Source organism: Python bivittatus, unplaced genomic scaffold, assembly GCF_059951505.1.
Source record: "Python bivittatus isolate LINGU-HERP-01145 unplaced genomic scaffold, Pbiv_v1 ctg000080_np1212, whole genome shotgun sequence".
In the NCBI taxonomy this organism is placed as follows: Eukaryota; Metazoa; Chordata; class Lepidosauria; order Squamata; family Pythonidae; genus Python; species Python bivittatus.
In genome coordinates this window covers 84,475,800-84,536,747 of record NW_028277035.1, presented here as the reverse complement: position 1 = coordinate 84,536,747, position 60,948 = coordinate 84,475,800, and the positions used below count along the sequence as shown (strand labels likewise).

The window sequence follows — 60,948 nt, the reverse complement described above, 5'->3', positions numbered from 1 at the left end:
CTTCTGCAGCCGCATATTGAAAGGCTATCACTTGCAGGGCTTAGCATCTTGCTGCCACTAGTTTTCCTTGCCAGCATCCAATATTTTTCTTGCCAGCATCCTGCATTCAGTGCTACCCAAAGCTCTCATGCTTCAAGAAGCCAGCAATGAATGCTTCTCTCCTCCTGTAATTAAAAGCCTAGAGAAAAGAACACAATTTAGTCCTCTCTCAGTTCCCCTTGGCTGGCAGTGGCTGCTGGAACCAGCCTCTTCACAGCCTAATAAGTCTGGGCACCTGCCCAGGTTGCCCAGCTGCTGCTACTGGCCTTACCTGTTGCTAGGCCACGGAAATAATATTTGCATTGTGTTAAATGCTCAACTGGAGACCGCCAAACTCTTCTACACTAGCTGAAAATTAATTATGAATGAACCTACCTTCCCATCCTGCTTATGGGGGAGACATTTTTTTCAGGGTCAGCATTTGCCTTGCAGAGGAAGAATATAGAAAAGCAAGCTGAATGGAGAAATGTGAATGGCTCTAATTTTTAGTTAGGACATCTTTCCCATTTCTCTGGCAGAAAACATATGGCCAAATGGTCTAAGTGGCTGATGTAATATGCTCACCCCTGGGAACACTGAGCATTGCCATTAACCTACTCCTTTGAATGAAAAGAACCTTTCCTTCTGATGTTATAAAGCTTTTCTCTGTTTTGCTAGCACCAAATATTGTGTTCTGCCTGCTCATATTAATTCTGTCTCTGTCTTTTCCTCCAAAATCCCTTGATAAAAGTGTGCATTGAGAAGAGGCAAAAGGAATGTGGAATAAATATCTCAGAGGATATTACAGTGGGGAGGGTCTGCTGAAAAACTAGGAATGGTTTGATTCATCCACAGGAAGACTAGGCAATCTTTTAAGACTGTTTTTAAACAAATATGTGAAATCTCATGAGATTTTGCCACTCTCACCCCTGAGATCCAGCATGATCTCAAATGAGACCTCAAGATCTTGCATGAGATTGCCAAGATCTGATGAGATCTCATGTAAGAGTGCTAAAATCTTGTGAGATTTGGGTCATGGAGTTAGAACAGATTGGCTGGTGTGGGTTTTCCAGGCTGTGTGGCCGTGTTCTGGAAGTTTTGATTCCTAACGTTTTGCCAGCATCTGTGACCGGCATCTTCAGAGAGCAGGAGCACAGACAGGAGCAGGGCACAGAGAGAACTGCTCCTGTCTGTGCTCCTGCTCTCTGAAGATGCTGGTCACAGATGCTGGAGAAACATTAGGAAACAAAACTTCCAGAACACGGCCACACAGCCCGGAAGACCCACACCAGCCATCGTATTCCGGCCGTGAAAGCCTTCGACAATACTTAGAACAGATTATTTCTGAAAAACTGCAGATGGTATATACAGCAGCTCGGTGCCCTATTGAATATGGCCTTCTCCCCATTAGATGAGGAATCAGAAATAGTTTAGATATCAATATGGTCAGATAAGGCTTTCCAAGGCTGGTGTACTCCAGAGGGCACCAGAACCCATACAATCCCAAGCCATCATAGCTAACAGTTTAGGATTCTGAAAGATGTAAATGCTTCTGGAGAACATCAGGATAGGTGAAGCTGGATAAAGGCCATGTGCTCTATATAGATTTGCCTTTGAAGAATTACCCAATTTCAAAAGAACTGCAAATAATCCAAATCCAAAAGTAGTAGTCAATTGTTTCACTGGCATTTTTGTACAATGCATGTAACTCTAATTTATTACATTTGCACTGATTATCAATTTGTTTCCAATCCCAATTCACAGTCATGTTTTTGACCTTCAAATAATTTACAATTAGGGTATTTGGAGGATCACCTCATTCCAGATCAATATATTTGATCCCTTCTGTAATGAAATACACCAAGCTCAGGATGAAACTCTATTCTAACACAAATAAAAGAATATCTAGACAAATAAGCTAGAATTTGTTTGAGTACTTAATGTGATTAAGATGAATTTAACTCTAAACCTGATTTGGATTTTAAGAGGTCTATTTTTATTCCTTCACACTACTTTAAGCAAATGTATATAATGTTAAATATATTTTAGTAAGGGCATCCTTCTAGAGCCTCATTGTAAATTGCAACTGCCAATTGCAAAAAATTGGATTTAATTTTCTACACTTGTAGAAAATTAGTGTAGCACTGAGCATTTATCTTAGTATTGGTTATTTGGAAGAAAGAAATTAAATATCAGCTCCTCTTTGGGCTCACACTGAAACTATTATTTGACCTAAACAAAATCCAGGAAAAAGTTGGAATCTGTGGACGTTTGAAGATCAGTTTAATTATCTTCACTTAGTGGGGCAAAATACGTATTGAAAATATTGGATCGTGGATATAATTTGGGACTTTTTGCCCCTGAAATGCTTACATTATAGAATAACCTCAGTTTAAAAATAGCTCTTAAACTGGGTCTCTCAAATATAATTACCTTTCAACCAACTGTGTTCCAAAGAAGCTGTTTTAAATCTTTAGGGACCTTAAATCGGAGTTAGGTAAATCAAAGAGCGTATCTTGACAATTTATTTTACTTAAACACCTTTTTGATTGGATTATTTGGTATTGATGCTATTGCTGCTTCTGAAGTTTGATAATACAGGTTCCAGATTAATCAACTGAATCTCCTAAGCAAACAATCTGTTTTTGTGAAGGAAAATGAAAGAAAATTAGTACTGAATTTCCCATTCTTGTAATCCAGTGGAAGATTGCTTTCAAGAATGTAACATGAGTTTATTTTAATCTTTAAATGAGGTTAATACAACAGAAAATGTTATTTCAGGTACATAGGACACCTGGAATCCATAATAATGGTTGCAGCAATCTTGTCATTGGAGAAGCAAGTGAGAAATAGGAACATTAACCCAGATGATCAGGTTTCATCTTATTACTTCTATATTTAGGATTATAGTCTACAGAATTGTTAGATCATTCAGGGTTAAGGGAGCATAAGTTCAGCTTTGGAATTTAGCAAGACATCAAGAAAGTTGAGCTTTTCACACAGGATAAATTTATACCTGATTTAAAGCATTGGATTGTTGATATGTGATGGACTGCTACTGTTTGAATTTGTTTTGGAGAATTGCTTTAAATAATGTGAAAGAACTTTTCTATGATCTTAAAATGAAGTTAATACAACATTTTTGGTTTTGTGTGTATTGACACCTCAGTAAATAAAAGTTGGCTGTCATTAACCTTGCTGTTGGAGATGCATTTCAGGAGCTGGACAATTAACTTGTCCTATTGTTGCCACATTTTGGGAGAAATTCACCATGATTGTTCAAGTGACAGAGGATCAATTAATATATGTTGTATATATACTTCTTGGCTATATTTCCAATATTTGATTTCTTTCAAGACTTTGGATGCCTGAGGGCTGGTTTAAAGGATTATTATAAAACACTGGAAACAAAACTCTGCACACTAATGGATTGTTATTAGGATTATCAAGTAATCAATTATCAAGTAATGGATTATCTTTCCCCATATTTATATAACATAATTTTCCATGCCTTTTTTCTTTCTTTTTTTCAAAAAATCATGATTATCAATTGATGTTACATTATATTGTTAGCAACATTGCATGAATGTATACTTTTTCCTCCATTAATTGTTATGATATTAGAACATGTGTATTTAAAATGTATGTATTACTTTTTCTAGTTTAAAAAGAGAACTTTGGAGCAATTTGGTACTTTTTGGGGGGTTGTTATGTTTTCCAGACGTTTTTACAGTGTGATGTTATCACATACTGTTTACACTGTTTTATGTATGTATAAATATATATAAATATATAGCTAGGTTTCCTGGAATTGCCTTCCTGAAACAGATTATTTCTTCCTGAGAGGGTGCTGGCATCATGGTTGGAACCTGTAGATGTCATTGCTATTTTTATGGCTTGACAGAATGTGGCCTCCTCATACGGATTAACAGCCAGCCTTAGGGTTTCTCCATCTGTTGTTTTACTGATTGTGAGCTCTGTTTGGTCCTGATGCTAAAGGTAGCTAAGAATAATCTTTATGAAGATGTATTTTGTGACTCTTGTGGTTCCTACATTTATAGCTCATGTTTCCTTTAAGGATTTCAAGGTTATACTGTACATGGGAGGCATTTCTCATTTCTCATGTATGTCATTCTAATGTACACATTTCCATATTTCTGGAAAGTGTAGATTACAACATATCCATGCATTCTAGTTCCCCCTTTTGTTCAGGAAATACAAAAAGGATAGATTCATATAAAATTGGGGAATAAATTTTTCATCTGTCTCTTCAAGAGCAATGTTTCAACATCTTGCTATGTACTGTAGGAATTAGATTTATATCCTGCCTTTTCTTCAGGAGCTCAAGATGGCATACAGAACATTTTCTCCTCCCATTTTCTCCACAGTAACATCCCTATGCACAAGGTTGGACTGAGAGAAAGTGACTGGCCCTGGGCCTCTGTGACTATGGGGTGGACATGAACATGGATCTCCCTGCTACCTGGCCAACACATTAACTACCATTTGCAATACCTTACTCTGCATTCTCCTGTGCAAGAGTGACCATCTAATTGAACCAAAACCAAAAATGAATGAATAGGAGCAGAAATATTCTCTGTTATGGAGTTTCCATTCATCTGAGTGCAATAGGTGGCCCCCGAACCTTGTTTCTGTATCCTTGGAATTACCCTTGGTTTGCATCGGGGAATCTTGGCAATGCAGTTGCCCAAAATGTGGGGTGGGGTTTCCTTCCGTTTTGAGGTGGGAAACATAGAAGACATCCTGAACAGTTTAAAGCAGCTTTTATGGTTTTATATACTTAAAAAAAAAACCATAATGAACAAAGACAAAAGGTCCATATCCCAGAAAGAATATTCTAGCTCTGTGTAGTTTTGTGACATGGCCCTGCCCACTTTGTCATCACCACAGTCACTGTTACACTTTGCTTTCCCTTAAAGTAAAATGTAGCCCCTGCTAAAAGGTTTCCCACTCTGCCTTTTGGGGTGCATCATACAAAGTTGATGCAGTTCTGGGCTCTTGATGCATAAGGCCTTCTAGTCCATGACAGGCAAGAACTGTAAAAAAAGAAGGAAGACACTGGACAATGGGATTGGATCAGATTAGGAGGCCAGCTGGCCAAACTAATAGGCTTTGGTTTAAAATAATTCTCTCTCTCAGATAGGAGAGAGAGAGGCTGGATGAAGGAAAAGGGCAAAAAGGAGATATTTAAAGGAGAAATCATAACTGGAAGAGTTTCCAGAGAAGTTGCTTTGTTATCTGTGTGTCTGTGCCAGAGAGGGGGCCGCTCCTGCTGGAAAACAGCAGAGATTTGTGGTCCTTCCAATGGATCACATAATCGAGATATAAGATTTTGTGAAATAAAATTCACCTCACTTACCATGTCCCTTTTTTCAAGGTGCCCTAGGCCATTTGCAGGATTTGGGGGGCAGGGAGGCATTTTAACATCCAAGTAGGAGGGAAGAGGCCATACCTTAATCATGGAACATTTCCTTTACATCCTATTGGCCACAGATTCAATCTCTTGTACTTTTAGTTTTAAAAGAATGGTGGAAAAGACATCTGCTTGAGAACAGTGGAGGATTGTTGCTGGTCAGAATGCATCAATCTAGACTACAGGGACAAATTGGTTGAAGACAGCTTCCAAGATGACAATTCTCAGGGCAATGTACAATAATTTGATTTCTGGGAGTGCTCAAGAATGTTTCATTAAACATTGCAGTACTTTCCTATCTCTCTGGGGCTGAAACTACTATTCTGTGCTGTACTGGAAAATATGAAAGGTGTCTTTGCCGCAGCCTCACACCAGAATGCCTTGGTGTTCAGGTCAGCCTTCAACCCAACCCTACATTTCCTAGGACAAGGCAGATGGCTATTCCCACTTCAGAGTAGTTCAGCTGGAAAATACTATCACTCCCTTCCAACACTGTGATATTAGAAGAGCCAGTGATGACAAGAGAGACAGGCCAATCAAGAAGAAAGCTAAAAGGAAAATAGTGAAGAGGGAAGAATACATAGAGGTATGGGAGCATTCTGGATTTTTTGAACCTAATGACCATTTGTAATCATCTGAATGCCTTTACAGTTTTAACTATTGTGACTGGATAAGGCAAACGTGATGACTTGAGCGATCTCTTTCAAAGGAAACCAAGTTGAGCTTCCCCATGACTCTTTCACAGTTTTGAGAAGTGGGGAGCTGGAACAATTAATATGATATTCCAAGCTTCAGATTGGGTGGGACCACAGATTGGGTTGGAGTAAGGAGCATGCAGCTCCTCCCTTCCAAGGATTCTCTCTATCAGCAGCTACTTGACCAGATTCCAGTGGAAGGAGAAGTGGGACTAAGTGCCACTTGACTTTTCCTCTCTTAGAATAGCCCACTTGAATGCCAGTGGGAGGTACACTTGCATTCACCTTCCTCTTTCTATTCCTCCTGTTTCCCTTGTTGTATAATATAATTATAGTTAAACTGTTGTATAACATAATTATACTCAATTGTGAGTGTAAATGTATTAAAAATAATTTTCAAAATCATTCCGGGATATGTTAGAGACACTTATGCTTAGTTGAAAATATTCCCTTCCCTAAATTCTTCCATTTTCTACCATATTTAACCATAGAGAGTAAGGTAAACTTAAAAATCTTACAGAGCTCCAGTTCATTAAGATACATTACTATGTTAGTTGGGTGTCTTATTTGGAGGAAAGTATTTTTCTGAGTAGGCTTTCATTAAGAATATCTCTAAGGAGCTTTTCAAAACTGATCCCTAAATATTTCCAACATTCCAGCAATTCTTATTTTCTCCCTTCATTGCTTTATGAAACTTTCCTTCCAGCCCACGAAAGCTGTTTTTCCCCTTTGATTAAATAGCACGATTCACTCTATAACTAGTTGACCCATTTCAGTTGGTGAATCCCCTGCTAGCTTGGCAATGTCTTCTTATCCAAAGTCCAAATGCAAAATAGAAAATCATTACCTTTTTCCCATGAGTTGCACCCATGATTTTAGGAGTTCACTTCTTCCCCTTGCAACACTTTGAATTTCCCTCCAGGATTTTGTTGCATGTGGGTGAATGAGAAAGCCGGAATACCAGCCGTATATGGAGCCGTCTTATTCTGCTGTGTCCTCCAGGGCACTTTTTGCAGAGAGATGCCTCCTGTCTTCAGTCTTGCAGACAGTGATGTTATGCAGCTCCTTGCACTCCCATTTCCTCATAGCATAAGAAGGGCCAGAAAATAGCAGCAAGACGTTCAAGGGGACGAGCAAAGCAGTTTCCCCTTGATTGCTTATCCTGGCATGTGAAGAATTCATTTTTTGAGTATACCTAACAACTGGGTTGCACACTGCCCAGGGCTACATACAAAGGCAGCTTTCATGCTGTGGATGACCATCTCCTTAGCCGAGCTCTTTTTGTGAAAGCCTGTTGAAGATTAGATTAATCAGACTTGACACAGCGAGATGTCACTGGGAGCAGAGCTGATCAGAGGAGGAATCCAACCTGTGCCACACAGCTGGGCCACAACAGCAGGAGCCCTTTTCCTTGATCAAGGATTTGTGCCATCCTCCCCTCGCCTCCTCCTGCCCCCAATTTGATCCTCACTTCAGTGCAGCCTTGGAGAAAAGAACAAGGAAAGTAAAGCACCAAGAGCTGTTTTGGGAAGAAACAGGAGGAGGGAGTCTGGACGGGCTTTTGCTGCTGAAGCATCCTGTGTGCTCCTGCCTGACTTACAGATGCCGACTAGCCTCGTATTCTGCTCCAGTCTGTCTCAGAGAGGGGCCTAAAGCATGGTATTGCCTAACATGAATGTGGCAAAACATACTGTAGCAATGGAGCAAATAGCCCTGAGAAGGGGCAGGCCAAGGGTCTGCTGCCGATGATTTGATACAAAATATTTTATCAATGAATCCCTCTATTGCCTTCCAGGCTGTAAAATTTCACCTACCTGTCTGGAATATGTGATAGTGACTCTCATGGTGGGATGGATAAAAGCATGATGGGTGATCCAGATCTTAGCCATCATCATTATTACAGCCACAGCTCAAATTAAGGAGGGAAGAGAAGGGGACCCTTTCAATCCCCAAATTAACTGATTTGATGAATTAATTATTGTTCCTCCCAGGCATTAATCTTATCCATCTCACAAGCTGTAAAAGGATAGGTTTGGCAGAAGATGGTGTTTATAAGCAGTGCTTGGCACCATGGCAGCAGTCTTCTCCTGAGCCTCCATATTCTCAAAAATGTCAATACCATTTACCACCAATGGTAAATTTGCCACCAGGGAATAGTGAGATATCACTAGCACACATTTGTTGTCTTTTTCAAACAGCTCATAAACCCCCTCCCTTCTGCAGAATCTGAGGAACTGGAGATACTTTCAAAGTGTTGGACTGGATGGGACCTGATGCAGGAATAAGTGTTTGGAAAAACAAGGCAAGTTTGAAGAGGAAAAGAATGCAATGCCAGCTCTACAGCAGTCTTGAGAACATAAAATATTCTTCTAGATAAGAAAATAGCTTAATGTCAGCTTTATTTTGTAGAAGAAAACCATCTGGCTAGGAAGTGACTTTACCTGGAGACTTTACCTTAAATACTGTTCTAAGAAAAGCCTTGACTTCATTTGCTCTACAGCCAACAACACAAAACCTAGATTGCATACTGCACCTTTTGATGCATTATAATGCATTGGCCTCTTGGCCACTGCAGCCCTGTCCTCCTGAGAAGTAATGCAGGAACAGAGAGCATATGAGAGAATATCCCACTCCAGCACAGCAGCAGAGGAACAGGCAAGTCCAATGCACCTTTTGCTGCAGCTGGCTTGCAGATTCTTCCATTCCCCTGCAAGAAAGCCAGCCAGAAACACTCATCTGGAGCAGGATGATAGCAGAACCCCAGGATTACCATGATGTAGATTGGGACTATCAAGAGATAGGAGTATAGGGACCACAAAGCCCTAAATTCCCTCTGCCATTCTGGCTAGGAATTCTGGGACTTGCAACTCTAATCCGTTTGGAGATCAGTAGGTATGAAGACTGTTCTAATCCATATTGGAGCACCAAGAGTATTAAGGGAGGAAGAGTAGTGCCTGTTTTTGTCCTGCTAGCTACAGACAAAGGCTAAATAATATGAAGTTGAACAGAATGGAAAGGCCTCAGAAGGGTCAATAAAGCCCATTACATTATTCTCCTCCTTCCCATGGAATACCCTATGATATACGAGAAATAGATATGCATTGTTGATGTAGGGCTCTTTTCTGCCCAAGTTCGTGGTTTAGAGTTAACAAATACTACATGTCCTATTTGATATTGATTCACCTTGTGCTGATCATTTGATAGGCAGTGAGGAAAACACCCACCAGGACCCACTTACTATGATACCAAGCAGCCACATCTGGCATCTTGTGGGCATCTGTATACCCAGAGGACTTTGGGGGTGGAGTGCTTTGAATCAATTTCACCAAGCCTTCGAGTGGCTGCAACTGTTTTGTGTCTTCAGTAGGTGGATCCAGAGGAGCACCTGGGCAAGATAAGTGCCTCTTTGGTTCATCTATACATAAGTCTAGGTCTTCCCCTTCCTTGGTTCCCAGGATCTATCAACTTCTACTGCTATTCTTGTTTTCCTATTATATTTTATGTGACTATTCTAGTCACGTTTATGTGAGATGGGCAGCTATATAAATATAATAAATAAGTAAATAAGTAAATAAGTAAACAAGTAAGTAAGTTGTCAGCCCTACAAGGTAGACCAGACTAAGAAACCAGTGGCATATAGGTCAGGACTGCTTTTATTGTAACAGCTATAGCAATAGATATTTCAAGTCTGAATATGCTTCTCCCCTCCCTCCCTCCCTTTATCTTCATGTGATGTGTGAGGGCCTTTTCTGAGATGTTTTCTCAAGTTACTTTCTTGGCCTGGGCTTGCCTGACTATTGCCTTGGTAGTGGCTCTTCTTCCTGACCTTCAAGGCCATTCCCTCTGCCTTCTACATATACTGACCACTAGGAAGTAGTATGTGACCAGTTTCATCCTTACTGGGAATCATCAGATTGCCTCCTCATGATCAGTATAACCAAAAAACCACATAGGATATACACTACATAAAAATAGGGAAATTTCCCTCTCATCCCAAAGGGAGGGGGTAGAAGTCATGTCCCTCATACATGGGGACATGACTTAATGTAACATCTTCCTCTCTGAAAATTTAATGGAAGGTAGACCATATGTACCATGTGATAGATTCATGCTTTCTGAAGCTCTGATTCTCCCCCTCCTCTTAAAAGTTTCTAGTATCGCAAAGTCCATACTATTGACAATGAAGCAAAATTGGGTGTGTGTGGGATGGGGGGACAGAGTAGTGATGGTGATGAGTTACGTCCTGACGAGAATATTGAAAGATTTTCTAAAAATGAAAAACATATGATTGGAGGAAAGGCGGTGGATTGATCCAAGGGAAATGTCCTGATAGAAGAATTGGGGTAGCGTGTTAATGACCTGGAAGATGGAAGTCGTAGTATGGGAAAGGTTTCAGGGGAGAAATGGTGAGTCATGTAAAATGTGGGGCAAATCAACATGGGGATATTCTATTTGCCACATATGGGACTGAAAAGCAACATCTAAATATGCTATAAATAGAAATATAAATTAAATGCACTGATTTTAATACAAAAAGGATGGGCTGCATTATTCCACATTTAAATGATTGGTGTATCAAAGTTCCTTATTTGGGCTAGAACCAGTGCATCCCTTCAGGTTTTGTCATCCAGAAAAGAGGTCCCTTGATTTAAAGAAATCAACTTGTGAATATAAAATTCTAACATTTTCTTTGTTGCTATTTCTTCCTAAGGAAAGATTTCCACCTGCTGGTTAAAAGATGAAATTGTGGCTTGTTGAATTATCCATAGAGAAATTATAAGAATGTACAGAATATTTGCCTCTGAACATGTGGCCAAGTTCAAATAGTTGTTTCTAAAGAAGCAGTCAGTAGTTGAGAGGTAAACCAGGATTTATAGCAGCAGCTTTGTCGGAAGGTCGTCTTTCAAAGAAAGTTCATTATTTTTTATCCCAAAGATACAAGATAAAGCCATACGATGGAGTCATAAGTGAGCTATTTCAGGCTTCAGTTTGTGGATATCTGGAAAATCATGATAGTGGTTCCACCCACCTACACTGGTTTAAAAAGTACAGCAAGGCTGCACAACTTTTTTTGTGTGGTGGGAGCCACACTTCAAAAAGTAGATAAGACAAATAGACAAGAAATGGGTGGGAAGATATGAAACTACAGTACAATTAAATAAAAATCAAATGCAATTAGTTAATACTGATAATGTGATTGATCTGTATGCATTTAATAATTTATATTTTTGATTATAATTGGGTAGCAGTTTTTAGATGGATTCTGGAGGCCATTCTCAAGGTTATGGTGGACTGTTTGTGGCTCTGAACCAGAGGTGTCCATGCAGATGGATCAAAAAAGAAAAGAGGACTGCCATAAATGTATGACTGAAACTCTCCCCTTTTCTATATGTGTAATCACACACACATGTATATACAAAAGGGGGGGGGGACTTCAATTGCTCATTCATGACTGCTATCTTGACTTAAAAGACAACAACAGCCTACCCTGCTCTAAGGCTCTGTTTGTAGATGCCAGGGGTCTTTGAAAAGGCTGGAAGTATAAATGGAAGTATGAACAGTCCTGACTCAGGCTGGGAGTCCATTACAACACTGAGCCCCCTGCTCATCTCAACCAGCCATGTAAACTATATAGAGTTAGTCATCTATCCTTGTTTGTGCAAGTCAAGGCTGATACAAAACAGATGAAATATCATCTGTCTTTCTAATGGCTTTTCCACCTGGCCTGTCAACCACCCCTTGGATACATCCCATTAACCAGTTTTAGAGAACATGTCTTCATGATGCAGCCATCACAGAGGGAGCCTAAATTTGTCCTTAGCTGTTCCAGTTTTAAAGTTGTGTTTGCTGTCTTCTCCTGACAAAGTCTTGGTGTATGAATGATCTGCAGTGCCTTATTCACAACCATGGTAATGATGTGGTCAGGGCTGACATCTGACAAGCTCCTACTGCCATGCCCCCTTGCCCTGGTCATCAGCTATTGTCCTCCATGACCATTTTGGCTTGTGCTGCAGGAGAAACCAGACCCCTGGTTTCCACATATGCATCTGCCTGCATTAATGTCTGATCCATAGTTCACAAAATGTTGTTCAGGCATATCTTGGGCTCCTGATATACACTGCTATACCAGTCTTTTGGAAAATCAGCAGATATATTGTTAAACCTGTATTTAATGCTCTTTCAAAAGACTGTAGACCTCTCTCTCTATGTCAAATGTCAAAAGACTGACATTTGAATTATTCCTTTAATTAATTTTACTAAATTTTATAGGCTACCCAATCCATTATGACCCTGGGCAAGGTGCAATGTACAAAATGTAACATAAAATAATCTACGCAATTCAAAAATAATGTCTGGAGAAAAACAACCTCCGTCTCAGAAATCAGACAACCCACAATCCTACCACCTATCCAATCTAACCCAAGGGCGGGAAAAGAGCTATACGTTTGGTTCTGTCCCAGAATGAGCACATTTAAGGTTTTCTGCTGACAATGGATTTTATATGGCTAGGCTTTCTACTTTTTTTATTATTTTGGGAAGGAGGCAGTGCTGTTCTGTCTACTTCGGTGTCATTTTGCAGACTCCATGGGGTAGTTCTTCTGAGTGCTGCCAATAGCAGCCACTAGCTGCTAGAACCTGCCATTGCCTTTCAGCACTGAATGATTCTGTATACTTTTAAAAACACCCACTATCAAAATGATTTAAGGGAACAATTAAGAAAAGTACATTTAGGTTACACACATATTGTAGTGCTGTGAGTAGGCATGGTGGGTGGAGAGATTACCAGATCAGCAGGTCATCGGTATGCCAGATACTCAGTGCCTTAGAACTGACAATGAAAATGCTTCTGACTTTTAGGATTAACTATCAACAGTATAGGAACCAGAAGTCAAGAAATATGCCCCAGACTGGTAGTGTAGTAATGAAAGCCATGGAAAAGATATTCAGATCCTGGGATGTGTCTATATCTACAAAGATCAGAATCATGCAGGCAATGGTTTTCCCTATGATACCCTATGGGAGTAAATGTTTGAATTTGAAGAAGCAGGATAGAATGAGTATCAGTGCTTTTGAACTCTGGTGTTAGAGAAGACTCCTGAGAATACTGTGGGTAGCCAAGAAAGCAAACAAATGGATCACAGCAAAAAATCAACCCAAAGTTCTCACCCGAGGTGTAAATAACAAGGCTCAAGTTATCCTATTTTGGATACAATTATGCACAGACCTAACTTTCTGGGAAAGTCTAATAATGCTAGGAAAGTAAAAGGAAAGAGAAGACCACCAGCAACAAGGTGGATGAACTTGATTACAGTAATGATGGGGGCATTGTTGGAAGACCAGAAGAGCCTGATTTGGGACAGATCATGTTGAAGAAGATCTATATATGGGATTGCTGAGAGGTGACACTGCCTAGATGGCACATAATCAACCAATAATGTATGCTCATCTTCTACTAGAGGAGCAGGTGACAGCTCTGGCTAGGAGTGCCTTTACCCAGATTTCTTTGGTGCATCAAGTGCACTCTTACCTGGACTGAGATCCCTTCTCACATTCGTTCCTGCTTCGATCACTTCACATTTGGACTGTAATTGGGATGTCTCTGTACACCCATATGACACTCTGCTGTATGAGCTGTGCTGCTTACTGATGTGCTTCCAGGTGCAATTCAAGGTGCTGCCCTATAAAGCCTTCATGACATAGGGCCCGGGTACCTCAGAGACTGCCTTTGCCTCATTGAGCTTGCTTTCTAAGATTTGATGGTCAGCCTTTTGGGGCAGGCCAGATCAGGGAACAAACAATGCAAGGAACTCTATTGTTTGGGGGTATAACAACAGCCTTGACATCCTGCTAGAGTTTCCTTCTCCTCCTCCTTATAATCAGAAAAATCAAGATGGCATTATCTTGAGATTCTTTTCCCCTCTTCTTTCCCAGGGCTAAGTTGATGTTTATTTAAAGGTTCTTGCATTCCTTCTTCAAGATTATCTCCAGTGTCTTCCACCCAGAGTTTTGTGTTGCTTTGTCCCTGTCTTCCTTGAATACCTGGTTCTTTCCCCAGGCCTTGGCATGAGGTGTGGTTTTCTTTGGTCACATTGTGTTCACATTGTGAGTTCTTATTTGTTTTATTAGGTCATAGCATCTTATCAGAGACTTTTTATGCTTGAATTTATTGTAAAAGTTTATTGAGCTCTATACATCTGATAAAATAAACAAACATAAAAAGGACAGGAGGCCCTCCAAATCTCTTCCAAGTCTAAGATTCTATGACTGTACAAACTAGATCCAGAGTAGAAGAGAACTGTGGAAGCCAAACTGGTTGGACAAGACTGGCTGGGTCCACTGTTTTGTTAGGCAAATTCAGCCAGGTGTCTCCATGGGAACTAAGAAAGCAAAGGTAGCAGGACATTTTTTATCCCCTTCCTAACTAAAAAGAAGAGACAAAATACTTCTCTGAGTGACAGTGACTTGAAGGCTGAGGTTTTAGATTCTATCAGGAGCAACAGCATTTTGGAGATCTGCTGTGGGAGCAAGAAGGGGAATGACTGTCTGAAGTGTGAAAGCTGTGTAGCTCCATTGAGTTTAATCTACTGCATATATTTTTTTAAGAAGCACAAACATTTCAAACTGCCAATAGGCTTCGACTGAGCACCTTCCAAAGGAAATCAGACCAGGGTACATTATGCATTCTTGGAATGTTTGACCGTTTAAAGAAAAGGGATGTGTGCTATAACAGATGGGTACTGTGAAGGTTTTGGGGGGCTCCATTTTTAAAATGCAGTGAAACTTTGATTTACCAAACCTTGATACAATAGGCTTTGCATATAATAGACCAAATGTCTGTCTGTCTGTCTGTCTGTCCGTCCGTCCGTCCGTCCGTCCGTCCATCCGTCCATCCATCCATCCATCCATCCATCCATCCATCCATCCATCTTACATGATAAGTTCATTATACAAATGATAAAACTGACAATATTTGCATCAACGTACTCATGCCCAATGACATAAATGAATACGAATGATGTGACTTGCGTGATTTGTATCATATCACAGTTTGCAATTTAATCCAGTAACAGTCTTCATCAACTAAGTATTCACCCATGTTTATCCAAGTCAGTAACAGAGCTAGTGGTTGCATTTACACAAGCTAAAAATCTTAGTTAGTTTTAATCCTGGTTGTTTTTGTTGGCCAGGATGGTGCACTCAAAATTGACAGCTAGGTTTCATGCCATTCTGAAGCCCAAAATACAACAAAATTACAACATAAGCCTAAAATAGAATGAAAACAGTATATCTATAAAAAAAATAAATCCAAGAACTGTGCTCTATCCAACCTCAACACCCACCCCCAAATTCCTGAGCCTGCCCACGGCAGTCTTTGCTTCAGCTCAAATATTAAATGTGGCTCCCGAGAATGAAATGGTGTCCGTCACTGTTCTATATTACGTGTATCTTCTGCTCCAAAAGCTCTTTTTGAACGATTTGCATTTGTGGAATTTAGCTACAATGGTCATAGGACTTCTCAAAGCATTAGTTCAACTGGAAGCATATGCCTGTAGTTCCTCAGAACTCATTACTTATATATCGGAGCAGTAGTGAAAATGCTATTGGCCACATGCAATAGCTGACCTTTTTTCGTTATCTTATCTGAAACCAGCAGGGTGACTTGAATTCTGAGTTCAAAACCTCATGGGGTTAAAGGCTGAATTATTTCAAATTCACTACCCCAGGACCTCAGGCAAAACAAAAAGTCTGTTAGATAAGACCACAGTTTGTTCTTGCTCCAAATTTACTTCTGGGCTACTCTATCTTCTTAGGTACACAGCCCTCCATTTCCAGAACTTCAGGCCAGCCATCATACTTGTTTGTCTTCTCATTGTTTTTCAAATACTGTAAAAGAAAAAAGAGGCAAAATTAAGAGTGTGATTAGTAAAATGTGCAAGCATTTGCTTTTGATATTTATACTTTTCAAGAGATAGGAATATGGCTTCCATAAAATCAAACCATTAACCTCTTCAGCTCAGTAGCTGGCAGATATTTCTTCCGAAGTACTACAGTACTGACTTTTATTTGGAGATGCAGGAATTGCATTTCTGCGATATAGCACCATGCTACAGTTAGGTTTATTCAGATATCTTCTTTTTATATGTTAAAGCATCATATGGTGACTTGTAGCAAGGTTCTGCATGCATTCATTTAATAGCATCCGGAATTTTCTGAGCGGTGGGATGAGTCCATGCAGTCATTTCCAGCCTGGCTCCTCTGTATGCCTTGGGAAGAACTACAGTTTCTAACCATGGGCAAGGATGGCTCGGAATTCTGTAATTTGAGGTCTAATACTGGAGGACAATAGGTTAAGACAAGCTGAGTTAGTATATCTGAGATCCCCAATCTGTCTTCCATGGATACTGATGTCCTTGCAGACACCTCCACTGGGGTCCACCTCCTTTTTAATCTATTCTACTTTTTACATTTTGAATATTATTTTAATTTTAAACACAATTTTAAAAGATGTTGGAACATAAAAACATGCATTGTTCGGATGCAGAGGTATCTACAGTATTGAAGGCGTTTGAAGGATACACGTTCCACCACTTTTGTATGTGTGTGCAATGTCCAGTGTCAAAATATGGGAGAAGAGGGAAGGGATCATGACCCATAATTTATTTCTAACTTTTAGGATAAGTTTTAAATAGAAATTTATGAGACTGGATTATTGCATGTTTAAATAAAATCTGAAAAAAGGAAGCTGGCCCTAGCACTGAGAAACACATCTATTCCCACTGTATTCCATATACATTATATAGGTGCTCATAGAAGAGAAAAACTGTGGGTGATTGCAATCTATTGCCTTGTTTGTAAATGTGTCCATGATGCTCATCCTTCTAATTGTGGGTATTATTTTCTTATTTTGTTGTTTAAAATTAAGCAAAATTCTATTTACTCTAGGAGATCTTTACACAGCCTTTTTTTTGGCCAATATGAAACCCTGTTATGATGGAGATGTTTTTTCTTTTCTTTTATCTCCAGAGTAACATGCGGGAAACAGATAGGACAGCACAGTCTCTTGGTTAACTTTTAAACAAAGAAATAAGCTAAGCATTTAAATGCTTTTTTATTAGATTCTACATTGTATCTGTAGCCAGTCAGTCCTTGCTGATCCTGGCAAATCTATTCCTAGCCCTGTCTTCCTGGCCATGGAGGTTTTCCTAAACTAATACTGTAAGTGTCCTTCAAACCAGTCTTTCCACCACCACCACCACTTGAATCCTTCCTCTAAATTGAGAGGAGGTGCCACACTCTGATCAGCAATGCCACGGCTCAATATTCAGTCTTTCTGTCCAGAAAAAGAAAGGTGAAGCTGATAGTGAGTATTCTGAGTGGCCAAAAGGAATGATAAGGAGAAAGTTTCAAGGTTGCCTAGTGATACATCGATGTGGTGTGATTGGTGACATCCACTATGACCCCCGCTTTATGAACGGGCCCATTTTGTTTCAGTGTTCATCATAGGCTGTCAAAACATTAAAGACTTTCATGGGCCCTTAATAATATTACATGGAGTATTCAAACCTTTTCCAGCCACATTATCCGAGGACCTAGCTCTCTAGATAAGGCTCTAATACTGAGAAAGGTGGAAGGAAAGAGAAGAAGAGCACGACCGGGAGCAAGGTGGATAGACTTGGTAATGGATGCACCATTGGAAGACCTGAAAAACCAGATTAGGGACAAATTGTAATGGAAAAAAATCTATCTATATAGTTGCTGAGACTTGACAATGACTTGATGGCATATAATTAATCAAATTCAAATTTTAATTCTTCTGAATAAATAATTGGTTTGCTGGCTATATAAAAGGATTTGCACAAAGGGAACATCAGTGAGATTATGCATTTATTTTATGTTAAGATCACTGGATATCCATTCAATATATTTCACTGGATGTGGCAAAGATTGTGGTTATAAGTACATCACACATTTGTGCATTTATGCATGGATTTTGAGTGCACCAGTGAGCAGAAAAGTGCTCAATTTTGGGGGGGGGAAGTACACATAGTTACAACAGACTGCACTCTGAGCCATGGCATCAGTGTGTCTCTCAATGTGGCCAAGAAAGACAGCTTCAATATATAAAAAATATTCTAGATGGTGGGGAAAACTTTAAAACTAGCTGTAATTTCTGAGTGTAAAATCGTTCTAAGAAGTGGCCTTGATATATGCTATCTAAATATAAACTTCATAATAAGTATGACTAGTGGTGTATTTACAAAGCCCTGAGCAAGAGTAGCCAGTTCAACATTGTGAGATCAGATCTGCAATCTAGCAACCTCTGGCCAGTGACACATTGTTCAGAACTCACCTCCCTGCCGAAGCTGAGACCTAAAACAAGTCAAACTCCTTTTCTACCAATTTCTTTTTGAATTTGTAGAGATATTTAAAGAAAACTGGTGGGGAAGTTCTGTCAGAGCAGCTGCTGATGAAAAAAAGACCACTTTCAGCTCACATGTTGAAGGTAATTTTAAATGGTTTATGAAAATAACTAAGTAATCCCAAATATGGATATGTTGGGGTATGTGAGAGTATGTGTAGCAGCAAAGGGACTGATTGCCATTGTGAAGGTAGTGCTGATTCATTGTGGCCAAGAAAGACAGCTTCAATATGTAAAAAATATTCTAGATGGTGGGGAAAACTCCAGTACAGAAGGATGTACAGGGGAGAGTGTCTTTATCAGGCTTTTCACTCCATTGCAGATGGATGGATGGATGGATGGATGGATGGAAGGAAGGAAGGAAGGAAGGAAGGAAGGAAGGAAGGAAGGAAGGAAAATCATCCATGGTGGGGGAGTCAATGACATCAAAATGGCAGGCGTGACCAGGCGACCAAGGTCCCATCCCTTTTTACATGTATGTGATAAGTATGACACAGTTTAAAAGGAGCAGGTTTTCAATCACTTGGTCACTTCTAGGTGACTGATGCTATTGATCTCCTAAGAAGATGTGATAGAGAGATAGAGATAGATAGATAGATACAGAAATATTCTCCTCTAATAGAAAAAGAAAGCAGGCAAACCAGCTATAGGGCCATAATTTTGAAAATCTTAATTCTGGAGGTGTGAAGGAATGTGAGTTGGATTCAGAGAAGGAGAATAATGCTGAGCAGTTACAGAAAAAATGTCTGAGTCCTGGGAAAGTAGAAAGTATAAGAAAGAAACCTGAAACAACTTACCTTGATTGTGTTAGGTGTAAGTTGAAGTAGAGAGGGGCTTGGACAGATTCTAGTACAATACCCTAACCGCATTAATGTACATGCCAAGATGCCTAGCAGCTCCTGTTTTCTGCCATTCCCTACCTCCAAGGGCTGACAGGAATACCTTTCACTGGAATTGAACAGATTAGCCCAGTTTCAGGAGCTGACCCTAGCAGAAAACTATAGACGTTATCCCAAGTATAGGTGGATCCTGGGGTACAGAGATGCACCACTGGAGGGATCTCCTCTTTGCCAGGGGAGGGACTTTCCTGCCCTGTCTTAATCCTGGGAGCCAGTGGATCGGAGGGAGATTAGGACTTTCCTGATTCTGCCATTCTGGTTCTGCCATAAGTAAGCGAAGAAGAAACCATCTGTGCACGTATCACTTTGGATTACAGTACACAGCTACTGTTGCAACAACATACCTGTTCAAATGGGCTTTTGTGTTTGAGTCCCTTCCCACCAAGAAATATCCAGTTGTCTCGAAAAGCCAGGTCAGAAGCGTGGCTGCTTCCTAAGTCAGTAAATAGCTTGCGGGCTTCATCATTTAGCCTGAGAGACAGAAAATTGTTTTGTCGTGTTTTTTCTTTAATGCGTCATGGAAGGAACAATAACAAAAAACGTTCTGAAGACGTGTACATATGCTTAAAGTCCAAGTAAAGCAAAACAAACAAGGGCGGGGGGAATAACAGTGCCAGAATTAGTCAACCAATCAAATCATAATTCAGCCTTTCAGAAGACAGAAGATGGAGGAAGATCTATCAATACAAAGCTCACTCAGACTGCAAATAGTTTCTCCTTACCCTACGTTGCTCAAATCTGTTGCGAAAACAATTCTCTCTTTTTGCTATTACTGTTCATCCAGGCAACAGCACTGTAGTTCCCAGAGCCAAACATTTTAGGAGATTCCCTCTCCATCCAAGCAGGTGGAGAAGAAGAACCACCCTTGAAGTTTCCCTTTGTAGGCATGGCTGCCTCTATTAGCCTTGCTGTTTTGCACAGAACTATCAAAACAGAATGTTCTGAGTTGAGATTCTGGGTGCTCTTAAGTCGGTGTGAAAAAACAACAACACATTTTGGATTTATTAGATCCTTTTCTGGAGAAGTGGAAGCAGGACTGGGAGAATATCTTAGCCATGAAGACATTGTATCTATCTATCTATCTATCTATCTATCTATCTATCTATCTATCTATCTATCTATCTATCATATATCAATCAATCATCTATCATCTCTATCTATCTGTCTATCTATCTATCATCCATCCATCCATCCATCCATCCATCCATCCATCCATCCATCTATCATATCAATCATCTATCATCTTTATCTATCTATATCTCTATTATCCATCCATCCATCCATCCATCCATCCATCCATCCATCCATCCATCCATCCATCTATCATATCAATCATCTATCATCTTTATCTATCTATATCTCTATTATCCATCCATCCATCCATCCATCCATCCATCCATCCATCCATCCATCTATCATATCAATCATCTATCATCTTTATCTATCTATATCTCTATTATCCATCCATCCATCCATCCATCCATCCATCCATCCATCCATCCATCCATCCATCTATCTATCTATCTATCTATCTATCTATCTATCTATCTATCTATCTATCTATCTATCTATCTATCTATCTATCTATCTATCTATCTATCTATCATCTCTCTCTCTCTCTCTCTCATCTGTTCTGTTCTGTCTCATGCCTTCCTATCTGACATTATTGCCCTGATGCACTCCTATATACCCTGGAGTAACTTCCACTGAACTAAGTGGGCCTTATTTCCCTGCAACATGCATAAGATAATACTAGAGAGGTGGATAACCCTAACAATCTAGTCTGCTTTTTTGTCCATTTAAATAAGATAGGAATTTTGCACAGTATCTTTCTATATTTCTGTAGTTGATAGAAAACTTCAGAGCCATTTATAATTGCAATATCTTGCAACTTACAGAAGCATGTCTTCTGTTAATTTTATAAAAGTAAATTGCCCATGAACCTTTACAAATAACGTGTATCACCTTTCTTTTATTTGATGTTGAAACAGGTTTGCCAGCCATCTGCACGAATAGCGGTATTTATTATTATGTGCTCAAGCAGAATTTAAGTGCAGAATTTACACTTAAATGAAGTGTAATTTCTGCACTTAGTAGGGGGCTGCATTCAGTGGTCTAGATGGTCCCTTCCAAATTTATGATTATATTCCTTGAATTGTATATTTCCTTGATGCAGCCTTTTAAACTGTAAATCCCTGTGATCTAAAAAGTTAATGACCGTTGTTTGTACACAACTTTAGTAACAGATCTTTTAGACCCTTTTTTACCACCAAGGTTTCAGGTGAAGAAAAATGAATGGTAGCAGATTTTGATAGTGGCACACATTCTTCTGTGAAATCTAGCAGAACCAGAGCAAGAAGTTTTACTTGCAATGGTGGGATTCTTTTATAGCTTAGCTTCCCAAATTAGATACAATATAATCACTCAACTGCTTAGCTGAGGTAATCAAAGTTATCATTTTTCTCCTTCTGGCAACAATATTTAGCTTTTATACAGTGCTTTTTCCTATATTTAGAAGTTGTTTATGTATAGCAGTAGGATATAATCTATCTGATTATAATGTACTGTATAAAAAAACAGGGAGCAAACCCCACACTCACTAGCACTGATGATGTTACCTAGTTGGGTAATGAAATGTCTGCAAGCAAACAACCAAGCTTGGAAAGCACCAAGGACTCCACAGTTCAACCCTGAGCTACAGATATTCTCTTCTATTGGAACCACATATGGGCATCAAATGCTTTAGAAAGCATGCAAATGGGAGAAATTTGCATGCAGGTAAATCTCTACCAAGGAATGTTCTTTCTGCACAAATGCCTATGACAGCATGCCCTGCCCACCAGCATCAGATACAAACTTCCAATAAACTGCATAGCTGGATGGAAAATAGCTTAACAAAGTGGCCTAAAAATGATACAGCTAATGATCATGGATGCTCACCTCAGACTAAACAAATACCAGCACACCATAGATAACCTCAAGGAGCAAATGGAACAAACCATGACCTCAGAACACACAAAAGTGCTATATCTACTACATGTATACTACATACTACATCTCTAAGACAAGCTGAAAAAAGGAATACATAATTCCAAACCAAACTGCTCAAGCTAAATCCCAGAAGCAGAGAGGTACCTGAACACAAATGGGTAGTCAACATGTCCAGCCACCCAATATCCACCGCAGAACATAATATCCTCCAGAAAGGCCTCAACTATAACATAGATGATGCTAATCAGTTAGAATTCTTTGCAGCCTTAGAAGCAGCATTTAAAACCACAGGACTTGCCACAGAGACCCAAGGAAACATAAGGCAGACAATCATACCACAGACCAAAAGAACACAGAATCGGAGCCAACTCAAAGCAAAGGACAGAGCAACCCTCAAGAAGGACCAGACTATCACTATCCTCCCAGCAGACAAAGGCTGAACCACGGTTATCATGGATAGAAAGCAATACATACAAAAAGCCAAAGAATTACTGGAGGACAAAGAAACCTACATTCCAGGAAACACCAACCCAATACAGAAACTAGATAACCTGATCAAGAAAACCCTTAACAACCTAACCAAGAAAGGTCAAATCACAGAAGAACAGTGACAGATGAAAAACAATAGACCCATCCTCACATGCTTCTATGGACACTTAAACATACACAAGCCCGACATACCCTTTTCATCCAATTGTATCCTTACAAGGGACCCCAACATACAACATAGCCAAAGATCTTACAAAAAAGCTTGGACATCTCACAGAGGGGAGTGAATATTTTATCAACTCCCCACTACAGTGCTGCCAGAAAATCATAAACATAGAAGAAAATGAAATTATGGTTTCATTAGATGTCACAGCACTCCTTACATCCATAGATCCAGAACTAGTGAAAGAATCCATGGCAGCAGTGCTACACAACACACCTGACCTAGCCATGGTTGAAACACCCAGAATCATGGACCTCATCAACCTCTGCCCCACTACCTACTTTCAGTTTGATAGACAAATATACCAACAAATCAGAGTAACACCCATGTGATCACCACTCTCAGGACTCATAGCAAAGAGTATAATGCAGCATCTAGAAACTATAGCACTCCCACACATACAACCAAAAGTATGAATCCAGTATGTAGATGACACCTTCGTCATAATAAAAAAGGAACAACTAGAGAAGATACAGGAAACAGTCAACAACATGTTCAAAGGAATAAAATTCACAAGGGAAGAAGAAAACACTACCCTTTCTGGATATCCTCATCAGCAGATGAAACAATGGCAAATTAGAAATGCAAGTCTATTGAAAAACAACCTACACTAACCAAGTGCTCCATTACCAAAGTAACAACCCAACCTCCCACAAGTGGAGTGTGTAAGAACATTATTCAGATGAGTACAAACACACTGCAGCAACCCAGAACACCAGAAAAAGGAAACGGACCACCTAAACTACATTGTTGAACAAAATGGATACTTTATCAACAAGTGCCTGACCACTCAACCCAGTACAGCACAACCAACACAAGCTATGACAAAGATAACACTACCATACATTAAAAACATCCCAGGAAGAACAGACTATTACAACCACATGGCATCACTGTTGCACACAAACCAACTAAAGATCTCCAAAGCATCATAAGTAAACCAAAAGACCCAGCAGCCCAAGAAGAAAAAACAGGAGTCATCTACAACATGCAGTGTAAGGACTATAACAGCCACTATGTAGGACAGACAGGCAAAAGGCTAGCAGAGCGCATCCATGAACACCAACTAGCAGTCAGAAGACGTGATGAAAACTCCTTAATCTCACAGCACATGGACACACTCAACCATAGTTTCAACTGGGAAACTGTCAGCATCCTAGACTAAGGTAAATCCAAAAATGTTAGGGAATTCTTGGAAGTTTGGCATTCAGACAAATCAGCCATCAATAGACACATAGAAATAAACCTCATTTACCCCACATTCAAAAGAGACAATAAAAACCTAAGAAGGAAACAAAAAGACCAGAACACATCCTCTCCAACAGCCAATACCCTGATAAGCAGGGATTAACACCAGACAAACAAGCAAGCAGAAAACAATACCATAACCGAGGAACTACCAAGGAGAAAACCACATCCCCACCAACACTGGCAGGGCAAGCTACTGTATAAAAAAAAAAAAACCAGGGGGCAACCCCACACTCACTACCACTGATGATGTTACCTAGTCAGATAATGAAATGTCTGCAAGCAAACAACCAAGCTCAGACAGCACCAAGGACTCCACAGGATAAAATCTCCTTACTTAGTGAGTAAATGTTGTAGAGGGAATACATTGAGGTAACCCTGGTTGGACTCTTCCAGTTTATTCACTGGGTTTTTAATTTGGTAGACCCATATGTCTATGAGTAGGGAACTAAGCCTGTTAAGAGGAACTACTGATAGATGTTTAAGAACAAGATTCATTATAAAAGCCTGCATTTCTGAGCTTCTCTCTTCATTATGGTTTTTCCCTACAGTAAGTAGGCTGAACAAGAGAATGTGAAAGTGTTCTAGTCTATCAGAGGAAAACAAAGCAGGGATAAATAGCAGAATAGAGAAGGAGACCTTTGTCTACTGTCAGTATTTCTGATGGTCCTACTGGTCAAAATAAAACATATGAAGTCAGTGCTCCTGGAGCTGCATCTCCAATAGATAGTTTCTACAAAAGTAAGTTGCATGAATATTTTTAAAAATACAAACAGCAGTCACGGATTCCCCACAGATCAGGAATGGGCAATATAGAGGAGTTTAATTCTTTATTGTGCCTGAAGTACTGCTCTGGATTATGCTCTCCAAATTCTCCACTGGAGAAAATAGTTTTCATTGGTATAAATGGCATTCTCCTGCCTCCATGCAGATAGCAGATGTGGGAGGACTGATCTGGAACTTGAATGCCATAGGGGCCAAGGTTTTTTTTTTTTCCCCCGATCAATCAGAGTACTTGGTTCTTTAAAAAAATCAGTTTGTGAATTTGCAGATTGTGTTAATGGCTTCTTTTTGTTTTGAAACATGATACAATAAAAAAATACCAGTACATACTGTAGTATGGAAACAATAAGCATAGCAACAAAGAAAAAAGAAAAAAATCTCTGGAAATTATGTTATGTATTCCATAAACATTGATTGTATTTCTTGAAATTTGTCTTCTTTGCTCCTTTGTTGAAAAAAGACAAATTGAAATATTGACAAGCAACACATATCAACAATCCCAGTGCTGCCAATCAAGTGTAGATTTCATGTCACTTGTACAATTATTCTTTTAGCCAAATCCATGCCTCCAAAACCTACAATTCATAGCATCTTGATAAATTTCAAAACTCTGGATATAGCTAAGAGGAATACACGCATCCTTCAAATAACAGTTGATCCATAGTCATAGTAAGAAGCCTGCCAATATTAGTCCAAAACATGATAATAATAGGACAAGACTAAACCAGATGAGTTAATGTTCCTATTCTTGAGTTAGATCTCTAGCAGCAAGGGAGCTATAGTAAAACTAATACTTATGAAGCATTCCCTGAGATATCCATTATATTTTAAACAGTTCTATTGTTATATTAACTTCATGTTAAGATCCTAGGAAACGTATTTCATGTTGTATGACGTAACCCTTCATTGCTTTATCAGAACAGGATATTCAAGCTTGTTATTCCAAAGATCAGGCAAATCATATCAATTTCATCAATTTCCTTCAACTTTCTATAAAGGTGTTACTGGCTTAGGAACTACAGAATCTCCAACTATTTCAGAAGGGCAATAGCATCTGGATCAAATAAACCAAATAACAGATTGAATAAACTGCCATGAAGCACTTGAGGTAAATCAAATGCGTGTTTTAATTCTTAAACATTTTAAAAACAGTTTCATCTGAGCTGAATCGATCCTAAGTAATCATGTTAAGAGGGGTCCTGTTTATCCCCAAACATATTTAGATGCTATTTTTAAACTGTGATTCTCCCAGCAGCTAAATTTTTCATGGGTAAATGGGTCACACTTATATTTGTGACTCAGTATTTTCCATATAAGTCTATCATCATTAAGTGTGGGTACTGAAACTGACCTTAACTTAACAAAGGAGGCTGGTATTTGCTAGGATATTATATTTATTATTTATTTATATGTTACATTTATATAGCTGCCCATCTCACACAAAGTGACTCTGGGCGGCGTATAACAATTAAATAAAATAACAAATGGATAAAAACAATCATGAAAAGATAAAAAGTGATTATTAAAATGAAAACTACCAAAAATTAAAAAAAATTAAATTTTAAAATATACAAACTCCACAGAGAGAGCAGAATATAAATCATAGTGGAGCCATCTAAGAATGTTTCTGGTTCCCAAAGACCCCCAGGCCTGATCTTGAGGGACTTCCTAAATGATAGCAAGGAAGGGGTGAGCCTCACTTCAGGAGGGAGAATGTTCCACAAGGAGAGAGCCACAGTGGAGAAGGCCCACCTCCTGGGACCCACCAAATGCAAGTCCCTGGCCGATGGACCATGTAATATACCTTCCCTGTCAGATCTAATGGGACGGGGTGATGTAATGTAAATGGGGAGAGATGGTCCCTCAGATAACCTTGATAACAGGATATCAATAGGATCAGGTAATAATACTGACTAACAAGCTGAGCCCAAGAAGGGAACTAAAAGTTGATTTTCCTTATTCCAAACAGTAAGCAAAGTGAGGATAAATGCTCTGGATAAACCCTTAAAAGTATGGAATGTAAAATCTACCTTTCTTGACAGAAAACTGTAATTTACACAGCGAAAATCTTCCAAAGAAATTTATTCCATATCTTGCATGTTCATTTAAAGTAATGTGATTAATAAATAAAATAATATAATTAATGTCCTCTCATACTATATATCAACCTTGGAGTTATATCCATCTTAATTGCATTCATTTTATCCCATACTCGATACTCAAGGGAATTCTAGACCCTGTCTTCTTTCCCCTGCATTAAAACAAGGGGAAGGTTCAGAGTTAACAGCTGGGAAGTGGTGTTACTGGCTCTTAGTGTATTTTGGCACGGGATGAAGAGGAAAAGAGTAGTGTCTTTACTGAAAAGCACGTCATGCTTACATCACTAACAGGAACTTCCGAAAAAGGATCTCCTTATGCATCACTCCTATGTAAACAAATTATACCACAAGACTAATAAAAAAGATACTTCAGTACTTTACTTACTTTGTTGCTGGGTCATCATAAGACGCAACAAGTACAAGAGTGCCTTGGTCAGCCGCTTTCATAAAATTCAGTAAATTGTTAACATCTTATGGAGAAATAATAATAAAAAAAAAAGTTTGTAATTTACATATTGTGCCATCTGGTGAACTCCCAAGTTATAGACAATACAATTAACAAAGGAGAACATGCTGTTTCTTAACAAATAATGTAACACACCAAAAGAAAATAAATCAAACAAATGCTATAAGTTAGCTTTCCAGTTGGCTGTGTCGTATAGAATTCTAGAAGTTGCATCTGGAGAAGGGTTCTATCTTGAGAAGCCAGCCAGAAATATAGTAGTTGAATTTTGAACAAATAAAAGCTTTCAAACCCTATCCAAGGGTAATCCCACAGACTGGTTCAGCCTGCTTTGCTTCCTCTGAATCCCTATGAGATTGGAAATAGGTACAATAGACTACAATAACTATAGAAATACAACCTGGAGGTTATCCATTAATGAGTCTTACCCTGCACTCAGAAGTTACAAGGGACTTCAGAAGAAATATAATTAATATTAACAAATAATGTATGCTAACCATCTCAACAATTTCTTTGCTTAATGGAAACTCTCCTGTACTTGCAATCCTCTCTCATCCTCTGTGTTGCACTATTAATACATAACAAATTCACGTACCTCCAGAATACATGTCAAAGCTATCTATTTTGATGAGTTGTCCTGTGGTTCCTAGAGATTGAAGTGAAACACAGGTTTTAATTAAACATGTTTATAAAGTACATGCACTTAGTTCAATCTCTGGAGCAATGGAAAAGTGAAATAAAATTGTCAAAGGTTAAATTAATTGGTTATCAAAAGTGGAACATGTTTTCAATATAGGTAAAGGTACACGATACAGTAAGAAATACCCCCCCCCCCCCGCATTGCGTGCATTCAGCTCTTTTGCCCTGTTGCTAAAAGTGCTAAAAACAGGTTTTGTACTTTTTCTTGGAGCCTGGCCAAAGTCTACAAAATGGGTACAGAGAATTTCAAGAGAAATGAGTATTCAAAATATGAGGAACTATAGGATGAAGAACAATGATAATTTTTCCAGAATGTTGAAACTACTGATAAGAAGGGCTGCTTCTTATGAGGCATAACATTTTTCTGCTTTTGCTTCTGATTGAGGGATCTTGAGGATTTTTGACACAGTACTAGCAGTGACACTGAACCCCAAAGAAGGCAAATATATACGTCTGAAAGTGTTGCCGCTTTTTTTGACAGTATTTGAATCTTCCAGTTATCTGAATAGAACTATGTATCCCACAAATTACGTTGCATAAAAGTAACCCAATTAGCAAATAATGCCAAACGTCATGTCATTTGTAAGAAGTTCTGGTAAATATCTAATAATATTAATTATTGCTACAGTTGCGCCTATGGAAACTCGCTGTAAGATCTAAAAAGGAGGCTGTAGGATTTCTTCCTTTTCAAAATGTGTTGGTGAAATGGATAATTGTTTGTCAAATGTCATCCTCCAGCCCCCAAGGCCCTACCTCTTTTCTAGCCCCCTTCCGTGGCTTCAGAGCCCCCTCCAAATTGTTATAGTGTGAATGCTGAAAAACAGCAAGTGGGTTTCCATCTCTCTGAGGTGAGAAATACTTTAAACGTTTGTTCTAAGTCCTGAAATAGATTTCCTACAGTTCAGAAACAAAGAGAAAGCACAGTCTTACTGCCCCTCCTAAGAAATGGGAAAAGGAACAAAATATCCAAGCAGGCCCACACAGTGTGTGTCATTCCCCATCTACTGTGGCCTTTGCCCTTACTCAAAATGAATGCCACGCACAGCCTCAGACCAGCTGAAGACTGCAAACCTCTTCTACTGAATTTTGCATCAGCCTACTCGGAAAAAAGTTGTATGGCAAACAACAAAAGCATAGCATTCTTCTATAAGCCCACTTTTGCATTGCAGTGACTACTTGAGATACTACTAAATGGTAGGTATAAATAAAGCTGGTGACATATTTGTGGTTAGCTCATTATCAGAACTGCGCATAGCACAGGCACCTTTGCTGCCAACTAAAGACTCCGATTTCCTTCCTGATCCATAGACAAGATGGTACACCTGGTGATAATACTACAGTGAATACAGTTCCATAGTGTGTACATCAGGCACATCATGTACATCCAGATATATATATTTTAGACATCAATATTGAGTTCATATAACACACTTAAACCTAAACCAAATCAGTTGCTGACTCAGTGGCTGCATAGAAAGCTTGGTTTATGTATGCATGTATGCATGTATATATGTATGTATTTATCGTGCATACCCATGTAGTATTTAGTTATGGAATCCTTGGTGTTCTCTGAGCTTAGTTGTTTTCTTGCAAACGTTTCGTTACCCAGCTAGGTAACATCTTCAGTGCTAGAATGGAGTGGGGTTTTCCATTCTAGGACTGAAGATGTTCCCTAGCCGGGTAATGAAACGTTTGCAAGAAAACCAAGCTCAGAGAACCCCAAGGACTCCACAGTTCTACCCTGAGCTACACATATTCTCTTCTATTACTATTTAGTTATTTTATGATTCTGTATATGATTATGAATCTAGAAAATTGATTAATTCGGCAACTGAGTTAAGTGCGCTGTGCATGTGGTGAACCCAACCAGATGCATAATTTATCACCAGTATTATTTTAGTAGTAATTAAGGCTTTGCTTTTTATGTGCCCTGCTGTACTGTATCAACTCCCTTTCAAATTCTGCCCATTTGCTTTTTATTCAGTAGGCCACTCCAATCAGAAGGATATGTCTTTTTTGCCACTTGCAACCTCAGAGCCTCCTAGGACCTTCTTCCCATATTTTGATTTTGAATAACTAAAAGTTCCTTCTTTTTAAGAGATAAAGGAGAGCGATATGTGATTGGACTTTCTTTTTTAGCATCTATCCTCACAGTCAGAGACACTTTATAAGCAACCTGCGAGTTGTGCTAGCCTAGGATTAAGGAGAGTGATCTCATATTCAAGAAGCAGATTAACGAGAAGCAGGTAATCATGGGTAAATGTCTGTGGGCATAATAGGGGCCCACAGATTTTCTCTCTCATTAACTATATCTATAGTAGCATCTCTTGGCCTGCCCGCGGTTCCTTTTTTTTTTTTTTGTATTAATTTTTATTGAAAAAAATTTTCACAGAGTAAAAACAATATAAACTTAAAGAAGAAAGAGAAGAGTAAAGTGATAAGTAAATGAGAAAGAAAAAAGAAAGAAAAGAAAGAAAAAGAAAAGATATAAAGATACAAGTTCCAATCTTCTTTACAGAAGTTATAAATGCATTTGTATTTTATCTTCTCACTCTATAGTTATATTGTGTCTCCCTTCTTTCCATATTCTACCCTTTCTAATCACCAAACCCATAAATTACAAGTTCATTTTTTCCCATTTTCAGCAAAAAGTCCATAAAGGGTTTCCAGTCACCGACAAATATATTGTTGTCTTTCTCCTAACCAAACAGATCAGTCTTGCCATCTGTGCAAATTCTGTCATCTTCACCAACCATCCCCTCATTGTGGGTTTTCTCTTCCTTTATAAGTAGAATTAATGATTAAGCTACAGAAAGTGTTTATGAAGTCTTTAACAGTGTCAATGTCCATTGGGCTTGCCAGATGTCATACTATTTTCTCAAGGTTAGCTTAATTGTCTTGGGATTTTATGATTCCAGAACATTGCCTCTATTTTCTTTGTTTGAGGAAGAAAGGGTTCAGATTCTACTTCTGTTCAGAAAGTGCTGGCTTACTTTGAGCCTTGCTATAACACCATATGTTTGACTTGCAAGCAGTTGTAAATTAGATCCGTATTTGCTTCACTTTGTCTTCACCAACTACAGCCTGCAAAACTTTGGGGGCTTATCTGCACTGTTTAGTGATCCCATCACCAGAGCAGGCCAACAACCATTTTTGAAGGGCAGAAATGGATGACTTTGGAGTCCTTGGTGCTCTCTGAGCTTTGCTGTTTGCTTGCAGACATTTCATTACCCAACTAGGTAACATCATCAGTATACATCATCATCATCATTTGGGCACTGATGATGTTACCTTGTCGGGTAATGAAATGTCTGCAAGCAAACAGCGAAGCTCAGAGAGCACCAAGGACTCCACAGTTCAACCCTGAGCTACAGATATTCTCTTCTATTGGAATGGATGACTTTGTTCTGCATTCACCCACCTCCCATTGTAAATGTGACCTTGAGGCATTTTTTAAAGCATTCTTTTCCTCCTTATGCTTCCTCAGGTGCTCTTGTCTGTTTTGGCTGGTGCACTTCACTTTGTTAGAGGCTACCCCTGCAATTCATCAGTTACTTCACAGAGGCAGGAACAGCTCCTATTTGAATCAATGGTTATCAGGGTCTCTAATATCTTCTAAAGCTACTCTTATCAGTCACAGCACAATGACTATAACACTTGGCCTATAAATAGAAGGTTGCTCATTTGAAACCTGGCAGAAACCTGTCCTTTAAAAAAAAATTACTATTTTTCTTTCCATGACCTACCTCCTTTTCTCTGTCCTGTTTTTTTCAAAAATTATTAAATAAGCTCCAATGGTGCACCATTTCAATATTTTCCCATTCATTTGGGGTAGAAGGGTTTCAGCTCTGCTGCCTCTGTGATGTAACCAGTGAACTGCTGGGGTTAGCTTGTAATGAAGTGAAGTACACCAGCTAACATGGACAGGTATGCAACATAAAGGGGAAAAGAGAACTTTTAAACATTAGCAGTGGGGTGATGGTGAATAGAAAGTGATGTCATCTGTTCCTGCCTTCCAAACAAGGTTGCTCACCCACTTTGATGATGGGGCAATTGTGAAGTGGGAATAAACCTTGAGTGAGAAATACTGAAATACTTGCTAGGAGGAAACATCCAATTAGAATGCTTGTCCCATTCAGTATGGAAGCACAGGATGATAATAGTAGTAGTAGTAGTAGTAGTAGTAGTAGTAGTACTTTTCCCAGAGTTATAGAGCAGCTGAAGTATTTTAGCTAGTCGCAATGAATCAGCACTGAGTTGCAAACAGCACCATGCAACTGACATAGCTATGTCCAGGAGCAGATGAAGGGAGAAATCCTCATATGCTAAAAGTCTTTAAGACTGGGCTACCTAGATGAAAAGCAAATCCATCAGTTCCAGAATATAAACTCAGATCACTTCAATCCAGAAAGAGTTCCTTAGTTCTTGAACTAAGCCACCACTTCCTTGTGGATAGTAACTACTGGGAATAGGAGAGAAATGTATTTACTTAACCTTTAAACGCAACCCTTCCTCAATTTGCATTTTTGAGCCAATGTGAATCAAAATATACTTATCATTCACAATCCACATATTTCTGAATTTTGCAATGCTCTTTGCCAATGAACCAAAATGTATCTTAGGGAAAAATCTATACAGAAATGATAACAGTGAACAGCAATGCATTATCTGTAGTGGCCCCTGCCCTATGAAACACCCACCCTTGAGATCTAGCAGAGCCCCACCCTCTTAGCTTTCCGGAAAGCCATTAAGAGCTGACTTTCCCCCCAGACAATGGGGTAGCAAGGTTGGAGCCCAGGGGACTGTATAGTTGGGTAGATGTTGTTGACTTGGCACTGGGTTTTTCTTGTTTGCTTGTTGGATTCTTTTATTGTTGTGTTTTCATTGTTCCTGTTATCCACCCAGAGTTGTGTCTCATGAGATGGGCAGCCATATAAAACTGATAAGTGAACAAACAACAAACGAACCATCCTAGCTTCACCACAGCACCAGCTGTCTGTCTGTGAGTGTCTATGAAGAGATTCTCCTGTACAGTTTGTGCTTTGCGTAGCTATTTGGGCATTCCTGGGACTTAAGTAAAGGAATGTGAATAGTGTTCTGCATGCAAATATGCACTTCACCAAGACCAATAAAGCAGATTTCTTCTGAAGATATCTAGAAGAATGTAACTCTTCCACTTCTCCTCATCTGCAGCCATACCTTTAAGATGTTCTGGCAGCTGTATTTTTCCTAACAAAACCGGACTGCCATATTTAGTGGGAAACAATAAACTGAATACTGTAATAAAAACATTTGCTTCAAAACAGCCCTCCAACTGGGTGATTTCAGAAGAATCAACAGAACAAGTCACGCGGAATATGATTGAGCCTTTGGAAAAACTCACCATTAACAAGTGCAACGTTCAAACCCCGACCAACATTATTTTTCACATTGCTCATCAATCTAAAACATGCAAATGAAGAGAGAGATTGAGAGAGAAGGTTCAGTCAGCATGACTGGTAAACGTAATGCCACAGTCTATCAAATGAATATACATAAGCGCATCGACTGCACTGAACTTACACATTGCCGTCAAAGCATATGGAAGGGCCAACAACATTTGCTGCACCGCTGACTATTCTGAACGCAAAAGTGTGTTCGGGACAAAGTCTTCTGTTGGAGCACTTATTTTGGGTTATTGGTGTTTCTGGCAAGAAAATTCAGAAGGAATAAAAAATGTATCCTGTAGGTTATATTACATGAGAGATCTCCATTTCTCTGTTAACTGTGACCCATATGCCACACCAGCGGCACAAACACTGTATATTCTCCCCAAACATTTCTAATTATTTTATGAGCACCTGGGAACAAGAATGATACTGGCCTTCTTAGGCTTTCTGCTGCTGCTCCAATCTGCTTTGTGATAGGCTTTCTTGTCTGGGAGGGAGGGCCGAGGAGAAGGAAGGAGAAGGAGAAGAGTGTGTCACCTTAGCTTGCTCTGTTTCCACCCAGTGGTGTCTCTTTTCTTCCTGAATGGCTAGGGCAAAGTCTTGCCAGCTACTTTCTATTGAAAACCACATCAACAACCTTAATCATATTGAGACTATCAGCTGACAGGGTCAGGGCCAGAGCCTCGCTGTCTTAGGGTGACTACTGAGGTCCACTATGTGTTCCACTTGATAGGTCCAGCTGGACAATACCAACTGGGGCACTGCCTTCACTACAGCCAGATAACTCTGCCATGGCTCAGTGACATAGAAAGGAAGCCAATGACCCCTCCAGACAAGGAGCCAGCCCTGCCACCTAGTGAAGCAAAGAAAGGAACTAGGTCTCTTAAACAGAAACCAGTTGGTGAAACTATCAGCATGAACATGATCACCTGGGATCAAGTCTGAGCATGAACTAGTCCTAAAAATGCCAGTGATGGGAGTACAATTTGGTAGTTTGGGTTAGGTGAAAAAAGCACCAGACACACTAAGGACTTCCTGGGCCTGTTATCCAAGGGACCAAGTATATGGGCTCCTTTCTTTTCTTTACCAATACATTTGTAAGGAAAGGAAAGGAAAGGAAAGGAAAGGAAAGGAAAGGAAAGGAAAGGAAAGGAAAGGAAAGGAAAGGAAAGGAAAGGAAAGAGTTAAGAAGCCATTTTGTCATGGCTCCTAACTGAAGGGGAAAATGCTACTGCAGCTTTGTCTTCTCATCTTTACAAGAAAGGAGATAAAGAGCTGTATGGGGAAGATATGTTGGCTGGAACAAGGAAAAGGAAAGTAAGTCTTGGACATTCTGGGAATGACTGATATTTTTTCTCAAGGGCTTTGCCCTGTAAAAGTATATCCACAGAAAATTGCATTCTGTGGATTCTGCATTCAGAACTAGCATTCTGTTACAGAGGTTACCATATGGTAAAACAGAAATAATACCAAAAAAAAATGTACTCACGTTTTGGTTCAATATGGGACCCTGCAGAAGCAATCAGAAAAGACAAAACAGAATGTTTTGAATCAGATTAGAATCAGATCTCCTACTAATTGTTTTATGAACATGCTTGAGATCCCCTGAAATAAGACGGCCAAACCTTTTTGGCCTCATTCATTTAAAAGTTGATCATTAAAAAAAAAGTGCTATGGATTACAGTATATTTCCCTGTCCCCACAAAAACAACAACAACAACAAACCTGAGGTAACTCTCATGCTTTGTAAGCATGGAAAAGTGTTGTCCCACAAAACCCCAGGTTTCTTGTTTTCTTCAGGAGGACAAAATGTAATGATTCAGATGTCGTCATGGCCAAGTCATCGCTTCGCTATTTGCCTCAATCTGGTGTGCCCTCAATCACATCCCAACTCCATAAGACACTCTGATAGTGACCTCAAGATAACTATCCTTGAAAAAAGGAATTATTGAAGAGTATTTCATTGTGAAACAACTATGTTAGAACTGATATTCATTTCTCATGGAGTAAACAAAGATTAATGTTTCTTACCACAAAGTTAACCAGCTGATTGATGCAACAGTAGCATCTAATGACTGTTTAATTAATAGTCATTGCCTATAAGCAATTTTGTTTCTCCCCTCCCTTTTTACCATTTCCCTTTTCTTCTCCCCATCCTACCTACACATCAGTGTGTGTGAGAGTCAGAGAGACAAAGTCAAAGAGACAGAGACTTAATTTTCTTCTCTCAAGGCAATACTGATGAATGGATTGTGATCCATAAAGGCAGTAAATGTAATCATATTAGTTAATATTAAGGTGTCTCTAGATTATCTGTTGTTTTTCATCAATTTCTCATTATTATTGCAAAGGCCAGAGTAGAACATCCAATCATGCAGATCTCCAGCTAATTTGTAAGTCTCTCTGTTTAGCCGACTCTTACTCAGAGTCCATATTCAATGTATAGGCATTGGCCATGGGGCCAAAGTAACAGAATCATAGTACCTCATCTTCATACCCTCAAATGGAAGGAACTGTTTTCATGCAATTAATCTTAAAAAGGGGGATACACATTTGTGGTTATTTCAACAACAGTAACGATAGCATTATTTGGGGTCTACTGGGCACCAGGGTACCCTTAAGGAAGACATTGGGGGGGGGATCAGCTAATTGTTAGAAATGGGATGTGCAAATTCAATGTCAGTTTGTATGATGTGGTTTTCTGCTAGAACGGATCCATTTTATCAAGTTATTTCACATATTAATTTTATTCTGAAAGATTAATTGGTTTTTCTGGATGCTTATGTTCTTTTGAATTATATACCAATGGTTTGGAAATAAGAGGAGGATAATGGAAATAGATATTGCATGCTTTCATGATTCAAAATAAAGTGATACAATAAGGTTGGAAGGATACCAAACTTCCTTCAATGTATAGTGGCCCAAAGAATTCATTTCACTTTCTATATTCAAATAAGATTTTATCACTAGGACTCCTAAAGGACTATTTATAAATTTAAATAATTTATCTTTTTAATTTCCCACTTGTTTCCTATAGTTCCTATAGTTCCTATACTGTACAGAAGTTCAGTCTCCTAATCTGATGTCTGAAAGCAGGGAAGAAGACATAGGTGTAGGCATAAGCTCTCAAAATTCCCTCTGTGCTTTATCTTCCTAGATTGAGTAAAAAATCCCCAAAGAGTCTTCTATTTGTGCTTGTTTGATCTTGAGTAGAACCAATATGTACTAGAGAAAGTTATTAAAGGAAGCTTCTCCATTTGGTGAAAACTTCTAATGATATTCACAAGTGGAACCTCTTCAGATCTTCCTCCTTAACATGCAAGGGTCTGAGTGGGTGGAGACTAGGAAGTGGGGGATTGAATTGGCATGGAAAAAAGAGCTTACACCCCCACTACCTTTAGCCCTGAGATAGCATGAGCAGACAGTATTTATTTATTTATTTATTTATTTATTTATTTATTTATTTATTTATTTTCCACATTTCTACCCTGCCACAATCCAGAGACTCTCAGGGCTAACTCTTGCAAATATTTGCCAAATTCAGACATAAATTCAGATGATTTATTTATTCAAAACTTTTCTATACTGGTTCCCATTAAAAGAAAATATCAAAGCAGTTTAATCAGTATGAAACAGGATCATCAGTACAATATAAAACAGGAAAGTCAGCTTGGAGGAACAAGAAGAATGTGAATCTGAAACACTATCTCTGCACTGCACTCTAGCAGAAGCCAGAAACAAAATCTGGTCCAAGGGTCTACAATACCTCCATCAGGCCAAATAATGTCAGGGATAAATGCTCAGTGAAGGAAATGTTGACACTCATTTCCAACCACCCTCTACCTAATCTTCCTCTGCTCTGATGGAAGCTAATATAATCATTTCTAGTCTCCTTCTGCAGGAAGGAAGTCTTTTTCTATTTACAGAAAGAGACAGAAGACAATCATTTCCCAATTTTTCTTAGAGAGAGGAATGGGGAATGTTCATTCCCAGTCACATTTTAAACATGGAAGGAGGACTTGACTTTTCCTACTCCAGCATTGGAAGAACATGAGGCTGGGGAAATTGTAGGAGGACATTTGTCTTACTCTATGGTGGCAAAAAATCAAGAGTCCGGTAGCCCTTTTCTGACTGACAAATTTTATTAAAAGCCATAAGGTTTTGTGAGCTCCGGCTCACTTCATCTAATGCAGTTAAGTCAGAAAAGGGGCTACCAGGTTCCTTGTGAGGCTGGTGGAAAATACGTGTCTCCCACCTGAGCATTCATTGCTTTTTTGAGTCCTGTGGAGAACAAGAAATAAGGACTGCATTATCTAGGTACAATAATATTGAGATCTTGCAGCCTGCAGATTTGGGGGCATGACTGTTATTCACGGATTCAGTCCGTGATTAATTCAGGAATTAATGAACAGATTAAACAGGGAAGGGGCCACACCTTGCTGTATATTTATCACCCCAGAGAGCACCCATGGTTGTTAAACATGAGTCTCAGAGAGGAATGAATGTATCATTTATGCATCAAATAAAGTACCTGTCTGTCCATAATAGTGTTCTTGAGGTCATCCTACAGAATATTCCTGGCTATCGAATCAAAGGCAAATTTCTCTGCAGCAAATCAGATACAAGCTCTTCTTTTCTCCCAAGTGTTAAGAAAGGGTTGATGGAGAGAAAAGAAGTTGGGCCTGTGAAACAGTTTGAGGAATTATCTTGGGCTAAATTTATCCCTCTGTCCCTTCTATGGGACAGAGACTTCCCATGACTGTTGCAGAGAAAGGATCATAGCTTCCTTCTGTAGGTTATGTCCTCTTCTTTTGTTTCATGTCAGAGAGAAGGAAAGAAGCCACCAGTCCCTTAGAAGGATGTGTTCTACCACCTTATTTCTCCCCAAGTAGCTCTTTCCTTATGCATGATGGTGGGGAACTGGTAGAGCTCTGGGAAGAGCAGAAAGGGAAATGCTTGATCTGTATTTTGCTTTGTAGCCAATATGGAGACAAGGCAAATACGTCATGCAGATTACAACCTGGAAATCTAACTGGCATGCTTCCCAGGATAATAGCTGAGACTGAAAAGATGGGAAATAGCAGGAGACCCTTTCCCCTTTTCCTGGTGTTTCATCTGCTAAGCTGGAAGAGCCTGGCGGGCAAAAGAAGGTGGAAAAAGATGGGATGGAGTTGGGAGGAAAGAACTGTAATTTATTATAACTTACTCAGCCATTTCTTCACATTGATGGATTTCATGCCTGTGTGGCTGAAATAGGTACTGGCAAAAAGCCAGGTTGTAGCTATGGTAAAGAGCGCCACCAATATCCGCAGTACACCTAGGCCAGAAGGAAGACAGGTTCAGATGCACGATGAGTTGAGAAAGCCGGGCGTGTTCTTGAACAAACTCATAAAAACGAATCCTAGATCTGCAGACTGAATGCCAACAGTATCAGCTCTCAGGCTTGTCAAATAAAACGTGGCTTTTTATAACTTGCATGCCATTGATGAATCCATTTTTTTTCAGTTAAGGAATATCAGAAACTCTTTTTGTACTACAGTGTTGTCTATTCTCACTGGCAGCAGGAATCCAAAGCCTCAAGTAGAAAAGTGTGTTTTCTTTTACTTGCCACCTCATTTTCATGCCATATGTGAATCCAGACACTGATTTATTCAACAATCTATGGTTAAAACAACCCATGGCTTATGGTTTGTTCAACATCTGCCAAGATTCATACATTCTGCTAAGTCATACTGTGGTTTATTTGGATTTAGCCTAGCCTTTGTAATTTGTAAACTGTGGCTTATGGCTTAGCATGGTGTATGAACCAAACCAAGAAGTCATGCAGCCATTCATGACTCAGTGTGATCCATGGATTAGCCAATAAACAAGAATGATGAGATGGCAGAAGGAACGGTCCTCTGAAAAAAGAGGACATCAGAATGGAGAAAGTAGGTAAGACAATGGTAGGTCAGAGTAAAGCTCCAGATTCTTATCCAGCCAAGGGCTTTATAACTTCAGCCCTTTATAACTCTGAATAGCACTGGAAAGCCTTCCTCACAAAACCCTGGAAAACTAACAATGACGAGCTAACAATCTACCTGTTTTGGGAAGGACTATCATAGCCAACTTGTACAAAGACAGAGATAGCAAGGAGGAAGAGGAGAAGAAGGGGCCACAGAATTCTGAAAGTGGAAATATGCCTAATAAAACCTTAACATAAGGAAAATATTAAAATCCCCAAGAATGGAACCCTTCAGTTCATTCACTAGATCCATATTTAACACAGCATGCTTGAGTGAGTGAAGCAAGCTCATAAAGAGAAGCAGAGACAGATAAAATTATTTTAGGCTGTAGTAAAGCTTTATTTCAGTTTCTGAACCTTGAAATGTTTCTACAGAATAAATTTTGTGCCAACCCATGTTGGAATCCTACAGGTCATTTACTCTGGGAGATAATGCATGTCATTGATTGTTCCAGCCTTGACCATTGTTGAGAAATTCCCATGCTAGGTGGTATCAACTTTGGGAGATGCATGTTTTATGTTTCTATTTTAATTTATCTTTTATGCCACCAAGAATTGCATGAGTGTGGCAGTTTAGAAGTCAAACAAATAATCATATGTACGTTGGGATGAAAGGCATGAAATTCCATTTTCTATTCATCTGCCAGTCAAGGCATTCAAAATACGAATCTGCCTGTCCAGGCAGACAGAACACGTGTTTAGCCAGAAAGAATAGCGGCCAGTATATCATCAGGGGCTGGGCTACAACAAAGACTGCTAGTGAGAACATGGCACAGTTCCTTTGGATCAGTCACTCAATCTCAACCTGCAATGGTATGTGGGAATGACCTTGGGAGATGGGGGAAGAGCCACAGCCATGGCAATGGTTGGATAAGAAGCAGCTTAGCCCACAGCAGGAATGTGGGTGTAGCAAGCGGCTCAAAAGGGACCCTCCCTAGTTTCTTGGACTGTAAAGGCAATGGGGGAGAAATGTACTTTCAGACTTGCAAGATTCTGTAAGCTTACAATAAAGTAGAATTAATGCATCTAGTTGTGCTTTCTGCCTGGACTATCTCACAAGACTGACACAGCTCCATCTAATTAATATGATGATGGGGAAAACGGGAAGAATGTTAAGCTAACCATGCCATCTTAACTCTTGGAGGAAAGGCGAGATAGATGAATCCTACAAATAAATACAGCAAATGTGGCATAAACACCCTAAAAAGTGGTCTGTGGGTAAAGGAATGGGGAAAATCCTGCCTTCCTCTTCTTCTGAGCACAATTCAACAGCAAAAATCCTCTGCCTGCTTCTTCCTCACCAAGGTCTTTTAGCTGACCCCTAAAAGAAAAGGAGTGTTGAAGTTGGGCAATGTCCTAGATCTTTACAAGTGAATACTCAACTGCTGGACTAGTTAGTTCCCACACTCTGGGTGGGGTCTCAGAAACTGTCTCTGTGTAGTCACTGCATCAAATGAATGGGCAGCTACGAAGAGGAATGTTGAAAAAGCAGGGAGCTGTTGGGACTGATTGTTCCTCCCAGTCAGATGGTGGCCAGCTTAAAGAAGGATTTATATCTACCTATTGTGGAAACATAAACTCTTCTTGGACTGTTTGAGCCACAAAGCAATCTTTTGTCCACAGGAGCATCCATTCTAGCACAGCCAGTGAGAAATAGACATTTCTATTTCTTGATGTCCTTAGTTGCCACAGAACCAAGACTGGGGCTTGCTCAACTACAGAATATAGGAGTCAGGATGGAAGTGTGATTCCACGGGGGTGGAGAAAAAAAAAGCTTTGCATGAAGAGACATCAGTCCAGTGATGGACTGATTAAAATCCCTTCCATGTTGTTTCTTTCAATGGGGAAGTCTGCACTGGAACTGTATGCATACATTTGTGTGTGTTCAAATCTTTCTCTCTATTCCTGCTTGTGTTTTGAGAATGGTGTTTGTTTAGCCTGAAACATCTGTCAGTCTTCATGCTGGGAAAAGTTTTTGTCTGAAAGAATCAGGAATATCTGCTTTGCCTAAGGGGGTTACATCTTGGACTTACTCTGAGAAAGTGAACGATGAATGGCAATGATCAGCTGTGAGAACCAGAAACAAAAGTTTTGAACCTTTTATCTTTCGGTATCAGAGCCTCTGTGCTTACCTGTGGCTCGCATGCTTCTATTCCAGTGCAATGAAAGATATACAGAAGCGTATCAGAAAGGACACTAGTCGACCTGTTGAAGCAAAAAGATCAAAGAACTTACTTTGAAGAGACAAAGAAATTAACTGTGGTAGAATTAAGCAATATATAGCGGGGTGGGGAGGAAGTTCTTCAGATGTGTTGTGTTTGAAACATGATCGTGTTTCTTCAGTGTGAATGACATGGGCATTTACTGCTGGTTGGTAAACAACTACATAAATTATTTTTATTTACTAAACTGATACCTTAACCTTCCTCAATGTGCAGTATGCATTACTTTCTATGAGGCTATAATGAAGATTGGCTTAAGGACCTCCAGTGAACTTTATGGCTGATCGTGGATTTCATCCTAACCACTCCATGACACAAATTAATTTGAATATTACTAAACATCTTGAGATGAGGGGCAGAGTGGCATGGGGTGTGTGTGTGGGAGGGTTAAAAAATTCATGATGGCAGCCACAGCCATGTGATTGAAGCCCTGCCCCCATTTTATGTATATGGCCTATGCCAGTGTTTCTCAACCTTGGCAACTTTAAGATTATGTGGACTTCAACTCCCAGAATTCCCCAGCCAGCATGGGGAATTCTGGGAGTTGAGGTCCACATAATCTTAAGGTTGCCAAGGTTGAGAAACACTGGCCTATGCAATGCCTGTAAGAAGGGGACTTTGATTGTAAATTCACAGCTGAAGTTTTTTAACAGACACACTGTAGATGACCCTGGCAAAGAAACATACTCTGGGCCATCTCAGACAGCAAAATATTTTATGCTGACCTCATATACATTAAAAAAAAATCAATGTTGCTTCTTAATTGTTTATTGTTTCTAATTCTTCATAAGTTTTATTGCCCTCGCCTAGCATTTCCCTGTTTTTTATCTCCCATCAAAATATTTCTGTTTCAATTTCCATTAAAACTAATAAACAAAAAATGGAAAGGGGATATTGAGTTATTTCTTTGTGAATTTTCTTTTTCTTATGCCATTGTTATGCCTCTCTCTCTTTATCAGTCGCTGGAGAATACAATAGGAAAGGGTGATTGCCTTCATATCCTACTTATGGGATTCACACATTAGCATCTGATTAACCACTATGGAATCAGGATGCTGGACTAGATCAGCCTTTGCCTAATTTAACCATGATCTCTTTGGACTGTGTGGACCACACCCTAGAAACTAAGATTTGCATGAAAAGACATATCAGACTTTTAGTGTTAGTTTAATGGCAGTTGTATTAAAATTGGAAACATGTCTGGAAGATCTAAACTTTTTCTTAAGAGGACAGCTGCATTTTAAAGGATGTGATCAGTGACATATTGATGGCCCTGCTTAATGTCTCCTTGGACAGGAGAGTCTGGGAGCTGAAATCACTGTGTTAAGGCTCAAGTTGATACACCTCTTATTTTTGCAACATCACCATCCAAGATCAGTGGTTTTCCAAATTTCAGTGGCCCGGTTGCAAGGGTTGGGTGGGGGTTGAGGGTAGTCCAAGGACTGCAAAAATGAGGCTGAAGACTGTAATTTGCTCACTTTTGCTTTAAAGATATGTGAAATACAGTTAATCTTATTCCAGTTTCATCCAGAAATAAAAAACAATGGGCCAGTTCTTGAATGCGTAAACCGATGTACCTACAAAGATTTTAGAAAGATGGATGTCTAGTCATAATCCTATTGGCTGAGGAAGAAAGTAAGTTTGCCTGAGGAGCATTAGAACTGTTTTGCTCCAACAGAGAAAAAAACCACATGGCCAAATTCTGCCTTCAAAAGATACATACCTAAGAAGTGAAATGGATTTTAAAATTAATTTGTGTTCAGCTCCCCTGTTCTTGGAATGCCTGTCTCTAACAGAATGGATTTTCTCCTGGTTACTTCAGGTTAAACAAAAGACTTTACAGAATTGTGGACTGGAGATCACTGGTTTTTTTAGGAGGTTAGGGTTCCCCACCTTGTCCCTTCTGGATATGTTTTACTGCAACTCCCATTATCCCTGGCCCATGAGTATGCTGACTTTGAGTGATGGGAATTGTAGCCCCCCATCTGGAAGAGCCAGATACCTAGAAATATTTGAAATCAATCACAACACCAAGGACTGTGGACAATTCTTGAAGAAGAGATTACCTGAAGAGTTATTATTCAGCACTGGAAAAACAGATATGGGTAGTTAATATGTATCATTTGCCACCATTTGAATTAGTCATTTTTCCACAAATAAGAAAGGTGAAAGGAAGATTTTCAAGCAATTTGGTCAAATGCTTTGTTCTTTTGTTTATTTATAATATTTTAAGTTTCTCACCCTTTTTTCCTCTTTTAATTTTAACGTTATATCGTATTGTTAAACCTGTATTTAAATCCTTCTTTTCTTTATTTTGTTCAATCACTTAGTCTGATATAATAATTTGATGTAAGGTAGTATTTATTTATTTATTTTTTTAAAAAGAATGTTTCCCAATGGTTTCTGGAGATGTTACAGTCTTTTCCAGGACCAAATTAATTAATAAATATCCACAAAGTCATAATGGAGCTGTTATTTAGGAGGGCTTATCAAAATATGCTGGAAAAAAAAATTGAAACTGCATTAAAAAAAAAAAAGACAAACAGAAAAAAAAAACCTAGAGCCATGCAGAAAGAAAGAATTCTCCAGCATTTTTTCCTATTAATTCTCATTTAGCTTTATTTTTTAAAAAAAATCCTTTCAAATGAGATGAGAAATTCAGTAAAATTCTAAAGGGTGATATGAGGTGACCAAGGATGGATGTCCTTGTCCTCACTGCACAATCATCTCTCTAGTGGACTCTAGTTTCTCCAGCATGCAAAGCTTCAATTATATCCCAAGGGAAGAGCTTCCATGGAGCTTTTTTGAGACTGGAGAGGATGAGCACCTTGAGTTAATGCAGAGTGATGGAAAAATAGACCAGAAAACACGATCACCCAAGGTAGCTCCTTTGCTATTTAACACAAACCAAAGCATGCACTTCTTGCACTGAGGTAAGGCAACAAGAGTTTCACTTCTCTTCTCTTCTCTTCTCTTCTCTTCTCTTCTCTTCTCTTCTCTTCTCTTCTCTTCTCTTCTCTTCTCTTCTCTTCTCTTCTCTTCTCTTCTCTTCTCTTCTCTCCTCTCCTCCCCTCCCCTCCCCTCCCCTCCCCTCTTCTCTTCTTCTCTCTTCTTTCCCTTTCATTCCCTTTCTCTATTCCCCAGAGAGCTGATTGTAATCTTTTCACAACACGAGGTCTGTAAGGTGTTTCATGGGATGTCCGGCTTCATTATGACGTCTTCAGAGTTCCCTTTGATAAAGTTATTGAGTTAAGTGTGTAATCAAAGAACTGAGGACAAAATCAAACACAGTTCTGCAATCCATAACTGGAAATCCATGCCTTGTTTAAACAAGGATGCTGAAATGTAATGAACAAATAAAGGCTAGAGTATTTCTCCAAAGCATTGCCCTCCAGAAGTATAATAAGATGCTTTAAGATGGTGGGAGTTGCAGTTAGAATGTGGGAGAAAGCTGCCTGGTTGACATTTCAATGAATTCATTTCATTTTGCATTTGAAAATTTATATGCCACATTCACAGCTCTGTGAATTCTGCAATGCCATTTATCAATCCTCCCACCCTGAGAACATGTATTAGGAAAATCCTGCACAGAAATACAGATGTTGATTAAAATAATTAATGAAAATGCACCATAGTACAGAAAATGGCTTACAGAAGATTAGGCAAAATTGAAATAATGAGGCCATTCTGGAAAGATTTCAACCACAAAACAGGCCTTTTAAGTTCAAAATAGAACTGTTTCAAATTCAGGCCACTTGCAGAACAGCTTTAAGCACTTGTTTCAAGCTAAATGTTTTTTTAATTCAAAATGTTTTGAATTCAAGGATTTAAAGGATTTAAATACAAGTTTAACAATACGATATCATTGGTAATCCTCTTGGTCCACAAGCAAGGGCAAAAAGATAGGGTGAAGTTATTCTGATATCACAAAACTGAGAATAAGTTGGGTTTTTTTTCAGAACTGTTTTTCTTTAGGCTGCATCTGAAGCAAAACAAGATGGAAGAGGAAAATGTAAAAGCAGCCTATTTGTAACTCAAAACAACTATTTTGAGTAAGCTACATATGGAAAATATACCCTGGCGCTAGCAGAAACCAGGCAAGGCAATCAAAATATAATTGTCATCTCTCTTCTCTGCATCATCCCCAAGGAGTGGGAGTTTCCTCTCTTTGGGAGCATTTACTCTTCATCCATGGATTCCTACATGTGGGTATATCATTTCAGTGGTTCCCAGCCATGGCATGATCATCTGCAGAAGTGGAGGCCCCATCGCGCTCAGCAATAGAGGCTGGGGTGTAACAGTGCAAACTCTGGTTCTGTGAGCTTCATGCCCTGTTCCCGCTTGGGAACGGGAAGTTTTTTTTTTAATAGTCATTTTATTAAAAATGACAATTGCAGCAATAAAAACTAATACAAACTAAAAAAAAAAGAAACAGCAAAAATAGAAAGTGCAGAGAAGAGAAAATATAGAAAGGAAAATAGAAAAGAAAGAAAAAAATAAGAATATAGAAAAGAAAAAATATATGAAGAAATGTAAAAAAATAAAAATAAAAATATATATAAAGAAATGACTTCTTCCATCACTTTCCCCTTCATCACAAGAAGGGTGAGTTTCCTTCAATCCACAGGGACAGAAGTTTTAAATACAAGCTTAAGGACTTTAAAAAATCTTTTGGAATAAACAGCAAAAGAGTGATTAGAACTTTGATTTTGGAAAGTTACAAATGGACTAAGGTCCAGAAGGATTTGAAGTAAGATTTTGGAATTCATCATAAGAATCCCTCAATATGTCCAATATTAAAATATTTTGCTTCTTTATGTATTTGTACGTTGAATTTAAGTGTTCTTCTCCTTTAATTGAAATCTTCAGTTCCTTCTAGTGTCTAATTTTTAAAGTCTTATCTTTAAAATAAAAACATTTTCCCACGGGGAGGATTCTTATAATTAATTCCAAAATCTTATTTCAAACTTATCAAAGTTTTAATCACCCTTTTGCTGTTTATTTCCCCCCACCACCAAATTTTTAAAGTCCTTAAACTTGTATTTAAAACCTCTTTCACTAAGGATTGAAGGAAATGCACCCAGTGCTGTAAAACCTGTTGATCCAAAGGTTCTTAATAGCTGAAAGGCAGTTGACAAACAATTTCAGAAAATGATTAGAAAAGAAAATATGTGAACTTAGTGTCCTTTCAAAGGCACCAACTGTGGTTTGAGCAGGATGGCTATTCCCTTGTCTGCCAGAGCTCTAAACCCTCCAGAGACCGCTATTTTGGGGAGCCACCGGGTAAAGAATTTCTCTTCTCTCAGGCATCTCTACAGCTTCATAGAGAATTTGATTTTAAGTTCCCACTCTGCATTGCAAAAGTGGATTTCATATGTTTCCTGCCATTTATTAATTGTACTGTACTCCTTTAATTGCATTGTACTCCTTTAATGTTTTTCTTTTAGAAACATTTTTAGAAATTCTTAATGCTTTAAGTAACTTTATAATCTGTCCAGAGAACTTCGATCATTATGAATAATAATAATTGTGCTGGTCAAGGCTAAGCCCACTGAATGTTACATTAATACAAATATAATGCTGAAATGCAGACATCCACCCAAACTGGCAAGGCAAGATGGGAAAACACGATCTCACTTCTCCACAATGCAGAAATGCAAACCAGGCTAAAATCGTATAAATCAGAGTACTTTACTGTTACATGTAAGGCAAATCTGGTGGACTAAGAGTGGAGATGAGCAAAAACTACCATACTAGGACATAAAAGTTTCAGAGAACTCTGGAATGTTCTGATTCTCCACTGGATCTTCAGATGTGGCCATTCCAAGGGTGATCAGGAGGTTTTACAAAAGGCAATCCTCTGTAGTCTGTGGTATCCCAGACAAAACAGGCTGGTTTCAGGGCCAGATCATGTCCAGAATATTATAACTGGCTTCCATTTCAGAGGATGGACTTTAAAAACACTTCTGGGCCACCATCAGAATAGAAGGATCAGGATGAACATTGCATTCCCAGCATGGTAGTTGGGACATCCTAGTCAAAAGTAAGCAAGAGTTCATTCTTGACAGTAGCTCAAATGATGAAATATGGGTGTGTTAATGTCAACATAAGGGAAACCTTGGCACTGCATGAAATAATTACGACAGGTGACATCCAGATGTGTTGAGACCACTACATCCAAAATTCCCAACCATCATAACCAGTGCAAATACTGGGATTTATAATTGAAACACACTGGCAGGATACCATACTGGAATGATTATTCTACAATCACTATGTCTAAAGTTTTAGTGAAAATTATATATAACTATGGATTTCAAGGAGAGGCTTCCAATCCTTGAAATGTATAGCTTCACAACATTTGGGCAGACCTGACAACGTAGACTTTTCACTCACTTCAGCACGAAGATCAAAACAGAATTCCAGAATTCATTGCTAGAACTAAGTTAACTTCTCAGTTAGTTACATTCCTTTGCATTCAGGTAGCTAAATAATTTTAGTTTAAACACCTTTTTAAGGAGAGAAGCTAGGTTGCTTTTAGCAGAATAATGCTGAAGTTGTACAGTGGATGAAAACAATACCGAATAAAGATGCCTCTTGAACTTCTAAAGTTGCCTCTTATGCTACATCAAGGTGGCAGCCTTTTTTCTGCTGAGAACTTCATTCTCTGATGAGTAATTCACCCAGACTACAAAATGAGCAGGGATGAAGCATATTATACAAAAATCTGGAGCCAAAATTGGGTGAAGACCCTCCATTCTGTTCCTGATACATCCTTTCTTCTCTTTCTGATCACCATTTCTCTCTAAGGCACACTGCAGAGAAAAGTTAGATTGGCATGCCAAATGTTTGGAAATGATTTATAGCCTGGAGATTTGACATTATGCCAAATGTCAAATCCCATGGTATTTGGGTATCATGAGGATCCCATGATATCAGCCTAAGGGCTGAATGTGGAATTGAGGCCCCAGGGTGCCGATCCTGCTCTGTCTAAACTCAACCAAGGAATACCGTTACGAAGAAACAAAGACAATGAATGATGTGCACCAGCTTTTCAGGAATCTTAAAACAGTGACGGATTTAGTTAAAAAAAAAAAAGATTATTTTATTTTCCTAACAAATTAGGAAAAGAGAGAGAGAGAGAGAGAGAAGTACGTGTATTATTTAATCATACTTTTAAAAACAATCTCCTTTTTTTCTTAAGAATTGGTCTGGCCCTGTTTTTTGTGGGGGAAGGAAGGGTGCGTAACACTCATGCACTCATACACATGTACATAACACTCATACACACACTGCAGATCAAGACAAATCTGGTTAGCCTTTTTTTTAGCCTTTAGTGAAATGCTCTGCACTATTAAAAACACGTGCTCTTTCCGTTTTGCTTTTTTGTGTTTTAATTTTTTAGAAATATTTTTATACCTCTTGAAAGGCAGGCATTAGTAGGCAATAACATTTTTCAAGCAACAGTTAAAGACCCCGAATCAGGTCCTTTCTACTCCCGCTACTCAGGTGTCAGACCTGTTCAGATCTCTAGCACAGATCTTTGGCAGCACCTGAGTTGGCATTCTAACAGCAGCATGACAGAAAGCAACAGGTGAATAGGTTCGTAGCATGCAGATATATGTCCTCACCTGCAGCCGTTCAAGCGGTAGGCAAAGCAACACTGGCTGGCTGGAAGGAAAGCTGGGAACTGTCACATTTCTCCCATCTCCCTCAGTCCACCAAGCAGATAGGGGAAGGCTTTCACTCTGCAAATAAAGTACTGTTCAGCAAAGCAGTTCCACCGGTGACTTGCCGACACACGTGTCTATTTGTGTCATTTGTCTTCTGAATAAAGCTGAGGGTGTCCCACTGAAACCGGTGGGACTATCACCCCAGCATCTACCGACATTTATCCAGCCCTCCAGAGTTCTACCTGTTCTTCTGTTCTTGCTGTTCAGTAGCCTCAGTTCAGACTGTCAGGGAGGGTGCCCCACAAGTACCTTCACTTCCTGGAGATTACTGCTGAATGGGGCATGATACTCAGAGAACAAGAGCATAAGAAGAAAAAGGTGGGTCAGTTTGATGACTAAGCCATAAATTAAATCCACTGGCAAGCCCATCCTCACTGAACTGTGTGCCACAGTAAACAATTTCCTCAGTCTAGGTATTGTGTAGCTCTCTTAGTAAATGTTAAATACACTATGTTAGTCAGAACAAGGAAATATTTCAGGTGCTTCATGTGAAAGTCCAGTGAATGAAAATATTGATATGAGTAAAAAAAACCCCTAATTAATGATTTATTCACTTGTTCTCTGCCTGGTGATCAGTCATTCCTTGGTTTCTCTCTCCAGCCTCACCGCCAGGTGTATAGCCACCAGGAATGGCTGATTTCCTTGGTGTTTCCAGTTCCTGTGCTAGCTGGGAATTCTGAGTGTGTCATCCAACACATCTTGAACAATGCCTCCAACCAAGATTAATTGCACTTGGTCCTGCCTAATTATTAACAGTCATCAGGAGTTGACAAGTCAACTATCACTAGCACTTAGAGATAAAACAAGGATAGGTGGCAAACAAACTGAGGATACCATACAGCCAAATTCCCCCAAATTTGTCAAAATGATAAAATGGCAAATCGTAGCACAGGATTTTCTAGTAATCTGGTGGGAAAGTTACCAAATAAAATGTGTTAACTTTATAATAGGCTTAACACACAATTAATTATTATATATTTTTAATCAGGCCAAAAATCTCCATTTTCTCCAACAACATCATTACATCACCGTTTCCCTATTTGTGATCCTTGGCTTCTGGAAATGAATGAATGAATGAATGAATGAATGAATGAATAGTTCTCTTTCTCCCTCCCCACCCTCAAAAGCTGCAAAAAAGTCATCCTATTTTGAGCCCTGGCTATCTTTTAATGTGGTTGATTGGCATTTCCTTCCTCTGTCCAAGACGGGATGCAATCAGTTTAAGGACATTCAAGGCTTGAGTGTTTCACATGAGATAATTACCCATTTAGAACTTTTAGAACTATTAGAACTTTCCCATATCCAAACTGCAAGAATTGTTCCATTTTTACTGGGTGTTGCCTACTGTTTGCTACTGAAGGTGTGTCAGAAATGTCCTATTCAAATGACATTTCTAGGACATAAGTGGCCTCTCTCTTTGATGACTTCTCTGTTCAGGTCACTTCCTGAAACTAATAATTGCGCTCCAATGTAGCCTCACTTGACCTAAAAATATAAAGTAGCAGATCCTTTCATACCATGCCTCATAATCAATCATTTCATATTAAAAAGGATGAGGAACTTTTATCCACAACTACCATATTAAACTACAAAAATCTGGAGCCTGTCAAAACTAAATGCTGTATTATGATTTAGGGCAGCCTCTCTCAACTAGGGTTCCATAAGATGGCATTAGTGGTTTGGGGGAAGATTGTGACTGAGAAAAATAAGCATTGTTTTTTGAACTTTGCGCACTGTGCAATGCCAGTGCTTCGTATGCAAAACTACTTTTGCATATACCATTCCTCATCAGCATCTTGTAGAGTAGAAATTTGTGAAAAGACTTTTAGGCCTATTTGGATAAGGTAAAAAATAAGTCAAGTTGGATTATTTTTTTTTAAAGGAAAAAAGGAAGTTTCTTCTCCCTACGCCACTGATTTGAATGAGAGTTGATATCCTTTGTGGGGGAGAAAAGCTAAACAAAATTGGGCCAAAATAAACAGATGCACAAAAAATATTCCTCTCTGCTTGAAAGAGCATTGACAATGATTATTGGATTATTATCCCTACAATTTATTGATCATGCTAGCATACTGTGAGCTGTCGACGTAATAATTTTTATGCAGGGATTCCCTGAGACATGAACATTATTTCAAGGATTCTTTCAGGGTCAACAATTAAGGAAGGCTGATTTAGAGGAATGTGTGAATGACACCAGAGCAAAAATTTATGCTTAGCCTGGACAAACCTAGCTATACTCCTGGCACCATGCTGGACTTCTGAACTGCCCCTAGAGCCTGTTTAGATGCTTGTGTTGGTTTGTCTCTCCCCTTGTAGAAACACTTTTAACTGATCTTGGCTTGTTTGCAGAACACCTTTCTTACTGCATGCATGCCCTGCTTTGACCCCTCTAAAGAAAGATTTTTATTAAACTATTTCTAACCATTATATGGTATTAGCAACACCAAAGAAATGCTATGAAAAATGCAAAGAGGGCCATCCAGCCATCATTAGGACATACCAAGCCCCCATAACATGGGAAGTACATGAAATAACATTCACCAGCAGATATATATTAGCCATTACAATCAATGAAAAGTGTCATTGCCTTATACAGTGCATGAAGATTCCCAAGCCTGTATAGGGTTAGCTAAAACAGAAAACCTAAGAGCTCATACAAAGTATGTTGATGTAAAGTACAAAAATGTAAGACGAGCTATGTTAGAAAATTTCATTGATCTTGTGTATTGTGTATCTGAATCAAATCTTGCAGATGTATTTACCAAAGCATTGCCTAGTGTACAACATGAAACAATGTTAACTAGACTTGGGTTTGAATAAATGTAATTTTTTCTGTATTGTTGTAACCATTTGTTTGTACTACCCTGTAATGTGTATTGTTGTGTCGAAAACGGGCTGAGAGGGGTGTCAGGATTTTCTCATGGGAAAGAAGTTCATCCCGTTATCTGTACAATAATATTATGGCTACATGAGTCAGGTGACAAACATGTTATTGTCAGTGCAATGTGTTATTGTGAGTTGTGCACGTATACTGCTATTTACTGCCATCTATTGGCGTGTGTATGCTAGTTACCCAGTGGGGGTGTATAGAGTGACAATATAACTGGAGCATGTATGCCCAGCATTGTCAGTTGCAGTTGGTAGTTGTTTTAGTGTTAGCCACTACATAGGTATTATGGGCTACGTAGTTGTAACTAATAACCAAGTAGTGTACCTCTTCTCTGAGAGTTTTTGGCTAGAGACTTTGTATTTGTGGATAAGTCTTGGAAGCTGAATATATGAGAAGAAGTGTTTTTTCCTATATTTTGTATGCAACTAGTATTTTATGAAGTGTTTGCATTTTTATCAATAAACAACCAGATAGTATATATTTTCTGGCTGAGTTTCTTTGGAGAACAAGATACGGACATTGCAGTTTGCAAACCTATCATGCTAGTGTGTCCTTTTTCCCTGGGCAAAGGGTTTCTGGGCACACTGCTGTACTCTGCTCAACAGGTTATGGGCCCAGAGCCCAGCCCAGAGCCCAGACCAGAACCCAGAACTAGGACCCAGGCTTGAGGTCTAAGAGCATCCAGAAGTTCCAGGCATGAGTTTTCAGGACTGCTGTTCCAGGACTGTGCCCCGGACGGAGGCCAGGAGTGATGCAAGCCAGGACTGAAAGTCCTGAGTGAAGGGTGATTTATGGATTTATTACCCTGCCTGTGAACGGTTCATTTGAAGTTTGGATTTTTTCTCTGTGTCTGCGTGCCTGTTATAAATCATGAAACATGGCGGCGGCACCTACAGCGGCAGTGAGCCTTCCATTTGAAAGACTGAATCCAAAGAATTACCAGACTTGGAGTATAAAGATGAAATCTTTCTTCATGAAAGAGGGGCCTTGGCGTTTTGTAAACAACCCCACTCCGGTTGCATCCACAGATGCTGATCAAGTTTTGCTGGACCGTGCATATGGTAATCTTATATTGGGACTTGAGTCTTCAGAACTAGTGCATGTTCGTGATTTGGAGACTGCTAACTCATGCTGGGTGGCTTTGCGTGACATCTATGCAAGACAGACTTCAGCTGCCATCGTAAGTTTGTCAAAGCAGTTGTATAACCTTAAATTGGAGCAAGGAGCTAATGTGATTGAGCACCTACATAAGATGAAAACTTTGTTTGCTGAGCTGGCAGATTGCAATGTGCAAATTTCAGAGCAACAAAAGGCATGTATAATTCTTTGGAGTCTTGATGATTCGTTTGATATGCTTGTGGAAGCTGTGCAATCTCTCCCATCTGCCGATCTGACCGTGGATTATCTGACCAACAGATTGCAGGAGATACAGTGCTCAAGGGAGTTACATAACTCAAATAACTTAGATAACATCAAAGAAGAAACTTGATAACGTAAAGCAGCGCCCTTCTACTGGCACAGAGACTGCGTGCATGGTGAGGAAATGTTTTCGTTGTCAGTCTACCAAGCATCTTCTAAAAGACTGTCCTATGAAAAATCAGCCTACAAACTAGCATACACACGCCAATAGATGGCAGTAAATAGCAGTATATGTGTACAACTCACAATAACACATTACACTGACAATAACATGAACTTCTTTCCCATGAGAAAATCCTGACAGAAAGTGCACATCGTATGAATTTAAATGGTGTAAACAGGATGAAGTCCAGCCTCCTGCTTCAAACTCTTTCTGCAATACTGCTTGGCCAAGAGAAATCGGCATATTATTTATCCTTTTAAAAAAATAGCCCTTTGTGCACCTGCTATGGAGAGATTTGAATTCTACAAGGGACAGGATGACATTTCTGTAGTAATGTAATAAAGGTGTAGCCCCAAATTCAGGACCAGGCTGAATTTCAGAGCGACCGTCCAGAAGCTTCAAAGAGCTTTCATGAAGTTTGGTCTTCCTAGCTATAATATCTGCTGCAGGAACAGAGATAGCTGATAACTTAGAAATGGAGGAGTCAGTGGGCATTCCATGGACAATGAAGACATTGTGAGACAAATATAGTCTTGTGAATCTGTCTGGTGATAGGACAACAGCTATTATCAAAACTGCCCATAGTGTACAGTCAAAAAGGTCAAGATGGTGGCTGCCATTGTGCAATCAAAACTCTGCCCATTTTTTATCTGTATCACACATTAAAAGGTGATATTAACACCATCATTGCCACCCTGGTGGCCTTTTGATCACACCTTGCAGACGCCCCTGATTCTTATGATGGATATTTGTGTGTGCTTAATAATGAACTTGCATACTTAGAATTTTCCTTTGAATCAAGGGACACATTTTTGTCTCATTGGCTAAATAAGATGCACTGGTATGCATAAAAAAAGAAATTCCCTTAGGAAGGGATGATTTTCTGACCTGGATATTGATCTGAATAGATGATGATGGTTCTTTATCATCTGACTTCTGGCTTGTTCTCCAATTTTGATTCCCTTGTTGTCTTTTGCACTTTTGGGCCAAATGGGTGGCTTGCTTCTCACTCCTTCCTTCCTGTTTGGTTCTGATTAAACTGGCAGCTGTCTTTAATGTGAGATTATATTTGAATTCTTTGTTTATTGTTGAACTGTATTATCCCAGAGATCAGTCCAGGCCAGAAGGGGGGTACACTTGATTCATGACCGGACTCAACGAGAGTCACAGTCCAGAAGCTTCAGAGAGCTTCCACATCTGTGCTTTGCATGCCACATCAGACACATATTGGTATTAAATATTTGTGAATGTATAGTTGCAGTTATAACAGTTGATCTGTGATGAGAATTAGGATTAAAAGCCATCTGGAAAAGTAACTCAGAAAAAGAAGTCTTATTAGAGCAGGTTAGATTGGACAGTTTTTCAATTCCTGGCAGGTTTACATTGTCTTCAGGCTTCTGTTAACATAGAATTGAATGGTACAGTTGTTTTCCATGTAGGCACACACGTAAACTGTACTCACATTAATACTAAAGTCATGATTTGTTTTAAGCCAACATTCATCTTGAAGATGTGCAAAATGATCATAGCCAATGCCTAGATAGCTTCTTTAATCTTTTCTACAGTTACATCAGACTGCATTACTGAGGTTGTGTCAACTATAATGGTCTCCCTTGTTCTGTTTGTGGTTTAGGAGTGACTATTTACTAGACTTTGTGGTGAAGGTTTACCCATGCAGGAAAAATGGGGATTTTGAGGAATAAAGGGATTCTTATGTATTTGAGAGTTTGTTTACTTGGATTTTTTAAAATAGGATTTTGTTGTGGTTGTTCTGGAGGTGAGGGTAGGGGTTTAAGTGGTTTGGAAACCATGGTGATGCATGAGCCAGGTCATTACCACATATTAAGAAACCATGATTTTAGTGTGATGTACGACTGCTTAGTATGGTAGCTGCTGCCATACTAAGCAGTCTCCTAAGTTCTCAGTTCTGCATCAAGGTCAGTATTTTGAACTTTAGATGGTCTGTAATAAAGCTAATATTTAGTGTTCAAATCTGGGTCTGAATCATAGCTAATCTCCACTCAGTTCAAGCTTCACACATGTGTTGGTTTTCATGCTACTTATGATGGTTTAGGAGTCATGTAGGAAATCCAGATACCATGACAGATTATAAAATAGGAACACCCCCCTTCAGTGTACTAATTAGACCAGAGGTCCCCAGACTCCTCAGCTCATCGTCCCCTTCAGGTTTGAGATTGTTCATCGACCCCCAAATGTTTATTATATGAAAATAATTGAATACATACTACTTTAACTAATAGTACTACAAATAATAACAATAATAATAATACTAATAAATAGTCCCATTGACCACTGGGGGTCGATACTGACCACTTTGGGGAACTCTGAATTAGACCACGTGCCTTATTGAAATTTTCATATTGTGATTTGTGTTTTCTCATTGGTATCCAATACTCAAATATAAAATAGAATGCCAGATTATAATACTTTTTGGGATTCTTGTTCAGAAAAAATAGATATTCTGAAAGCAGTCTGGGCTTAAATAAGCCCAGGAGGTTTTGATATCTCTGGAGAAATATCCTTGCTATTAGTTTAGCTGCTATTACTTTGTTTAGAGAGACAGTTTGGTTTAGTGGTGAAGGCACCAGGCTAGAAAGCAGGAGGCTGTGAGTTCTAGTCTCACCTAGGCACGAAAGCTGGCTGGGTGACTTTGGGCCAGTCCCTCTCTCTCAGCCCAACCCACCTCACAGGGTTGTTGTTGTGGGGAAAATAGGAGGAGGAAGAAGTATTAGGTATATTCACCACCTTGAGTTATTTATAGAAATAATAAAGGCAGGATAAAATAAAATAATGAATTTAGCTGCTCCTGGAAGGAATTGGCGCAGTGCGTAGCAAACAGCCTTAACACTGCAGGGTCTATTGCCTGCCCACAGAGGCAAAGAGATTCGTCTGGGTGGGAAGCCAATAATTAGTCAGCTCAGCCTGTGCCGAGCCTGAAGCAGCCCTCCATCCTTGTAATAACATGTTATACGACACAGGGGCAAGTCCAGCCAGTTGATTTCGCTAGCATCTTCTGCAAACAAGCAGGGAAGCACAAGCCGCATTTTCATTATTACTCAAGGAGGCAAAAATGAGAGCGATCATGTGGAGGGTATAGGGAACAGCCTTGAAAGACAGTGGGAAAATCCACTACTGAGGCAACAATCAGACGGATGGTTTAAGTCGATTCTAAGAAACTAACTTAAGTGAACGCCTTCAGACAGGCCTCTCCCTAATTCACACAAAGATGAAGTGAGGGAGGAGGGAAGCACATCCAGACTTGCAAGATTCTGTCATTATATCTTTACAATAAAAGTAGTTTTAGACCTATATGGCATTGGTTTCTTAGCTTGATCCACCCAACAGGGCTGACAGATCATGCAAACTGTCGAGGGTTATACCTTCTATGTTAGAAAGAGGGAAAGGTGGTTGCAAATAATGGCATGATGAACAATGAAACTGGATATAAATTGAAGGGGTCCCTAGCTGAACTTTCCCCAAGCGGTACCTCCCTATGGGTTGCAACTTGAATTCCTGAAATTCCCAGCTGGAATGAGAACTCTGAGTTTGAAGTGCACAGTTCCTCACTGCTGAAGGTAGTTGGGGCAAGGTCCACTTTCAGGAGCAGAAACAGTGCCTTAAATATCAAAATGCAAATCAAGCTTTTGGCCCCTCCCACACTACAGTACCTGGGGGAGGGGCTACAAAAGGGGCCTAGTGGGTTACATGCGGCCCCACGTCTTCATGTTTTGTATTTCTGTTTTCAGAAGTCAGGACTGTACAAGCAACTTAAGAACTTAAAAATGACTTTATTGCAATTAAGGCAAATTTCTGGGCTTACAGCCAAATAAATAACAGAAGTGGCATTTCAAGGTTATGCCAAATTTAATATGCTTAAAGTTTAACTTAAATAACTTTTTATATCAGCAGGATCAAGCACATGCCACTGGTATTATGATTAACAGCTCTGTAAACAAGAACAACAGATCTGTACAGACAGACACAGGATCTGGAAGACTACAAGGAACTCTGAGTGCGAAGACTCAAGTTATGAACAGAGGTACAGATCTGGACTGCAAAAAAAGTCTGGACAACCACTAGATAGCAGCAAAGAAATGCCGAAAACCTCCGTTCTGGCTTTTTGCACCCCAGATCTGATAGCCCTAGCTGTGCCCATGAGTGCTCTGTGATGAATATGGCCAGATGTCAACGAGAGCCCTTCTGTTAATTGAAGCTTTCAAGTGCTTTAGGGTAAAGAAACTTGGGGGTCATCAGCACTTTAAAATAAAAATACAGAGTTGAAATAATTCTCAGAAGCAGGAGATGTGCCATATGCTTGAAATTCCTGGAATCCCGGCTTGTTCAAGCAAGGGTTTGATGCAGAAACATACCCACTGGAAACAGGAGTTTTGAGTTCTACTTAGACTGCTTTTATTCCAGTTGAAGAAGAAAACAGTAATGCGAAGCTTTTATTCGAGATCAGAGAAGAAAGATTTGTATTAGCCTAAAACTCAGGGCTATCTTGACAGGGTCTTTTCTGATTGGAGGCTTTGTGTTCCCCACAGCATAGTGAGGCAGTGGGGAGAGATGAATTCCTTACAAGGAAACAGCAGGCAAGAGAAGGATTAGCTTGTTCTATCACAGTCTTTAGCAAGTGGGTGTCATTTTGGAGTGCGAGAAAATTCACTGATCGGGGACAACATTATTTATGGTGTACTGGATGCCCAGTTAGAAGAACCTTTGTTTCTAGAAGGCAATCTTACCTTAGCCAAATGTTTGTTTGGCAATCTTCTTAGCCAAGTGTTGTAGTGGGAGGCAGCGTGCATGCTGAAAGCCTCTAAGACGGGAAACACCCTTTCTTGGGTATACTGTATAATCATGGGAAAAAGAAGAACATCAAAACAGGGACAAAGGGGTCCTGTGGCTGCACCCATTGTGAGGGAGGTGTATTGTGACTGTCATCATGAATGAACAAGTCTAAGTGTCCTGCATTTGGCCAACTATGCAGACATTGTGAGAAAATGAACCACTTTCAAACATTTTCAGGCCATGGAACCTGATCATTAAAAAAATTAGCCTAAAACTCAGGGCTATCTTGACAGGGTCATTTCTGATGGCAGCATTGGATGGCAGCATATTATTACTTCCTTTTGTCCTACTTTTTAGGTATTTTACTTTTTTAAAAATTTGCTTCATCACCGGTTCCTCTCTTCCTTTACAACAGACACCTGTTAAAGACTCAATTCCCATTGTATTCAACTTGCTTTTAGGCTTCTCACATCCCCAACTCTCATTTCAATATAATAATATGGGCAGAAAATACATGATCTTTAATATAATTATTTTAACTTCTTTCAACATGTGTTCCTCCCTCACAATGAACCACATACTGTCCACTACCTTTCTACCACCATGTGAGCACCTTAGCATTCCTCTATCCACATTCCCATTTTTAGTCAATACCAAAATTCATTTAATAAATACACAAGTTCATCTACTTGCTCTATTTTTTTAATTCTATTTTTTTTTTTTGCAATCATTCATACAAACTGAAAAGAAAGGAACAAAAAAGTCACAGAAGAGATTAGTGCCCTATTAAGATGAACACTACAGCAACCAAATTGATTCTGATTTCGTATCCCTTCTTTATTTAGCTTGTGGGGCTTGCAAATTCCAGGGGTAGTTTCTGGCATTTGAGTCAGATCATTCTTTGTTTGTTTATTCATTAGACTTATACTTCCCAAAATCAAAGGATGCTTTCAGCAGTTTGGCATACACCTGTAAAAATACAGTAAAACCTCCATTGTATAACTGTAAAAAAATTAAAGTCCAACTATTTCCCAATTACACCAATATCAGTCAGTAACTGTTGGTATCAATCCAATGTTTTAAACAAGCAGGAATTCTTCTTTGGTGTTAGAATCAATACGAGAACCACAATCCAGTTGGTTGCATGGGCTCTGGGCTTCAGTTCATGCCTATTCCCAAACCTGAACAAACCTGATTTGTAAGTGAAGATGGGGGAGCAGAAGTGTGTTAAAACAAAAGGTATCCAGATGCCTTTGGCTTATTTAAAAAACACTGCTTCATTTGAGCTCTGTAACAGTATAAGTACACATTGTAACCAGCTACATACACACCCAATTTTCAGGGTGTTCACATTTATTTCAGCCTGGATTTCTCAGCCGTAACAGAACAGAACATAGGTTGCAATTAAAATGACACACAGTGTTACTCAGTGATCAGGCAAATATATCAAAGTTCTGGAACAGATAATTAACTCAATCACAACGGAATAAGCAATAAACTATTAGGGATACAATAATATCCATCACAACGTGTCATCTCTCCAATCTCTCCAAGTGCAATTTTCATGTGGTTCCCAGGAGCACAGAAAAGGCCTCTCCACTTTTATCTCCAATACTGAAAGGGCCCAAAGGCAAAAGAATAGGATGCAATTAAAAAAATAAACTGAGACACTCTGCGCAGTCTTATTAAAGACTTTCCTCTTTTTCCTTTAGAGATCATAGTGAAATGGAGAATCTGAAAAACGCAGGAGGAATAATAAAAGCCACTGGAGTGACCAAGGGCACAATTCCGTGGTCATTTGGAAGGAAGCTCAAAAG

The 60,948-nt window shown here is 39.2% G+C and overlaps 1 protein-coding gene across 2 annotated transcripts; it reads right to left on the bottom strand.

Annotated features, from left to right (window-relative positions):
- Positions 1–14,310: 14,310 nt before the first annotated feature.
- Positions 14,311–50,128, bottom strand: FAM3D (FAM3 metabolism regulating signaling molecule D). 2 transcript variants are annotated; one of them, XM_007427413.4, is made up of 11 exons: positions 50,033–50,128; positions 49,749–49,865; positions 42,028–42,100; positions 39,098–39,208; positions 35,381–35,401; positions 34,025–34,148; positions 33,846–33,904; positions 28,359–28,409; positions 27,686–27,770; positions 19,812–19,938; positions 14,311–16,032 (listed from the first exon to the last, which is right to left on the bottom strand). In XM_007427413.4, the coding sequence occupies exons 3-11, from the start codon at positions 42,038–42,040 to the stop codon at positions 15,943–15,945; spliced, it is 681 nt and encodes a 226-aa protein (XP_007427475.1). In that variant the 5' UTR covers positions 42,041–42,100; positions 49,749–49,865; positions 50,033–50,128; the 3' UTR covers positions 14,311–15,942. The 2 variants fall into 2 exon arrangements, with proteins under 2 accessions (XP_007427475.1, XP_025021951.1); XM_025166183.2 differs by lacking the exon at positions 39,098–39,208.
- Between the last annotated feature and the right edge of the window lie 10,820 nt (positions 50,129–60,948).

Coding starts and splice junctions, on each gene's coding strand:
- FAM3D (XM_007427413.4), bottom strand. Junction 19,939..27,685: donor TATGATGACCCAGCAACAAA/GTAAGTAAAGTA, acceptor TCTGTCTCTCAG/GCTAAATGATGAAGCCCGCA. Junction 16,033..19,811: donor ACAAAAGCCCATTTGAACAG/GTATGTTGTTGC, acceptor TTTCTTTTACAG/TATTTGAAAAACAATGAGAA.